Source organism: Cibotium barometz, chromosome 15 (genome assembly GCF_041138505.1).
Source record: "Cibotium barometz isolate CiBa-2024 chromosome 15, ASM4113850v1, whole genome shotgun sequence".
Taxonomy (NCBI): Eukaryota; Viridiplantae; Streptophyta; class Polypodiopsida; order Cyatheales; family Cibotiaceae; genus Cibotium; species Cibotium barometz.
The window spans coordinates 27,393,440-27,465,528 of NC_141060.1; the positions used below are offsets into that span (position 1 = coordinate 27,393,440).

The 72,089-nt window shown below is 40.4% G+C and overlaps 1 protein-coding gene across 1 annotated transcript; it reads right to left on the reverse strand.

The window, feature by feature from the left end:
• Window positions 1–3,706: 3,706 nt before the first annotated feature.
• On the reverse strand, window positions 3,707–33,503 carry LOC147631121 (serine/threonine protein phosphatase 2A 57 kDa regulatory subunit B' beta isoform-like). Its single transcript, XM_086809455.1, has 2 exons — window positions 31,527–33,503; window positions 3,707–4,506 (listed from the first exon to the last, which is right to left on the reverse strand). Exons 1-2 carry the CDS (start codon window positions 32,769–32,771, stop codon window positions 4,177–4,179), a joined length of 1,575 nt encoding a protein of 524 aa, XP_086665581.1. The 5' UTR covers window positions 32,772–33,503; the 3' UTR covers window positions 3,707–4,176.
• Window positions 33,504–72,089: the final 38,586 nt, after the last annotated feature.

Below are 72,089 nucleotides of genomic sequence, written 5' to 3' on the forward strand. Positions count from 1 at the left end.
CGATCGGGGTTCAAGTCCCAGCAAACGAAACCTTGAAACCGGCATCTCGTAGAAACCAAAGTGCGGTAGACTAGCAATCACCCAAACACAGTTGTAATCCAGCAAATAAGACAGAAAAAAAGGGAGCTAGAGTGCTCCTACACAAAAAGACCAGCGACACCTATTGGCCCCAAAGCTTGGCGCCCCTTTCAGTATTTCTTTATTCACATTCAATGGAAGAGTTTAACTGCATACATCATGGCCATTCATGGCTTATACGTATGCACGTCCAAACTGCCAGTCCTCTGGACCTCTTAGCATAGAGGTTTCACAAAGCCCTGTGCCCCAAAACACCACTGTCATTCACCTCTAATCAACCAAGATAATACATCCACGAGGCCCTAATTATGCATCCAATTGCCCCATGCACAGAGCCAAAAACACAGCCATACATTAGCCCGTAGACTCTTCCAAATCAATCCAAAATCTTGCCCTGTTTCCATCCTCCGAACTGCCAAAACCTTCCTCTCACAAAGGGCCAGATGAGCACCTCCGAAACAGTCCCGAACTAGTGGAAAGAGGGACTCGGTTGTGCACCTTCTGCAGTCCCACCTGCTCGCAAAGAGAGAGAGAGAGAGAGAGAGAGAGAGAGAGAGAGAGAGAGACCTGCAGACCTTGCGTCACCTTCCCCCAAAGAGAGAAGAAAAAGAAAACAAAAACATGTTGTCCTGCAGTCCTAGCCGCTGGCCTACTCACAAAGGGAGAGTTGTCGCCTACAGACTACCTTAGGAAGGAATGCTCGTGGCTTAGGTGTGCTTTTTTTGAGGAAGGTATGCTCGTACGCTTATGAGCGAACGGTCGTGGCTTTAGAAAGGAACGGCCATGGCTAAGATTTGATTTTTTTGAAAAAAAAAATAACGAGAAGGTAGATCCGTACGCTTATGAGAGAATGGCCATGGCTTTAAGAAAGAATGTGTTAAATTTGCAGCAATGTGATGAGCTATGGTGGATCAAATGCAAGAATCAACATAATTAGCAAGTGATTAGATGATTAAAATGAGATTAGTGAGCAATTAATCTAATAGCTTAATGTAGGCATGGATACTCAAAAACCAGCAATTTCTCATTAGGCCAATGCCTCAATTTATAGGTTGTACATCCACAAGATGCCAAGCATCTAATCCACTGATTTCTCCTTGATTTGTGCCACCTCCTCTACATCTGGGAAGGCACATTTTCCTAGAATCTTTCCACAGTCCTATATTCACTCATTCTACCCTTGATTCTCTCATCAGTAGATTCCTCTAACCTTTTCACTGCTGCTACCCTTGATTCTCTCATCAATAGATTCCTCTCACCTTTTCACTGCTACTACCCTTGATTCTCTCATCAATAGATTCCTCTCACCTTTTCACTGCTACCCACTTAATTACAGACTCCCTTTTATAGTCTCTTGCTAAGGGCTTGTTCCTGCACACCCATTCACTTGCATATTTCAACATCTCTCCTCAAGTGAATAACTCTAGCACACTTGAACCCTATACCAAGTTTCCCTCTTACTTGGTAGCCCGCGACCAGTGCCTCAAGTCCCTAACTCATAGTCCTTGACACTCCCTCTCTCTATGTGTCCAAGGCTACTACAAGTGCCCATGACCTTGACTAAAGTGCTCACACATACATCTACCACATGGCCTACATCATCGGTGGCTCAGAGGTGGACCCGCCGGTTCTCCACAGCCCAGTCCACGTGTAGTCCAACCGTCGCCAAAAAGAGAGAGAATCGTTTTGGTCCTATGTGTCCTCAGCGTGAAGCCCAACCAGTCGACAACTTTACCAAGCACCAAATCTCATGCGTGTAGCTGCAATCCACAACCGCCCATCCTTTCAAAGAGAAAAGCACATGTGTGTGTGCTGCAGTCGACTCTTAGCAAGAGAGAGACAAAGCCTATGTGATGTTCAACCCCACGCTTCCTTGCAAGAGAGAGAAGGCATGAGAAAGACCTGCACCAGCTCTATCCGCCTCTTGCAGCCCTGTGTGTGCCTACGCACGAAAAGACCCTACAGCCTACACCAGCTCTCTCTCCACGACCAACCTCTTCCACGTGCAAAATGCAACCCGATTCCTCAAAAAAAAAAAGAGTTCTCCAAATTTAACGTGGGCTTCTCCTAAAAAGGGCCACGATCCTCAAAAGGAGATATTCCTTTGGTTAAAAGGTTTTTAAAACCTTTCCCCTCCACACGTGGGGTTTTATTAGTTTTTAAAACCTGTCCCCTTGTCCCAAGTATGAACATTAAAAATATGTCTTGCTCACCGACCACCATGCTCACTTATGATGCACAAATTCACAAGGTTGTGACAGTGGCCAATGGATCAAGTATGGTTGTTTGATCAAGGTAGTGTGATTGTGTCCTCAAAGTGTGCAAACATGACAATTTTGTTCCTTCATAGCAAATATGGTTTTTCCTTAAAACCCAATACTCCCTTAGCTCGTCTCACCCCCCTCCCCCCATGCATAGAGCTCAAGCCCTATTAGAACCCACATATGCTTATAGGGTAATACTCGTATAAATATAAAGCACCACCATGTACCAAGGGATGACTTGAACCTCAAGGACCTAACACCACAACTAGTGCAAACATGACAATTTTGATCCTTAATACCAAATATGGTACTTCCTTTTCTAGCTCGAAAGTTGGACACCAAAACCCAAAACTCCCTTGACACAGGCCAAACCCCCCATGCCCCCCCCCCCCCTCCCATACTTGTAACCCTCTTGTGCAAATTGTATATATTATTTTTTAAAAGAGCCAATATAATGTTTAGTACCATAACTCTCTTATTGAGTTTGGGCATTATGACCTTACAATTACTTTAACATGAATCAACACTTCGGTACATTTAACTTCCCAATACACGAGACAAAGCTTACAACTATGACCTTCAACTTTCAGTAGAAATAAGTAAAAACTAACTGAATTGCCATGATTAGCCTAGAACATACTATACCCCCCTCCCCCCACCCCCAAAAAAAAAAAGGGGGCACCCTAGGTATACCCTTTTTTACCTTCTTTTTTGAGGGTGTAGGTACTGAAATAATATGCCACTAGGGTATATTTAAACCAAAACCTCCACCTTGGGAGGCATAGGTGCTACCGCTGAGCTACTTGACAAAGTGGTTTTGAGTGTGGTCTACTCAAAGCCACCTTGGGAAATGGCTCCTTAATAGTTTCATATCGACACTCATTGGCACCTTTAAAATGTCAGTGCACTGTTACTTCATCTAAATTTTAAATTCAGACTCACCAAAATCTGAATGGAGGTTTTTGCCTAGGGCATCTCAATAGTGTTGTGTTCCATGAATCAACAATAATGGATGACAAAAAACACAACATATGAGATGCGCGGCCCCTTGTTCATGCAACCACTTTATGCCTGGTGACATGCTGTTCAGTGTCCTTGATTGATCATTTTGGGATCATAAAATACATCTGCAAGGTCACATAGATGTCTTCTTGACATTCAACTGTGTCATATGACTCAGTCCTCACGTGTGCTCATGCATAGCTCACAATATTTTTCTTCAATGCGACCTTGAGGTCATGTTTATCACATACAAAGAGACTACTCATCCACCATACTTCAACCAAGTTCATTGAGCTTCTGTATACTCTGACAGAACACACACAAAACCAGGAAGGCAATCCATGGCAACCATCACAGTGGTAGAAAAGCTGTGCAATACTTTCCAGGTCAATGGCAGCTTAGCCACTGTTACCTACACAACAAGAGCTACATCTCCACACAAGAACCAAAAAAAACATATGCAATGATTTAAACAGAAAAAGGACTTGGGGGTTTCAGAAAACCCACCAACACTAGAAAAACAACTTCTACCACCACCACAGTGGTGGTCTTTGAAAACAATGGTCAACCAAAGCAGCTAGACTCCCGCCTCAAGTTTTCCTTCTTACTTACATAACTTGTAAGCCAGACCACCAACCCGACACCGCAATAAGAGAGGGCCTGTTTCAATCACACAGCTATACACGACTTTGATGCCAAGATGCCAAACCGGCAGATATTTCTTGGGGAAGGGAGCCACTCTAGATGTCTCCCATGTAAAAAAACGCACTGCTGCTGCAGAGCTCAATCCTTCCTTCCTGCAGCACTGCTCAAAGGCCATCCTCTCCACCACTTAGTGCTGAACCATAACTGGCTGGCTTGGCATGCTTTTAGAGGCGACTACTTCTAGACGTTGCCACGTAAGTTCGCGCCTTTCTTGAGCCACCTTTGCGTTCTCTTCCTCTTCTTCAAACCTGCGCTTGCACTCCTGAAAAAGCTCCTGATCCATCTCTAGAAACATTTTTCTCGCATTCAAAGTCAAACTGTGGACAGCCTGATTCCAGTGACCTCTGGTGTTCTTCTCCAATGCTGAGTAAATCACAGGTAAGATTACTGATCGATTCTGTGTAGCAAGACTTACAATGTGATCATTGTTCCATAAGAATAGAGCCCGCTCTGCAACCTGTAAAATAGTAAAGTATTATTACAAGAGATCCGGGTTGATTCAACATCAGCATTAAAACCTTTACCATCATTAATATTTTTTTGACACTTCAAAACCACCCAGTCTGATTAGAGGTGACAGCCTTGATGCATCAAAACCACCATTATAATACCTTTCGATACTCCTGGTGCAGTAAGAGGTGGCCACCAGGTGCAATGGAGATGTGCTGCTGTCCAAGGTGATAAAATCACTTCACTCTAGTTTGTATTGATAGGCTAGTGGGCTTATACAAGTGAGTGGTTGCACATAACCAGGTCAGAAGAAGTCAATATGTGTGGGCCATGGATTAAGCCAGCCCCTGAACCCACCAGGGGGTACTGTGAATGGTATGGGATACATCCTATTGTACTTGTGGGCAAGGTCAGCATTGTGCTCGGGTGATTATTGATGACAACTCTACACTGCTTGAGAATGGTTCCAAGCTGTCAGGCCTACTTTTACATGCATCAAACCTCACATCAATGTGCCAAGACAATCCTGATGGCACATATACAGCATAGACTAGCGAAATTAGGGTTTAACATGCCATTGTGAGCCCTCACACAAGGGATGCAGTCAAAGAGTGACGTAAGATGAGTTGGGGCTTGCACAGGGTAGATGTAGGTGCACACCTATGAAGCAATGCCCAGAGACACACACCTATAAAGAGGAACAAGCCAAGAACCAGAGATGCCCACTAGTCTCTTGTGGAAGTGCCTGATGCCAACAAGGGAGGGGTGATGTAGAAAATCAGCAAGCCATGGCAAAAGCGGCCAGCAACAAAAGACCGCACATGGGCAGGAAACCCTAACGCACATGCACAAAATTGGATGCATATGCAAAAAACACAAATCCTGAGTGGACTAGGAATGCAAAAACACAAACCCTAATTTGTTGGATGCCCTTCTTGCAAACCCTAACTTGATCCTACTTAGTAAACACACAATAGAGAAGAGGCAAGAGAGACCCTAAACTATTGTATATTGCCAAAACATGAATATATGCAATTAGTTTCTAGATCTACACTAAAAACAGAACTGTATATTGTGTAAACTAGCTACAATGCATACAAAAGATTACAGCCCAGCTCTTCCCAACTAATCTTGATGATCCCGACACCTTGGCTGCATGCCCATAGTTGTCAGGTACGATACCATACGATACGATACCGTACGGGAAATACGGTATGATTTTCTTATCATACGATAAAATACGGTGTTTTAAAAAATTACTTATAAGCTTAGGTAATTCCAATTTCGAGATATGGAGTATTTTAAAAAGGAGGGAGGCATCATAGTACAAAGGAAGCTCAAATAGCCATAGACAAGCAAAAACAAGACCATTAAATGGAAAAAAAATTCGGAAAAAAAAAAATTTCCCAAAAACATCCATACGAGTCTTTACGATATCGTACCGTACGGTATTCCATACGATATGCCGTCGTACGGAGTCAACTATGTGCAGCAGCATGCCCTTGGTATTTAAATGATTACAAATGACCCCTGACCTGCCTTTAGGAATCTGATATTAGGACGAATGCAGGTCGTTGATTGGCCAGAACTTTTCAAACCCAAAAATATCATCAAAAAGGTCATTGAAGATGTTTGTATTGTGCCCAACTTGTCTCCCATCCATCGGTGCACATCCTAAACACCTCCGCGCACCTATTGGGCAATCAAAACTGCCCCAATCAGTCCACTCGCCCTCAGATCTTCCCCCTCCAGGTGGCTGCAGCAGAGAATCATGTCCATGAGCATTCCACTGGGACATGCGTGTGACACCCAAGCTGGAGGTTGAAGCCTTCAAACAAAACTTTGTTCACAATGCCAACTATGAGCAGGTTGGGATACTATGGACAGGTGCCTGTATGTTAAAGATAGGGCTGTAAAAAGGACGATAAAGATTGGGGTTTTTATTTCCCAAAAAAGATCCAGCAAGCAAAACTGGTGCACCAAGGAGACTCTTACTCGGACAAATATGACCTTTGTCCAAGAGCTCAATTAACCCCAGATAGCTCGAATAGTCTCCGCAAGGGAACTCTCCTCCAATAGTCTCATTGCAACACCTCATTGCAACACGCTTATCAGCAAGTGTGCTCATGGCAGTGAAATCGCAAATAAGCTCCCAACGCTTCTGTTAACCCCAAATGGATCGAATCCTCTCTGCGGGGAGGGGGGGATTGTCAGCATGCACAACGGAAATGAAGACAACTGCTGTAGAGAGCATTACACAGATGCAAGAAAGAGAGAAGCTAGTGTAACTCTGCTATATACAGCAATGAAATCCCAGAATATGCAATGAACAGTGTGGGGGGGCAAGGGGCCATTTTATATGGCCCCAGGCTGCTGGTTGGCCAGCACAAAACAGGCCGACAGCAGCCCACGACCTGCTCCAGCCCAGTCGGCCAGCAAATGAAGGTAGTCGACAGCCCTCCCACACCCAGAAAGAAATGGGAAAAATACATGGAAGTGAGGAAAAATGGGGACACACCAAAACTGGGCGGTCACACCCACAACAGAGGCCCTGACATAGTGTACAAATAGGAGATGACTGCTAACACCCCCTCTCAGCTCCTGGATGTGGAACCAACCCCAATGAGCTAGAGTGCGCTGGAGCATAGCCTGAGGTAGAGACTTCGTGAAGAGGTCCGCCGCATTGTCCTCCGTCGAACAATAAAGAAGCAAGATGTCACCAGCCAAGATCTTCTCACGAACAAAGTGATATTGTATCTCTATGTGCTTGGTCCAGGCATGGAAGACCGGGTTCCGAGCAATAGCAATACAACCTTGGTTATCGCACTGGATGACCGTGGGCTCCTTCTGTGGAAACCCAATCTCGCCAAGCAACCTCCGCAGCCCCGCAACCTCGCAAGCAGCACCACAAGCAGCCCGGTACTCTGCCTCTGTTGATGACAAGGCAATAGTCGGCTGCCTCTTGCTGCTCCATGAAACCGCTCCTAAGCCAAGGAAAAAACTGTAGCCTAATGTGGATCTCCTCCCCAATCTGAGTCACTCCAACCTTGGAGTCGAACTCTTGGCATGGCATCATCAAGCATCCATAAACATTAAGCAAGACATTTAAGCATTAATCCAAGTATTATTCAAGCATTTTTCAGCATATGCAAACATGTGTTTAGGGCTGTTTTAGCACCAACATCAGTACATTAGCCATCTTCAGCACATAAAGGTATTTAGAGCATTTATGGCATGTAGTCGGGGCTGTTATGATCAGCCGACAACACCTCTACAGCAGCCGATAGCATCCATGAGCATTTATTGCAGGTCGTGGAGTCCAGATACCTGGCCGACAACAGCTTATCTGCCCGACCAGCAGCACTTACCCATATATAAACCATCGTATCATTTCAGCATGGGTATCTCAGCTTCTCTTCAGCATTTCCTTCCCAGGAGACAAGGGAAATCAGTGGGACAGCAGTTTACTCAGCATATAGTCATCTAGCCAGCATATTCAGCAGTATTCAGTCATCCTCCTCCTACATCGAGGGAAGCCCGCAGCCAATTGGTGGACCTCAGCATTGGAGCAAGGATAAGTCATCATCAGCATTCAGCCTATCCCTCTCATCCCGAGAAGGATCTTCATCTAGGACAGCATCATAGATCTGTTTAGATCTCATTGTAACCCATTCATCTAATATAGCTGCATTGCATTTCATTGACACTATGTCTATCTCTTAAACATCATTAAGTGCTTAGTGAAGTTTAGTTCGCCTAAGGTTGTGATTACTATGATCAATCCCTCACATGTCACATTGGTATCAAAGCATTACAAGGTCACATGTCATTTTCATTCCATCATTCATTCAGTCAGTCATCATGTTAATCGCTTCCGCACAGTTAAACCCAGTTCTCAAAATCTTGCTGGCCATCCTTAGGGATTTCAATTTCCCCTTAGGCATGCAATAGTAACCCATCCATCTGCATTCTTGCACAACATATAGGGTTGCACATGGCTTGCATAGCAGTCAATCTTGCGTCTGCAGGGCTTACATGTTTTGCCCATGAGTTCTATGGGGAAGAATGACATCCATCATCAAAAGAGTAAATGAAGTTTTGGGCTTCAACTGGCAATAGCAGGGGGTTCTCTTCCACATAAGAAGACGGAAGTTTACTCCAACATCACCTCAGGAGGTTCAGAGACTCAGGAACGAGACGGAGATGGTGTGTGAAGGGATTCTACAGACACGTCAAGGTTGGCTCAGTTATTTCCAAGCAGTTTTAGCAGCATTTTCCATTCAGTTCCCCCAGTAGACAAGTCTGTGCTCAAAGGATTCAGCTCCTACAATCAACCTCAATCCCGGCAGAAGAAGTCAGAAGGGGGCAGTGGTTTCAGTGGAGAAGGATCAGCAAAGGAGTCGAAAGGTTGCCAGGTTTACCACCTAGCAACAGTTTAGCAGAGGGGAATGTCACGTGCACACCCATCAGGTGTACAAGTGGCATGGCATCATCAAGCATCCATAAACATTAAGCAAGACATTTAAGCATTAATCCAAGTATTATTCAAGCATTTTTCAGCATATGCAAACATGTGTTTGGGGCTGTTCTAGGACCAACATCAGTACATTAGCCATCTTCAGCACATAAAGGTATTTAGAGTATTTATGGCATGTAGTCGGGGCTGTTATGATCAGCCGACAGCACCTCTACAGCAGCCGACAGCATCCATGAGCATTTATTGCAGGTCGTGGAGTCAAGATACCTAGCCGACAGCAGTTTATCTGCCCGACCAGCAGCACTTACCCATATATAAGCCATCGCATCATTTCAGCATGGGTACCTCAGCTTCTCTTCAACATTTCCTTCCCACGAGACAAGGGAAGTCAATGGGACAGCAGTTTACTCAACATATAGTCATCTAACCAACATATTCAGCAGTATTCAGTCATCCTCCTCCTTCTACATCGAGGGAAGCCCGCAGCCAATTGGAGGACCTCAGCATTGGAGCAAGGAACAGTCCTCATCATCAGCATTCAGCCTATCCCTCTCATCCCAAAAAGGATCTTCATCTAGCATCATAGATCTATTTAGATCTCATTGTAACCCATTCATCTAATATAGCTGCATTGCATTGCATTGACACTATTTGTCTATCTCTTAAACATCATCAAGTGAAGTTTAGTTAGCCTAAGGTTGTGATTACTACGATCAATCCCTCACACATCACATTGGTATCAAAGCATTACAAGGTAACCAGCCTTAGATCATTTTCATTCCATCATTCATTCAATCAATCATCATGTTAATTGCTTCCGCACAGTTAAACCCAGTTCTCAAAATCTTGCAGGCCATCCTTAGGGATTTCAATTTCCCCTTAGGTATGCAATAGTAACCCATCCATCTGCATTTTTGCACAACATATAGGGTTGCACATGGCTTGCATAGCAGTCAATCTTGCGTCTACAAGGCGTACATGTTTTGCCCATGAGTTCTATGGGGAAGAATGACATCCATCATCAAAGGAGTAAATGAAGTTTTAGGCTTCAGCTAGCAACAGCAGGGGGTTCCCTTCCACATAAGAAGACGGAAGTTTGCTCCAACATCGCCTCAGGAGGTTCAGAGGTTCAAGAACAACGGAGATGGTGTGTGATACGATTCTACAGACACGTCAGGGGTGACTCAGGTATTTCCAAGCAGTTTTAGTAGCATTTTCCATTCAGTTCCCGCAGTAGACAAGTCTTTGGCTCAAAGGATTCAACTCCTACAGTCAACCTCAATCCCGACAGAAGAAGTCAGAAGGGGGTAGTGGTTTCAGTGGAGAAGGATTAGCAGGGAGTCGAAAGGTTGCCACGTTTACCACCTAGCAAAAGTTTAGCAGAGGGGAATGTCACGTGCACACCCATCAGGTGTACAAGTGGCATGGCATCATCAAGCATCCATAAACATTAAGCAAGACATTTAAGCATTAATCCAAGTATTATTCAAGCATTTTTCAGCATATGCAAATATGTGTTTGGGGCTGTTTTAGCACCAACATCAGTACATTAGCCATCTTCAGCACCTCTACAGCAGCCGACAGCATCCATGAGCATTTATTGCAGGTCGTGGAGTCCAGATACCTGGCCGACAACAGTTTATCTGCCCAAACAGCAACACTTACCCATATATAAACCATCGTATCATTTCAGCATGGGTATCTCAGCTTCTCTTCAGCATTTCCTTCCCAAGAGACAAGGGAAGTCAGTGGGACAGCAGTTTACTCAGCATATAGTCATCTAACCAGCATATTCAACAGTATTCAGTCATCCTCCTCCTCCTACATCGAGGGAAGCCCGCAGCCAATTGGTGGACCTCAGCATTGGAGCAAGGAACAGTCCTCATCATCAGCATTCAACCTATCCCTCTCATCCCGAGAAGGATCTTTATCTAGGATAGCATCATAGATCTATTTAGATCTCATTGTAACCCATTCATCTAATATAGCTGCATTGCATTTCATTGACACTATGTCTATTTTTTAAACATCATTAAGTGCTTAGTGAAGTTTAGTTAGCCTAGGGTTGTGATTACTACGATCAATCCCTCACATGTCACATTGGTATCAAAGCATTACAAGGTAACCAGCCTTAGATCATTTTCATTCCATCATTCATTCAGTCAGTCAGTCATCATGTTAATCACTTCCGCATAGTTAAACCCAGTTCTCAAAATCTTGCAGGCCATCCTTAGGGATTTCAATTTCCCCTTAGGCATGCAGTAGTAACCCATCCATATGCATTCTTGCACAACATATAGGGTTGCACATGGCTTGCATAGCAGTCAATCTTGCGTATGCAGGGCTTACACGTTTTGCCCATGAGTTCTATGGGGAAGAATGACATCCATCATCAAAGAAGTAAATGAAGTTTTGGGCTTCAACTGGCAACAGCAGGGGGTTCTCTTCCACATAAGAAGACGGAAGTTTGCTCTAACATCGCCTCAGGAGGTTCAGAGACTCAAGAATGACGGAGATGGTATGAAGGATTCTACAGACATGCCAAGGGTGACTCAGGTATTTCCAAGTAGTTTTAGCAGCATTTTCCATTCAATTCCCGCAGTAGACAAGTCTGTGGCTCAAAGGATTCAGCTCCTACAATCAACCTCAATCCTGGCAGAAGAAGTCAGAAGGGGGCACTGGTTTCAGTGGAGAAGGATCAGCAGAGGAGTCGAAAGGTTGCCAGGTTTACCACCTAGCAATAGTTTAGCAGAGGGGAATGTCACGTGCACACCCATCAAGTGTACAAGTGGCATGGCATCATCAAGCATCCATAAACATTAAGCAAGACATTTAAGCATTAATCCAAGTATTATTCAAGCATATGCAAACATGTGTTTGGGACTGTTTTAGCACCAACATCAGTACATTAGCCATCTTCAGCACATAAAGGTATTTAGAGCATTTATGGCATGTAGCTGGGGCTGTTATGATCAGCCGACAACACCTCTACAGCAGCCGACAGCATCCATGAGCATTTATTGCAGGTCGTGGAGTCTAGATACCTGGCCAACAGCAGGTTATCTGCCCGACCAGCAGCACTTACCCATATATAAGCCATCACATCATTTCAGCATGGGTATCTCAGCTTCTCTTCAGCATTTCCTTCCCAGGAGACAAGGGAAGTCAGTGGGACAGCAGTTTACTCAGCATATAGTCATCTAACCAGCATATTCAGCAGTATTCAGTCATCCTCCTCCTCCTACATTGAGGGAAGCCTGCAGCCAATTGGTGGACCTCAACATTGGAGCAAGGAACATTCCTCATCATCGGCATTCAGCCTATCCCTCTCATCCCGAGAAGGATCTTCATCTAGGACAACATCATAGATCTATTTAGATCTCATTGTAACCCATTCATCTAATATAGCTGCATTGCATTTCTATCTCTTAAACATCATTAAGTGAATTTTAGTTAGCCTAAGGTTGTGATTACTACAATCAATCCCTCACATGTCACAGCACAGCTTTCCCAGCAATACATCACATTCCTACAATGGTGCAACCAAGAAATTTTCATGATCAAGATACCCTTGGATGTGTATACGCAACTTTCCAATGAAAGGGTCACTTGCACTTGTTTGCCCACAAAAGTGGCCTCTACCTCAATATGGGGTCCCATGTCCCCTACATCAATGTTCAATGCTAATGCCATCTCCACAGAAATCAAGTTGTTTGTGGCACAATCATCAAACATAAAGAGTGCCAGCTGATCCTTAAGTTGTCCCCATGCTTTGCAAACCATCCTCTCTTTGTCATCCTTACATGTATTCCTTTGCACATTGGGAATGGCATGCACATTAACCTTTTGTTGCTTCTCATTGTCCTTTTACTTGCGCTTAGGACATTCACGAAACATGTGATCTTGGCTGCCACACGAGAAGCACTTACCCTCCTTGGCATATTGCTCCCTTTGCTCAAGAGTGAGGCTAAACTTGTGCTTTTTCTGAGAGGCATCCTTTGACTACTTATTTTCAGCCTTGCCACCACTCTTTACATCTTTCACAAAAGGTTTAGCATGCTGACTGCTCTTTTGCATGCTATGACCAGCCCTTTCTTTGCTCTTGAATGCATGGTCCCCTTTGCCAGAATGCTGCAATTTGTGCTCCAACTGCTCGGTGGCAAAAGTGGCTACAATGTAGTCCTATGAAGCGGCATTATGATGCGTATCAAGTCCGGATTTGTAGACCGGTTGGAGCCCGGACTTGAACTTCCTTTTCTTCTCAGGTTCACCCACAAAGAAAAATGGAGAGACCACCAAATAGATCTTCCAAAATCTGTTTACATATGCCTACACGGACTCATTGTCCTTTTGCTCTATCTTGTCCCATTTGCTCATGATCTTCTCTACGACATTGGGAGGTAAAAACTGTGCATAAAACCTTTCTTTGAAGTTCTCCCATGTTTGCTCAAGGCTACTACAAGCTTTTCTGTAACCCACCAATGGACCACCGAGCCCTTTAGAAACCTGCTTACATGGCGAATCTTGGATTTCTCATATGCCTGCACGGACTCATTGTCCTTTTGCTCTATCTTGTCCCATTTGCTCATGATCTTCTCTACCGCATCAGAAGGCAAAAACTGTGCATAAAACCTTTCTTTGAAGTTCTCCCATGTCTGTACAGGGCTACTAGAAAGCTTTCCGGTAATCCACCAATGGGCAAGTGACCCTCATCTTCCAGTTCCTCTTCCCCTTGTCCAATGGGACAGCAGTAGATACATGCATATGTCCATGGCAAGAAACGTGCGGCATGGAGGCATTTACCCTATGCAACAGTGGTCTCCCAATACTTGCATTCACATAAGGATCCCTGCGTGAAACTTGTTCACCATGGACATACTCGATGGCATGAGTAACGGGTGACACTGGATCTTCCTTGGCTGTTCCCAACATTATACATAGCTTTCAGCCCATGATGGGGCTCTTCTCTGACCAATTCCATAGGCAGCTTTCAGCCCATGACGGGGCTCTTCTCTGACCAATTCCATAGGCAAAGTGTTGCGGCTTACATACCTATCACTTTCCCCATGAGTAGCATGCATCACATGAACATTTTCAGCATGTCTGCCATGTACATCTCTTTCGAGAATCTCATGCAGGGTGGAAGCTTGCTTTGAAGTCACCGAAGCCTCATCCCTGTGTAACCCTGCGAGATACATCATTTCCCATCTCCACATGTGGGGGCTCTTTAACACAAAGTCCACCTCCAAGTCCTTTCACCACATCCCCACTGCGTATGAGATAATTGAGAGCTATCTCACGAGGGCTCACACCCAATTCCTTAGCTATAGAATCCATCGTGTGTGCCACCATAGACTCGGCATTTGTAGCCTCCATAAGCTTGTGAACTTGCGGGTTCTCGTACTCGTACAACATTTTAAGCTCTTCTTCATTGGCATACAGCTGCCTCTTCATGTCCTCCATCTCAACTTTCAATACATCTCAGTCATCTTTATGCGTCTTCTCTTTGCCTCGAGAAGGCTATTCCACATGTGTTTGCTTCTCTACATAACCTGTATACATATATATATACCTAGATGAATCCAGGAACATGCCCAAATTCACCTTTTAGGAACGTGCATGTTATTGTCAGAATATGCAGCGGAGATGATGACAAAATCTGAGCACACAACAGCAAGTGCACTGCAGAAAAAAATACAGCAATGGAGAAGGAGAGAGAGAGGCATGTAACTCTGCTCTATATACACAAGAAAATCCCGAATCTATGATACAATGAGTGGGGGGCCATGGGGTTATTTTATATGGCCCCAAATGTACAGTTGGCCTGCTGTAGACACAGCCAACAGGACAAAATGTCCACGACCAGCATATATCACCAGTCGGCCAGCTTCTTAGGGTCAGCCCTCACACGTGTGGAGTCGGCCAGCAGCAGAGAGAAGCCGGGACAACCAGTGACCAGTTGGCCGGCATCTCGTATAGCCGACAGGTCCAATACTGCCTCCCACACCTAGAAAAATATGAAAAAAAAAATAGGAAAAAATATGGAGAGTGTGGAAAAATGAGAAAACACCTAATCCGGGGGGGCACACCCACAAACAGAGGCCCTAGTGTAAATGTACAGACATGAGATGACTGCTAACAACCCCTCTCACCTCCTGGATGTGGAACCAACCCCAGGGAGCTAGAGTGCCGCTGGAGCAAAGCCTGAGATAGAGACTTCATGAAGAGGTCCATCGCACTGTCCTCCGTCGAACAGAACTCTAGCAAGATGTCATCAACAACGATCTTTTCACGAACAAAGTGCCTCTAGATGACCGTGGATTCCACCAGTGGAAACCCAATCCTGCCCAGTAACCTCTGCAACCTCACCACCTCACAAGCAACACCATAAGCAGCCCGGTACTCTACCTCTGTCGACAAGGCAAGAGATAGCTGCCTCTTACGGCTCCATAAAACTGCTCCTGAGCCAAGGAAAAAACTGTAGCCTGATGTCAAGGTCCTCATGTCTAGCTCTCCTCCCCAATCTGAGTCACTCCATCTGTGGCGTCTGACTCCATCCATCAATCCCCCTCCTGTGTAAAAGAGGCCAAGATCCTTCGCATGCTGCAGAAACCACAAGATACGCAATCCTGCCTCCCAAAGAGTCCTTTGCACACATGAGCTCAACAGCCTCATCAGGAAGCTCCTGTCCAATCTGGTATGCATCAACCAAATCAATGAGCCATTATGCTTCCAAGTCCGGGAGGCATCATACTGCTCACAAGGATCAACACTATTACGGTGGGATACCAAGTCCTGGAAACCTGCTGAATACCACTCAAGGCCTTCGGAAACCTGTAACCAACCCCCTTTGAATCCGGAACCACAAAACCTGGAGAATGTTCAACATCCACCTCCTTCTGCAAGTAATCAACTGTCACCTGCCTGGCTTTCCAAGAGGTCCTCGTGGAAAGAACTTCCTCATCTACAGAAGTTTCTACTACGAGACATCAAAGCATAAGTTACCTGTAAAGTTTCCTCTCGCTGACGAACACAAGAACTACCAACATCTGTACTAGAAAGTTTCTACCAACTGCTGCTATCCTCCATCTGGTCCCGGAAAGCCTGCACATGCAGCATATCCACACTTAAGTGGCCATTACCAGACTGCCACTCATCACAAAACTAAGGACCTGGGAGAGAGAGTGCTAAAAGTTTGTAAACTCCATTCTCCACTCTGCCTTCCTAAACTACCTGGCATGTTGCCTTGTCTCGGAGAGCAACGAAATGCTCATCAAACTCCACCCGTACGCCAAGTGAAGGAACATACAACACCTGGGAGGAATGCTTCCCTCCTCTGCCATCGAGAACTATCTCCAACGTGCCCTCACTGTGAACTGGGATAGTGGATGTATCCCTAGTAAGAATGTGACCAAAATACCTGCAGAGATCCTGTAAAGCCGGACGGGAAGGAGTCATGTGCCTGGAAGCACCACTGTCTAGAATCCACTCCCGAGTATCCGTAGCGGAGAGTCCTCCAACCTCCTCCCTGCCTGAAGAAAATGAAACATCGGTGTCCATCACCTCCAAGTGCACAAAAGCTGGAGTCTTCATGGTTGCTGCTGAGGATGCGGCACCCTTCTCGATGCTCCGCTTGGGACACTGCCTCCAATAGTGGCCTTTCTCGCCACAATCATTACAGGTCCTCTCTGCCTTCAATTTCTCGCGGTCTGCGTCGGACATCTTCTCAAAAGACTTCTCCGGTGAAGCCTTCCCTTTGCCCTTGTTATTACGGCCTTTTGACCGTTGGCTAGTTAAGGCCTCCAAACCTCCGCCCTGTGGAGGGTTCGAGAATCTTTCCTCCTGGTCCAAGACCATGGACACAAGATCCTCCCGTGTGATGGTGCTGAGCCTGCCACTAGTAATCAAAGAAGAGTAGAATGCTGAGTATTGAGAGAGTAAATGTGACAGCAACGTGATGGCCATATCCTCCAACGATATCTCTTTCCCAGCCTGAAGAACTTCCTGGTGAAGAGCTTGCAGCTTGTTAATGTGCTCCCGCATCGTCGATGACTTTACAGGATTCATAACCCACATCTGTACTTCCAAGGAAATCCTCTTCATGGGCGATACCCTGTTATAAAGAGAAGCCAAATGCTCCCATATACCTCTGGCCAGCGTCATATGCTTGATATGATTGATTACCTGCGGTGTGCAGTTAAGGAAGATGAAGGAACGGACCCTGGCATTGACACGATCCCACAACTGTGCCTGTGCCTCACGTTCCTTCCGTGTCGAGAGTAACTCCCTTTCCTCTACCTCCGGTCGTTGAACCCCAACAACAATGAAATCAGCAAGGTCATAAGACTCCAGAACAGATTCCATCATTACCTTCCAGATGCCGTAGTTATTCCTGTCCAACTGACGATCCACTAGGAACATGGGGAGTGTCGGGATCTTCACATGCTTCTCAGCCATCTCAAGTAAATCTACCATTGCGAGGATGTAATTGAAAAGAGTGGGTGGGTGGGAAAAAAGAACTTCTTAAACCTACAAGTGGCTGTCCAGCAAATCAACCTGCCTTCCTCTTGCTTCTCCTCTTCCCGAACAATCCAAAACAATCCATCAATCAACAAAACAACAGTCCCCTTCTTGCTCACACAATTCCCAAGATTTATCAAGAGCCTAGAGCTCTGATATCATGTCAGAATATTCAGCGGAGATGATGACAAAATCTGAGAACACAAGAGCAAGTGCACTACAAAAAAAAATACAGCAATGGAGAAGGAGAGAGAGAGAGAGAGAGAGAGGCGTGTAACTCTGCTCTCTATACACAAGAAAATCCCGAATCTATGATACAATGAGTGGGGGACCATGGGGCCATTTTATATGTCCCCATATGTGCAGTCGGCCTGCTGTAGAGACAGCCGACATGACAAAATGTCCACGACCAACATATATCACCAGTCGGCCAGCTTCTCAGGGTCGGCCCTCACACATGTGGAGTAGGCCAGTAGCAAAGAGAAGCCGGGACAGCCAGTGACCAGTCGGCCAGCATCTGGTACAACCGACAGGTCCAATACTGCCCCCCACACCTAGAAAAATATTTTAAAAAAAGGAAAAAATATGGAGAGTGGGAAAAAATGAGAAAACACCTAATCCAAGCCCTGGTGTAAATGTACAGACAGGAGATGACTACTAACAGTTATATACTCATGGTAGTCAACCCATGAGACTATATAACTATCAACTCCATTATGCATAATATGGACTAGATACTATGACATCCCCACTAACATCATCAGTGCCCAATAGTGGGTGTAGAACTCTGTATCAAGATATGCTTATTGCCCAAAGCTTCAGAAGCATGAGTGTCACTTGCTTGGCCAGTTAAACTAGGCCCTTGTCCACTGTGTTGCTATCCATAGTGAATGACGGCTGTTCACACGATGCCCGATGCCCAAACGACCGTTTCCCCACTGAGAAGAGGGAAACAACCGTACTTTGATACCACTAAAACTACACCGACCAGGTGTGAACGACCTTGAGCACCGTCTCGTGAACAATACCCTCGTCAAAACTAAAATGAACTAGCCACAATACACATAATCACCGAAGGATACATCATTGCTAGGGACAATTTGCAAAAGAGAAGCATTACACAGTACACCACCACTGGGGCCACAAACGGGCTGACCCCCCCCCCCCTCAATACTGAAGTATATTATTCGAGTATTTTATTTGTGTGCAAAGTTCCAAAGGCTTGCTTGCCAAATAATTCATGCAATGCATAATATGAAGGCATATTTACCTAAACAAGTATTTGCCGGTGAAGATTGTCGAAGCCAGACTCATCAAATGAGTCAATGCAACCAGCCCCAACTCCTCCTACACTTGGAGTTGTGTGAACATGAAACTGTTGTTTCGAGACCATGCACGAACACGCACTCTCGTACTGGAGCCTGGCTCGCACAACTCGCAGAGGAACGGGCTTGGTCCTCCCAAGTGTAGCACAAACAGGTGCTCACACTCTACAAGTACACGAACAGGTACTTGTAGAAGATCCGGTACACAAGTTGGTACTCAATGTAGAAGAAGGTACGCGAACAGGTACTCACCATTGAGGCTGGTATACCCGACTTACAGAATCAACCAGCAGGTTTACATGATCTGGCCGGTACAGAAAGTACTGCAAGTATGACCAGTACAACAGGTGCCTTCAGCAAGTACAATCTCAGTAGGTACAACCAAGGTTTCAACAGATACAACAGTGAGTACAGTTCTGATATAGGCAAGTACAGCTGGTACAGTTAGGGTTTCAGCAGGTACAACACTGAATACAGTTCTGATTTCAGCTAGTACAGCTGGTAGAATTAGGTTTCAGCAGGTACGGTGGCTGGTACATGCTGTACAGCAGGTACAGTAGGTGCTGCAGGTGCAGCAGGTACTGGAGGTACATCAGGTGTTGTAGGTACATAAGGTACAGAATGTACAGCAGGTGCTACAAGTACAGCATGTACTGCAGGGAGCAGTCGACCAGCAGAAAAAGAGAAGTGAGGAAGGGAGAGATGGGCGCCAGCTTCTAGGATAAGGAACTGTGGAAAAGGTGGAGAAGAATGGGGGAGAGGAGGTGGAGGGTCCAAGCCCCTTGTGCCATGTGGCACAGCCCACCATAACTAATGGTGGGCATACCTCCATTAAGTGTCCACACAATTATGAGGCCATGTGTGGGTGCCCAAAGGCAATCTTTCACGACGATGATAACGCACAAAACTGAAGAAGATGTGCAAAAAATAGAGAGAGAGAGAGAGAGAGAGAGAGAGAGAGAGAGAGAATACAAATATTTTGAAATGAAGAAGCAGGTGCGGCCTTCATTCTGTGACCTGCTTTCCTGTTGCGACCTGCGTTCTGTGCGACCTGCTGGCATGTGCGATTGCTGTGTGATTGCTGCGCGACTGCATCTGTAATCTCCAGCATCACTCGCCTTTCGATTCTCTTCTCTGTTCATACCCTACTATGTGTGTGTGTGTGTGTGTGTGTGAGAGAGTCTCTGCTTCGCTATTGGCGGGATACCTAGACGTGGAAGTGTCATCGACATCCTTGGGGAGAAGGTGACAGATCTGCAAACTTCATCAAGTACAAGCTACTCAAATTGAGACAAATCAAGGGTTTGCAGCTGCTGAATTAGGGTTTGCAGGTGCTGAATTAGGGTTTTCAGGTGCTGAATTAACATGGATTTGGATGACCCGGCTGCTGCTGTTGGTGGCATGGCTGCCAATAGCCTTAACATGGATCTTATTGAGGAGATGATCGAGAAGGATGTGGGTTATGCTTCAGATGCCTCGGAGCAACAAAAACGTCAAAGGCTTGATGTTGATGCAAGCTACACTCCGGTGAATGTTGGAGAGAATGCAGAGGAAAGTTCTCAGGTACCTTCTCCGGAGTTTGCACGTTTGCTACAGATCATTGGTGAGCTTCTGCAAGAATATGTGAAGGCAAATAGCGTGCAAATGGCTGCAGTAGATAATGGTGGTGTGGCTGATGTATGCATGGAGACTCCTTTGTTGCTACAACAGCTAGCAGATTTTCATGATCGTGCTGCTATCTTCTTCTTTACTGGGCGTATTCCGTTGTTGCCTCGTCTTAGAGCATGGTTGGGCCGCTTGGTGTCGCCTGAGGCACTTGAGGAGATTTATGATGGTCCGAGAGGCTTTTATGAAATACTTTTTCGCACTTCGGAAGCCCGTTTGGAGCAGGTGCCACTCTTTTTGGATGGGCAGTTGGTTCATGTGGTTCCGTGGAAGCCTATGGCAGAGTACCAAGATATGTTGCGCCAGGCTTGCCCAGTTTGGGTTGAAGTGAAACAATTCCCACCAATGTTTTGGCGTGTTTTACCAGGTTTCATGCGAGGTATCGGTGATGTCTTGGTGGTGCCTCGAATGACATCTAGAAACCGAAATCGTCTATGCATGTTGTGGGATACTGGGAGACCTAGGCCGACACATTTGCCTGTCAATATGGCTGGGCTGCAACCTTTAATGTATCAATCGAGGTGGGATACATTTGCTGGCCACTGTTTCAAATGTGGTGAGATGGGCCACTTTGTCTCCGAATGTCCTAAGCAAGAACAAGTTGTTGCTACCAAGGATATCGTTGATGGGCAGTTACCCGTGGAAGATGAGCATGATGCTCCTTTACATGATGCCCAGCACATGGATGTACATGTGGATGTTCAGAATGAGATTGAGCAGCCATGGGTGGAAGTACGTGGTAAAAAGACACGATTTGTTGCTCCGCGGGGGATTTCTCAGATGCTCTTTGGCGGGGGCCTTTGCGTACTCATCAAGGGCCCTTACATACATATGCTCGTCGCCCTTTGGGTTCAGGTGCCCAGCAACAGACCAGGATTGAGAGGCCGGGAGGCCAACTTTCTCACGGTACAGGGGCTCTTGGGGTGGATAGAGTAGAACGCTATCCTATTAGAAGTCGCCTAACAAAAGAAGCACAACAACAATTGCCTCTTGTGTTTGGTTCGAAGGGTGAGGTCATCTTGCCATGGGATGGTCATTACCCTTCGGCACGTGCTCGGGAACTCCAAGGGCAATCTGAGATCACAAATACCATGTCTAAAAATGCAATGCTTCAAAAGGTTCGTGATTTGGCAGATTATCCTCGGCCTAGTACACGGCCTTCTTGATTCCTTTTCTAGGAAGGCTTATGAAAATTGTACAATGGAATGTAAAGGGTATTTCTTAGCGTCAAAAGCAGTTCAGGCTTTGGCGTACAACTTTTTGTCATGGTTGGGATGTTTTGTGTGCAGTTGAACATAAGCAGCATAAGTTGGCTGGCAAAGCCTATGTATATGGTTTCATGTTTTCTACAGCGGACATCTTGCTTCGCAGTCAGGTGTTATGTTTGCTGTTCGTTCGCAGTTTCACCCTTCTCTTGTGATTCAAGATGTTCATGGAAGATTTCTAGCGATACAGATTATTTGGGATGATACGCCTTTATGGTTGTTAGGGGTGTATGCTCCAAATAATGCTCGTGCACGCCGTTTGCTGTGGAATGACTTGTGTGCTCTTTCAATCTCTCATCCTGGCTTTGTGATGGGAGACTTTAATATGTGTGTCTCCAGGGAGCAAGCCACGTCGCCTCATTCTGTAATGGATGGCCCGGAGAGAATAGCGTGGGAAGCTTTTGCAGCAAGGTCGCTAAAACAAGACATGTGGTCTTGGTTGCATCCAGATGAAAGGGGTTACACTTATGCCTCACAACAGTTTCGGGGCACTTATGCTAGATTGGATAGGATGTATATTTTACATCAAGATCTCTTTTTGCCAAAGGTTCTTACTATGATAGTTGATTAGCAACAGGTGGCCGCTTGTGTTTGAAATGGTCTATCATCCTGTGGATGCATATAAAGGCTTGTTGGGACGCTTGCCTTTACGCTTAAATCACACTTTTTTGGAGCATGAAGTTTTTGATGTTTATATGCGTCACTTGATACGACATTTCTCCACAAGAGTGTCCATGGCTGATTATCATGCTTGGCTAGTGTTCCTTACCAACACTCGAAAATTAGCGCGGCATTATGGTCTTGCTAATACCTCTATACAGAAACAGCATGTGGCTCGTCTTGAGTCGCTTTTAAAGGGCTTGCAGGCGTTCATGTTTACCGACTCTATGGATGCTGAAGTTGTGGATGCCATAGAATGGCTGAAAAAGGAGCTATCTAGGGTGCAAGAAGCACAATATATTCGCTTTAAACTACTTGCACGTCTTGATGCTTTGCGGGATGCTAACTGTCAATCTCATCGCTTCTATGATAAGTTGCATCAAAAACATATGCGTGAGAATATTGTTAGGCTGATGAATGCCCAAGGCAACCTTGTTACTCAACCTTCTAAGGTTATTCAGCATTGCATCAGGTTTTATGAAGATTTGCTTGCCCCTCAAGAGGATGTCTCGCCGGCTGTCCTGGCTGCAAGGGAGTCATTGTTTGCTGAAGTACGATATCAAGTTGACCCTGATGTGGCGGTTCAGCTTGATGCTCCTGTTACTCAAGGGGAAGTGGAAGCTGTTCTCTCCAAACTTCCCATGGGAAAGAGCCCTGGTTGGGATGGTTTGACAGATGAGTTTTTCCGAAAATATGCTGATCAGCTTGCAGAGCCTTTGACACTTATTTGTCAAAGGGTTTGGGATAAGGGATATATGCTGCCGATTGGAAGTTGGGCATACTTCGTTTGTTGCCCAAAGTCCCTTCGCCTACTTCTTTGGCTCAATGGCGCCCGATCTCGCTTATGGGTATTATGTATAAAATCTTTACAAAGATTTTTGCCAATCGCTTGCAAAAGGTGCTTCCTACGCTTATTCATTGCCCAAAGTCCCTTCGCCTACTTTTTTGGCTCAATGGCGCCCGATCTCGCTTATGGGTATTATGTATAAAATCTTTACAAAGATTTTTGCCAATCGCTTGCAGAAGGTGCTTCCTACTCTTATTCATCCATATCAATATGGATTTGTGCATGGCAGGAATATTTTGCATAATATTCTTAATGTTCAAATTGGAGTGGATTATGCCAAGGCAAAGAAGCAAGAGATTGTGATGGTGCAGCTGGATCTTGAAAAAGCTTTTGATCATGTCAGCTGGTCTTTCCTTTCTCGGTTAATGACAGCCATGGGCTTTGGTTCCAAAATGGCTAATTTGGTGCATTTACTTGGCTCTGGCTCTATCACGCGGATTATGCTCAATGGGGACTTTCGGATAGTATTTCTCTCACCCGTTCTCTCCGGCAGGACTGTCCTCTTAGCCCTCTTTTCTTTGCCATTGCCACTCATCCTATGTTATCTCGCCTAGATGCTATGGCATCGCATGGTGGAGTGGTTGGTTTGCATCTCCCTCATGGCAAGCAATTGGTTGCTCAAGCCCTTGCGGATGACACTTTTATGTTTCTCAGGGCCGAAAAAGCCAATATAGATCGAGCAATGGAAGCTTGGAATAATTTTGCATTGGCTTCTGGGCTGAAAATAAATTCAACAAAATCAGCTCTCATTGTATCCACGGAATTTGATCTTGAGACATTAGGGTGGCAAGGCCGTGTGGTGCATACAGGAGACATTGTTCGTCATCTTGGGTATCCGGTGGGTGTGGATGTGGACCCCCAAGCGCTTCTTGCTTGGATTTCTGCTCGGATCTCGGATAAATTTGTGTATTGGAAAGCTCAAGGGTGGCCTATACACGTGAGGGTTAAGGTCATAGTGACAGGGGGACGGCGGGACGCCCACGTGGGACGTGGGAACGCCGTCCCGACTAACGGCAGTTGCGTAACGGCGGCGGGACGGCCTGGGGGACGGGACGGCCAGGACGTGACCAGGGGACGGGCATCCTTGCCCGGGGGGACAGGGGGACATTGTCAGCCGGGGACGGGGGGACGTCTACAACGGCTACAAATTCGAGCCGTTTTTTTTTCGGGTAACGGCTACTAGCCGTTGGCGGCTCGCCGTTTGAGAGTTTGAGAGAGAGAGAGAGAGAGAGAGAGAGAGAGAGAGAGAGAGAGAGAGAGAGAGAGTTGCCATATGCTATATAATGGGCTTCCTACTACTCCTCTTCTACTCAAGCCTTCCAACTTCCAAGACTTGAGTACCTCTCCACCATCTCCCTCTCCTACTCAAGCTTTCCTCTCCACTATCTCCCTCTCCTACTCCACCACCTTCCTCTCCACCCTCTCCTACTCCACCACCTTCCTCTCCACCCTCTCCTACTAGACTACTTCAATCTTCCCTCTACCTCTTCTCCTACTCTACCCTCTAAGCTCTCTCCACCCTCTTCTACTAGACTACTTCAATCTTCCCTCTACCTCTTCTCCTACTCTACCCTCTAAGCTCTCTCCACCCTCTTCTACTAGACTACTACTAAGTTACTAACTATTCATGGCATTCTCTTCTCGTGCGGGCGGTAGGAGTAGAACGGATGGGTGGTCATGGTGGGATGAGGTCAACTTCGAGCCTCCTACTCATGCGGGGGGTGCACGTCCATGGACATGCAAGCTTTGCCCATATAAGCGTGTGTGGGGCCAATAGGGTGAGGGCCCATTTGTTGCATGAGCCCGGTCATGAGGTGAAATTTTGTGAGCGGGTCACACCGGAGATAAGAAAGGAGCTTCTTGCAAAGCTTGCTGCCCATCAAGCTTTGAGTGCAAGCCAAAGGGTGCATGGAGTGTATCCCAACACTTATGTCACTCCAACCCAAACATCAGGTTCTACATCGGGTGGTGGTGCATCTTCATCTACCCCTCTAGCACCTCCTCCTCGTGGCACTACTCGAGGCTTCACACAAGCCGCCTTCTCAATGCCGCAACCTAGTCCACCCTCTCTCTCTCGTTGGCAAAGTACTCTTGAGGGGAGTTGGGATCCCAAAAAGAAGGAGGAGGTTGATGCCGCGGTGGCCCGCTTCTTTTTTCATGACCACATTGCTTTTCGTGTGGCACGGTACGTATTTCACTCACATGATTTCATCATCATGTCTCACGGGTCACCATTTTGCCATTCTAATTACTTACCCTCTTTTTTTTTGAAATGATAAATAGGTCCGACTACTTCAAAACGATGGTGAAGAAGATTGGCGAGTACGGTCCTCACTACACACCTCCATCCTCCGAAACCTTGCGGACCACTATGCTTGACAAGGAGAAACGTTTTGTTGAGCAAGCGACGGCAAACACAAAGAGACAATGGGCTCGCAATGGAGTCTCTTTGATTGCAGACGGATGGAGTGACACGCAGAAAAGGTCTATCCATGGCCTTGTGGCATACTCACAAGGGGGGGATGTACTTTGTCTCCTCACATGATGCTTCAGGGACGGGAAAGAGTGCGGATGTACTTGCTGCTGAGTGGAGTAGTGCTGTCGAGATTATCGGCCCCGAATGTGTGATCGGTTTCGTCACGGATGGTGAGGCGACAAATAGGGCAGCAGGAGCTATTCTTGAGAGTATGTATCCTCAAATCACCGTCTCTTTTTGCATGGCACATTGTCTCAATAATCTTTTGAAAGATATTGGGAAACTGTCAAGGATTGAATCGGTGATTGATGATGCATGTGCAATTGTGACCTCATCAACAATCACACATACCTTCGATCCGAGTTTGGGAAGAGGTCCACAAAGGTCCTTCTCAAGTACTCGGACACTCGCTTTGCATACAACTTTCTTATGTTGCATCGCTTGAAGGATTATCAAGGTGCCGTGCGGCAACTATTCATCAGTGATGAGTTTTGCTCCTCATCTTTTGCACGTACACAGGTAGGGATTTCATGCAAGAAAAAGGTCGGCGATGCTGATTTTTGGGAGGACCTCAAGCGCACTGACGCCATGGTGCATCCCATTGTAGGATTGTTGATGCTATGCAGCCATGCATCGGCAAAGTATATGAAGCCATGGACCAGATGATAGAGAGTCTTGAGAAGCTTGAGCCAGACGTAGATAGATATGAGGAGATCCACTCGCTTTGTGTGGCGAGATGGAGCTCATATTCCTCTCCTTAACATACAGCTGCTTTTATGGTGAACCTAGAATTTCAGGGAAAAGGACAGGAGGGTGATAAAGAGGTGAGCAACGGTTGGAGACTCATCTTGGATCGCCTCACGCCGGATGCAGAAATCGGGCACAAAATTAGAGACCAGCTCTCTAATTACAGGGCATTTCAAGGCTCATATGGATGTGCAGATGCGCAGCAGGACAGATTCAAGGTTGGTGCAGCATTATGGTGGGAGGACTTCGGATCAGATGGACCAGAGCTACAACAGTTGGCGATCCGGATCTTGAGCCAATTCGTTAGCTCTTCTTGCCTAGAGCAATTATGGTCCTCCTACAGTCACATTTCATCAAAGAAAAGAAATCGGCTTGGGGTGGAAAGAGCTAATGATCTTGTCTTCATTAGCGCAAACTTGCGCATGCTTGGCAAGAGTGCAAGATGCAATGCCGATACTTTTACACAGTGGGAGATGGAACAAGAGGAGGCAGCTACAACTATTGCACAAGAGGGTGGGACAGATGGTTCTCATCATGAGCCTTCATCGGATGACACAACCCCCATCCACACTTCACGCACTCATGATCATGAGGCTAGCACCTCTCTTATTGGGAGCGCAGAGTATGAGAGCGAGTGACTTATATTTTGTATCGCCTAGGCCCCAACATCTTTTGAGTATATCTATTTAATGTTATCAACTTTAAAGTCTTTCTTTTCCGACTTTGCAAGTCTTGACTCTTGACTCTTGCACCTCGTAGCGTAATTTAATTTTAAATGTAATGTGTATCATGATTCATAACTTTTGGAGTTAGAAAGCTTGTTGTTATTGATTGATTAATCTTGATTCTTTACTCCTCTAAAATTAACAATTTTGAGTGCCGTCCCCACCCCCCGTTCCCGTTCCATACCTTTAGCCGTCCCCGTCCCCGTTCCCGTCCCCCGTCCCCGTCCCCTGGTAACTATGGTTAAGGTAGCTCAAGTTATTATGCTTAGCATGATTTCCTATTTTTTGCCTTTGCTACCTTGGACGCACAAATCTCTTCTCCGTTTGGTTGCTCCCATTCGGTTTATGCTGTGGAATAGGCAAGGAAATATTATGGGTCAAACATGGATAGCTTGGAATCACATTACGACGCCCAAAAGAATGGGTGGGGCTGCTTTACTGGATGTCCGCTTGCATATGGTGGCGCGTAAGTGGGCGCTTTTTCAGGATATGTGTTTGCAGGAGCAGCCTTGGGTATTCATGGCTCATGACTTGATTGAGTTGGAGGGATTGTCACATGGACGGACACATGTGCAGGCTTCATGGTGGGACATTGTGAATGCGGCTCATCCTGTCCGTATTCGCTCATCTCACATTTTATCGCATATTCTCCTTTCTTGGTATGAAGTTCTACTATTGGCTTGGTGGGATCCTGGTCATGAAAGACTACTTTTGAACTCTTTGTAGTTCGAAACATTTGTGGAGTCGCGTGTCATTGTTTGGCCAGACAGGGATGCTTCACGCATACGACACCGCATTGTCAGGTTAGGCTTAGTTAGAATCCGAGATGCTGTGATACTTGGTCGTGACAGGCCATATTCGTTTCGTCGTATTCGGCAACACTTTAGGGTTCCTCGGACATTTCAGCCACTATGGGTTGACATCATGCATGCAGTTGAGCCTTTTACTCCATTGCCTCGGCCATCTGCAGATCAACCTTGGCTTGATTGGGCACTATGTAAATCTGGTGACTTGATATCACTTTCAGCTAACCAGGTCTATCATAAGCTCGTATCAGAGAAAGATTGGGTTTCAGCCAAGGCCAATAAGGTGTGGGGATTGCACAAGTCTAAATCATGGTGGTAGAAAACTCTTATGCGTGGTTGGCAGTCTAAACTCCCTTACCAAGGTAAGGTTTTCATTTGGAGAATGTTGGTGGGAGGGTTACCTACACGGGATCAGCTCAGCCGTCGTAAAATTACATTGGCCTCTTGCTTCTTCTGCACGACATGCACTGAAACAGTTATGCGTCTGTTCATGAGTTGTCCAATGGCCCGTCAGATTTGGTCTTTTGTCTCTCGCGTTTGGGAGGCAGTAGAGAGGTCTACTGTTTCGGCGCATCAATGGATATTTGGGATTTGTTCTCAAGTCATTACTTCGGACAGTCACCTTGTGATATTCCATTTTCTTACATGGACAGGACTTTGGAATATTTGGACTACACGGAATGGGTTCATCTTTGATTCCTTGTCTGGAATACATGGGCACATTCTACGTATCCGCGGTTTGTTGCTTTGGCAATTTTCTTCTCTTCTCTCAGCTCAGCTACTGGATGTAGATGTTATTTCGTTATGGTCTACGGCGGCTCAACTGGCTCATCTTTGATGCTTTTATCTGGGATGCTTATTTGGCTAGGAGGCTTTCTTATTAGTGTTCAGGTTTGCATGGTCATGATCCTTTAGAGGATCTTTTGTGGGGGTTTTTTTGGGGCCATAGGTTCTGTGTGAGCCATGTGGCTGATGTACATTTTTTACATATAATATAAAACACCATTTCACGAAAAAAAGAGAGAGAGAGAGAGAGGGAGAAGAGGACACACTATTGGGTCCCAAATACCCTCTGTAGGGCCCCTCGTACATCTGGTCCTTTCGTCCTTTTCCCTCACAAGTACAAGTACAAGGGTTGGTACAACCAATACAAGGGCTGGTACAATAGGTACAAGGGCTTGTACAATAGGTACAATGGATGGTACAAGTACAGTGGCTGAAAATCATAAGAAAATGATTAAATACCCTTGCCTTCAGTATTTCTTCCCAATGGAAGCCTCCAAAACAGTCCCCAATAGTCGGAATACTTCATGGGCAGCCTTCAAGAGAGAGAGAAAGAGAGCAGCCATCATTAGAGTAGCCTATAATGGTGGTAGAGGCTTGTGTGCAGCAAAAGAGCCTCCTCCAAATGAAGAGAAAGGGCTCCAATTTATAGATTTGGACCTCCCATGAGCTAAAATGGCGAGAGAAGGCTATAATAACAAGTGGAGAGCCACACAATAGCCGAAGTGACAAGTGTAAGGCTACTTGTCTCACTTTGATCTGGTTCTCCCATAATCTTTACCTTAAAAAATATCCCAACTAGTAGACCTTTTGCCAAATGTGCTTTGGCATGTCCCCCCATTTGCTCAATTGCAGACGTAACGACGCAAACGGAATTTCTGTCGGAGTCGGGCCAAAAATAGTACCCCTTCTAGATTTTAGGAGTGTGATTCCAAGAGACAAGAAAAGGCTACAATGAATGTCCTCATGTACAAAATGAAACCCCAAGAGTGGATCTCCTGATCTCAGCCCAACACTGCTGTTAGATGCCAGTACTTAGCCCAAAGATGGCTGCTGCATCAGTTCCAGCTCTCCTTGCCTTGAGTAAAGGCTCCCATGCCATAGAACTCTTGGTAATGCATGAGACCGACTCCTAGCTTCTCCAACCAGCCTGCAACTGAGCGTTTTCTGCTGAGAAGCTCCAAAACACATAAGAGGTGGGATGTCCTGAACAATAATTCCATTAACCCTATTTATAGGAGGGGTCTGGAACTGATCTGCCTGTATGGCTGGTTGGCCAGCTCTACACGACCTGACTAATCCCATTTTTTCCATGAAGGGGTTCACGCGTGGCTGCCCACTATAGCAAGGTGGCCGACCCACACTAGGGTGCCCAGAACCTGCTGTCCAGACCGCCCAAATCGCAGCCAATCCAATATATGCTTGACTGAAAAAGGCAGCCACAGGTTTGTTCACTAGACATGGCCACGCCACCAAGCATTTGCGTTACTAAATTCCAAGCAATTGCCAAGCTTGAAACCAATAATAATGTTTTCAATTCAAAATAAAAACAATACATCGGGGCACTGTTAAGTTTGTAAGTATTCCACTGTTATCTGTGTTCTCTTTCGTATGTGTGACAATCGTCCTAGAAAAACGATCATAGCTACCCTTCGTTCCCATGATCAATACATGAATCAAAACCACTTGTTGACACAATGCTTATCAACAGAGTTTTGGCTCCACTCCCACAGTTGATCCAAATTTGATGGGCGGTTCACCTGATAAGCAGACAGCTGTCAACCAGGCTCCGGCGTGCTTTAGTTGTGAGGTCCCTCTTATGAGGAGAACCAGCTTTTAATACTAGGACATGGTGATCCACAATAGATAGAGATTGAAGATCCAGAAAATGGCTGAAAGGTGGAACAGCCATAGCTATGTTGTTGAGACACTGGCATGAAAAATAAAGGCCAAACTTAATAGCACCAGACAAGGTGGATAACAAGGCTGAGTAGAGCGCCGTACAGACGGCATTATAGACATCATATGAGCTGTCTATAGGTGCAGATGTGCAACCCTTGGACCTACCAGCCTATCAACATAAGGACCTACTGTCCTACACACACACCGTCTCCATGAATATTATATAAGAGGGCCCTCCCCCCAAATTCTTAATTGTCCTCCACTCCAACATCATTGTGCACTTCAACCCAGTGTCGCCTGTAGTTCTGCTCCACTAGACCTCCATATTTACATCACATCCAAGGGCACACCACAATGGAAGAATGCAGCCATCTGTTGTCCTTCAGATTTCATCAGTATTCCTGGTGCCATTTGAGCACCAGGATTTCACTTATAATGCCACTTGGGAATGTAATCATGCATTTACAAAAAACATCTTACACAATTGTAGTCTTCAAAAAGGAGAGAATCTTCCACTGCTGCAAAAAAACCCCTCAAAAGTAGTTCCCTCAACAACCAAAAACCTTCTTACATTGAGGTGCTCACCCCTGCAGCATGACACCGTTTCACAAGAGACAAATTTGACATGTACGGAACTAGCAACATATCTAGCAACTGATGTAAGCCAAACAAACAAACAATCCTTTCAACATTTACCTGCTGATCCATCCCCAAAACATGCTACCAACATGCAAGAATGCTTGTTAATTATGGACGACCATAAATGCACACGAAATCTGAATCAAAAAGAAGAATAGAGAAAGTGTCTTCCACCAACAGAGAAGCTCACCTGGAAATGTGGGCTATTCAGGCACCGCCCAATCTGCCGGAATAAAGGAACCATGCATCGTTGGAATTCTGCTGGCTGAGTTGCCTCCAAAACTTCTTCCAGTTCTCCTAAGAAAAGAACCTCCTTGTGACTGTTTGTGACTGGCCAATATTTCAACAATCCCCTGATCACAGTGTCTGCCAACTTCAAGTCTTTCTCCACAAACTGTGTTATACAGTAAGAAAGCTGCCGGTGATAGATAGAAACACACTTTGGTTTGTGAAGAGGAATCAAAGCACGGACAAGAAAGAGCTTATGTTCCTCCTTAAGTGGCAAAGCAAAGCCATTGATGATACTGCCCAGTATTTCCAGCAGCTCTGCAATGCCATTGTGCCTTTCCGTCTCAAAGATAAAACGATAAAATATGTTATTGATTGCTTTTCTAATAAATGGGCGGTGGACCATGAATTTCCCATAAATTCTATGTAGAATGGATTTCAGATACTCTCTCTCTCTAGAGTCCTCTGAATCAAAGAGGTCCAGAAGTCTGAGCACAAAAGAATGATCAACATACCGCTTTGCAATCTTGGCATCTGTTTCTGATGACATTACAAAGCGGAGGAAAAATTCATATACTACCTGCAAGTGAGACCATGCGGGCTCCATGGTGGGTTCTTCTTCCTCAGGATCGAAGTTCTCCACCCCTGTGTTTTCATGCATAGATGGTGGCAGACTGCGGAAAACATTCGCAGATACCATTTTGGAGGCTTCATCCATAGCAAGTTCTGATAATTTGCCATTGCCAGAGCTAATAAAGTCCACAAGCTCGAGCAATGTCTGCCTCTTGATGTCCTTCTCCTTCACGTTTTTGGTAGCGTCGGTGAAGTCAAAGACAACAGAGCATAGGTTGAGCTTCCTGATGAAGAGATTCTGCTTCTCTGAGGTTGCCACATCTCGAAAGAGGGGGAGAGGCTCATAGGCATAGCTCAGGGCACCGTCCCCTACAGGAAAAGGGACAGTTCGGATGCCATTCGCAATGCGGGGTGTGGCAATGGAGCTCAGATTGGGTGGCTCTATGCCGTTTTTGCCCACAGATCCTGCTGCAGGCTGCCCCACGACCCGCCCGGCAGAGGCTGATTGTGCTGGAACACCTTTACTGTTGTTCAGAGGACCTGCAGATGGGGCAGACAGCGCACTTGCTGCATCATTGCCATCAGATTTGGCTGCCTTGTTGCGAGGAAGCCTACCCAGTATTTGCTTGATCATCTCTACCTCTGGTAGTGCAAGCCTTTACTTTCGGTTTTTTTTGCTTATCTGCTCCTGCCTGTTCTCTTGCCCTTGGCTTTACCTTTTACCTCTGCCCTGGCCTTAGATTTCGCCTACCTCATCCTTGAGGTTCTCGTACTGGCATCGATCTAATCTGCGAATCGAAACTCCGACCCCTTTAAAAGATTAGGATTCCCGTGAGCTGAAATGGCTAAAAGATTAGGGTTTCACCCAGCTAAGATCCGTTCAGCCCACAGGATGAAATTTAGGGTTTCTACAGGCAAAAGGGAAAACTCAGATGCAAGGGGGAAGAAAGGTAAAATGAGCAGACGGACACAAGCTAATCACATGTGACAGAAATAGAAGAAGAAGATCAGGAATCATAGGTGAGAAGGAACAGCAGGAAACGCCATAGCTGAGGTATTGAGAGGTGCCCCCTGCAGCACAGGCAGAAAAATCTACCAATGGCATCAAAAACAGAATGCAGGAAGACACACCTGCAGACCTTTTGTCAAGAAGATCAAGAGATCTGCATTGACTGATTCGCCATATAAACTATGGATGGGCATGCCATATGGCATCTGGTATTCACATTTAAAAACATTTTTCATTTCTAGGCACCAAATTTTCTTATTCAAACATTTGAATGATGGGAACTGACCATCATCAAACTTTGTTCTCCAAACTCTATGCATTCCTAAGTCACTACCTAGAAGAAGAGGGTTGTCCCACATGAGGGGGCTTCAAACACATCACATGCCATGAGAACCATCAGTCCTCGAATGGACCAAGGGCGCTAGGCCGAACAACATTGCCACTTGCAAACACGCACCATTCAACATTAAGTTTGCCCAATTTTAAGATATGTACCGTGATGAAGAACCCACTCTAGTGGAGGGTTCATACAAGTGAGCTATTGATTGCAGGGATGAGGGACCTAAAATAGAGTGGAATTAGAACCAAAGTAAAAATCAAGCTCTATTTAGGTGTCCTTGCTAGCAAGGTTGCCGTCTTCTTCATGATTTACAATGACCACTCTTCAATACATCCTTAAACAATGTACTTCATTAGTCATCCAAATGGTTTAAATCAAGCTCTATTTAGTTGTCCTTGCTAGCAAGGTTGCCGTCTCCTTCATGATTTACAATGACCACTCTTCAATACATCCTTAAACAATGTACTTCATTAGTCATCCAAATGGTTTCACAATGTACTTCATTAGTCATCCAAATGGTTTAAAACGCACACCATATTACTATACCACTTCACCCATCAATTGGTTTCTTAAGTACTATGGATTTGAGATAGGCTATGATAAATGTACAAACATGTAGAAAAGATACATGTTTGTACAATATACTTCATTAGTTATCCAAATGGTTTGAAATGCACTCCATATTACTATACTACTTCACCCATCAATTGGTTTCTTAGTTATCCAAATGGTTTGAAATGCACTCCATATTACTATACTACTTCACCCATCGATTGGTTTCTTAAGTACTACGGATTTGAGATAGGCTAGTATAAATGTACAAACATGTAGAAAAGATATATGGCATGAGAGCACAAATGCCATAGACTTACTGGCAACTTTATACCACTATCTGCATTTCCTCGTATAGGTATGACCATGTTTGCATGAGCCTTGGTTAACCACCATGGTTAAAAAACTTGAATAAGATATCTGTATAAAAAAGGGCATGAATAACTTAACTTGCGTGCTTGTGACCTTAACATAACTAAGACAAGATCCACCATACAAAACTCCTTATAGCACACTACCTTGTAATATTTGTTATGTCTAAAGCTGGAGACAAGACAACCCATAAGCTGCAATACATTTCAATGCACAACACATACATGAGACAAAGAACGTTTGTTTCTTTGTTTATTAATTTACAAGATTTATGTTCATTGTTGGTTCTCCCATGATTTTCACACATTGTTCGCATGCCACGAGAACCATCAGTCTCAGCAAGAATGCACAAAGGGTGCTTGGCTGAACAACATTCCCCCTTGTCAACCCCTAGTCCAAAGATTGTCTAATTACAAGCTAGGTATTGTGATTAAGAACCCACTCCAGTGGAGGGTTCATACAAGTGAGCTACTAATTTGCAGGGCCAGCTCAACATTCCAAAGCGCCTAACCTAAAATAGAGTGGAATTAGAACCAAAGCTTTGGTTATAGATCAGTATGTGTTCAGTTGTCTCTACTATCATGGTTGTCTCCTTTATTATTTACAATGGCCGCTCTTCAATACATCCTTGAACCAAAGCTTTGGTTATAGATCAGTATGTGTTCAGTTGTCTCTACTATCGTGGTTGTCTCCTTTATTATTTACAATGGCCGCTTCTTCCATACATCCTTGAACAATCTACTTTATTACCCCACATTACTATATTGATTCACCCATCAGTTGGTTTCTATGGGTTTGAGATAGGGTACTAGAAATGTACAAACATGTAGGAAAAAGATATTCTACTAAAGTTATTGCATGAGATCACAAATGCCATAGAGTTGGTGGTAACTTTTAACACTACTATCTATGTTTTCCCATATAGGTATGACCACATTTACATGAGCTTTGATAGCCCACCACACTAAAAAAACTCAAATAAGCTATCTAAGGTAAAGGGGCTAATAAAGAGTGGGTCCCATAAATAGCCCACCATGAAGAGACAACTCGTCACATTGCACTTTTTCCAAAAAAACAAAAAAACGAGAAAAAATATGTGGTGCATTTTGATTGGATGAACTTTTTGATGCTTTCTAGCCGTACTGCCCTTATTATGGACCCTCTTGCATAGCCAAATCCATATATCAAAACCTTTTTTTTCCCTTGAAATCTCAACAAATATGAATATGCTCCCTTCATTGAAATCCAATATAAACTTGACCTAAATTAAAGGTGTTAGTGGTTAAACACAAGGTGGGAGACCTACCATCTTCCATCAATTAGAAGACATGTTCTGATGATTGGCCTCCTTCTTGGGAAACCCCTTCATTTGGTTTTTCTTTAATCATTATGTTTGCTCCAGTCTTCTTTTTATTCTAGCAATCTTTCTCCGTGTGGCCTTGTTTGCCACAAAAGTTACACTTTATTTTGCCTCTTAGTGCTTTGGTGAAGAATGCTTTCTCCTGATAATGTGATGAAGGTCCACCCACTTTGACTTTGAGTCTTTTTCCCTCTTCAATCAAGGTTGCTTCAATGCTAGTGAAGGTTAGGTCGGGTGGTTTTTTCAAGATAGCCACCAATGGGCTAAATGCTTCCAAGGTCAAGCTCTTGAGAAGGATTGCTATGGCATCCTCCTCGTCCAATAGAGATCCAATACATGTAAGTTGTTGCATAGCACTTTGTTTAAGTGAGCTTGAAGTGATTCACTTTCTTCCATCCAAAAAAAATGAAATTTCAAACTAACTTTATAGTTCTTTTTTGTTTGGCCCCCAACAACTTTTCTCATTCATCGCATGCTCCAAATGAATTTTATTCCAATACAATATGATGGATGAAACTATCTCCTAATGCAACGATGGCTAGGGCTCTCTCATCTCTTCCAAGGCAAAACCTTTTCTCTTCTCTTTTCGATCCGAGACACTTCTCCCTTCCACTCACAATCACCCAAAAGTCCATCCCTCATGAGTATAAACTTAAGCTTTACTTGCCATGTATGGAAACCATCACCATGGAATTGATCGATTTGTCATTCCCTTTGGTGAGGATGGGAAGGTCTTAGCAATGGAGCAACCCAATGCCAATGTCTAGTCCCTTACAAAGATAGAGAGATACATTTTGTATGCTTACCCCTTCCCAACTTTAAAAACTATAAAACAAAGAATACCATGTTTTGGGAGAGCAAATTAGAGTACCAAACCTAGGGGGAAAACAAATTTGATGATGCACAAGGCTTTAGCAACACCCCAATGGTAGAATTGAAACCTTAATGGCTCAAAAAATTAATTGTGATTGGCACTAATCAACCTGTTAACATAGGTAATTTTATGCTAATAGACCATAAAATGATTTGAAGATTAAAGCTATTTGTGCTCAATAAATCAGCATATACATTCTTCACATCATATATGATGAACCTATCGGTCAAAACCTAGTGAGTGGGAATGGACTGATGTGACTAACCCCATCATATATGATGAACCGTCAAAACCTAGTGAGTGGGAATGGACTGATGTGACTAACCCCATGAGGAGCATACCTTTCTTCAGCTACATTGTGACTAATGCTAGGTTGATCACGATAAGAAAAATTAGCTTTTAACCCCTTGCTATTGGAAATCGCTACCTCGTGTTGGGATGATTTGGAGACTTCAAATTGATCATTTCACACCCCCATGCCTTGTAGCCTCTTGAGTTGATGTTATTACTCCAAGTGATGTCTTCTTGTAATAGATGAGACAAAACACCTTGATTATTGATGATTTTGGAGCTTGGGAAAAAAATAAGTTTAATTGCTAACGATTTTGCTAAGTAGGGTTGTCATAGGATGCATATATGATCAAGGGATGATGGATGGCTCCGATACCAAGTTGAATTTTATGCCTAGAGAGGATTAGGGTGTATGGAAATGGATTAGCATCCCCTTATAGCCAAGACCCATCTTTCTTAACTAGATTAGCCTCTCAGAAGTCAAGATCATGTGTGGTCGATTTGAAACTCAAACTTCTAGTTTAGAAATATGGAAAAGTCTTAAGGTGGCCTAGGACCGTATGAAGCACAAACTAGAAGTTTGAAACTCAAACTTCTAGTTTAGAAATATGGAAAAGTCTTAAGGTGGCCTAGGACCGTATGAAGCACAAACTAAAGTGGTGTGGAAGAGGAGGTACACTTTGTGGAATTAAAGAGGATCTAATGTAGCTCTTAGCCTATATTCAAGAACATAAATGTGGTGCCAAATGGGCTTTGGAGTCTAGAAGGCAATGTGGATATGGGACTTGGTGCCAAATGGGCTTAGAGTCTAGACAAAAAAGGCATGTGGATATGGGAACCAAGGGAATTGGATACCATGGAAAGCTAGATTCTCCCTTCAGAAGGTCAGCAAAGAAATCCTTCTTTCAAAGCATAGACCATCTAAAACAGTAATATGAGACCCAAGATCAAAATTTCAAATGGCTACTAGTCCATAAAACCCTTTGGGTGAAGGTCCAAAGAGAAAACTTGAACTCTGTACTATGTGGGTTTTGTACATTACAAAATGAACTAGCCATCCATGTTTTTTTGAAGAAGTGCAATGTGGTCAATTTTTTTTCCAATGGTTGCAAAGATGTATTTGGTATGAAAAAGAAAAGGACAGACTTTATTTTATGGTTCTTCAATGCTTGAAAAGATGTATTTGGGATGAAAAATAATTGGACACACTTTATTTTATGCAAGGGTTGTAAACCAGAGGTAAAAGGAACATGGGTGCTAGTTATCACTTTTGCTTACTAGGAGCTACAAACATCATTTAAAAAGGAGGATGCTAAAGTCTTAATTAATGAAATTGGTTTTAATTTAAGGAAGATTGCTCTACCTAATGTAGATTGGGGACTTTTAGTTTTTCTTGGGAAGGTATGGTTGTTGCTGATCAACCTCTGTAACCTAGTTAATTTTTTATAGAATTACCAACAAATGCTGCATTATCTTGAAACATTTGGAAAGTTCTACATAGCAACATGTATGACACAGTCATTTGGGTTACAAAGTTTACAGTAATCATGGCCCTAAAATTAAAAGAAGAAACTTGGCATACACCTTTAAGACTTTTACCTCTTAGGCTTATGCTGTATATAGACCTTCTTAGAAGAAATTACCGAGTGGGAAGCCAAAGAAGTCAAAGTTGAAAGCAACATAGAGATTTTAAGATAAGTCTCACCCAATATGTTTCAAATGATATCAAATCTAATGGATCAAGGTACCAAATTGACAACATCGACTTCCTTTTGGCGAATGAATTTGTGGATGATCCGAAGGCAAGAGCGAGTGACTTTCTGGACAAGTTAAAATTGTATTTTCATGCTTGGATTGTGTACTACCATCCACTTTGTAATCTATGTTTTTTTTGCTACTAATTTGTGTTTGACCATAAGTTTGATGTACTCATATACTTTGACAATAGTTTAATACGCCATATTGACAAAAAAAATCTTTGGGAAGGTAAGTACTAATGATTTCCCAATGGTTTGGGGTGCTCCAAAGCCTTCTACACAACACAATAATTTTTTAAGAGCTCTCAACATACGAGCAATATCTTCCATAGTCCAGAAAATGGAAGCTTTCTTCTTGTCCAACTTGTAGTTTGCAACACGAGGAAGTCTTTTGCATCTTCTTACACAAGTATCTACTCTAAAATCTCCATGGTTTGCCAAAATAGATTCAATCAATAATTCATTAAAAGGGTGCATCAAAAGATTACTTTGCCAAGCACTATTTAAACAACTTAATACATAAGGCACATATTTAATAAGGGATCAACAACTATTTAAAAAATAAAATCAATAATTTATTAAGAAAGAACACATTACTAACCTTTAAAATATACTAAGAGTATAATAAAATAATATTAAAAATGTTTTCCTAAATTTTTACAAACTAATATAAAAATTTTAAGCTATTTTTTAAATCACTACCAACATGTAAGTATATCTCTCTTAGTAATAAAATGAAACCTAAATTACGAAAAGACTCCCTCCCTCCCCCCCCCCCTCTCTCTCTCTCTCTCTCTCTCTCTCTCTCTCTCTCTCTCTCTCTCTCTCTCTCTCTCTCTCTCTCTCTCTCTGTGCAAACCTGCAATATACATGTAACGTTGGGAAAGGAAAAAGCAATACTACAGCATCAACTTTTCTAATAAACTAAAACAAATGTATACATTACTAGTTTCTTCATGTTGAAATTCGTTTTAATGCTACAATTTTGCAATAAACTTGGACCAATATATATGATTAATTAGCGAGCTTAAAGCTAAAACTAAAAACCCTAAACAACTTACCAATCAATGTTTAGTCGTGACACAAAAAACAAAGAGCTGCATGATATACTTCCAACATAACCAAGTAGAATGTAGCTACTGTAAGATATCTCAACACATGTGCTATGAATCTTAACATGATTATATTATTAATTGTGTTTGATTAAATACAATGTTAAATAGAATGATTAACAATCCCTAAATGTTGTAACCATCAAACATGCAATTAAACACCACCAAAAACATGTAAAGAATGTACATACATGCAACAAATAATAATAATAATCTTCATGCATGCAAAATAAAGAACACACATGTAAAATTTATCAGCAAACATTAAACACACACACTTAAAGCATGATGTGTGTGTATAATTACCCAAAAAAACTATATTCCACCATAAAATCAAAGTAATTATTGCAAATTTTGTAGTGCTATCACTAATCTAAACTCTCTTTTTTTTGGGGGGGGGGGGGTTTTTGTGCCATTGGGCTCTTAAAGCCATGCCAAACTTTCCCCAAAGCTATGCTAAACTTTCCTCAAAGCACATTCTTGGTGATTAAACTAGATTCATGTAGTGAATTTGAGGTGCCGTTTCTGATGCATGCATCGTGTATCCCCATTGATAATTGGCCTTTGTAAAGTCACACGCAATAGATGCCTCTCTTATAGAGGTGCCAAAGCCCTTACTAACTCACAACTCAATTCGGGACCATCACTAAGGCTTGAATTTTCTTTAAATTTTCAAGCTCGCCTTTCATTAGCAGCCACTCGATCACTTCATGAGAAGTCATCCATGAAAAGTCACCTGATCACTCCATGAGAATAAAAATTATGTTAAGATGTTGATGCTTGTTTAGGATCCCAAGATTCGCTTGCATATTAGGCAAACAATAGATTTTTCATTTATCTTAGCCTTTTTACTATTTTAAAAAACAGCCTTGGGAATCTTCTTTGATAATGCCAATTACTAGTTGTCTCCGAAAGGACAAAATAACTCACATCAGAGATTAGGACACTATTAATTAGGATAAACTTTCTTACTAAGCTTAGTACATAGTTTTACTATGTGTTGAATTTGGACTTCACCTTGGGTAAACACCTTGGATAAAACCCAATCCCATGTTTGTCCCATGCTAGGTAGGTACAAGTGTCAGGCAAGGCTGTTGTTTTTTACATCCATTCACATCTTGAGTTGTTTATCCCGTTGGAGAGGGATGTTTTTAAGGTACTTTTGGTTAACATGATTTCTTCACCGCCGTCGACAATGTCCACATTAACATATGAAGAGCATCTTCATTATAGTGTAATCCCACCATTTATATGTTGTAATAAGATGCTCTCAAGCCATGTCAATTAAGGTCACAGCATGACGGACTCGGCTTGAAAGGCCAAACACTTGTAAAATATTTATAATTGGTCATGGGTGCCTGATGTCCCTTGCTCTTAGGTGCCATGCTAGTAAGAAACGGCTTTCAAAGTATAAAAGCTAATTTCTCATGTTCGTAAAGGGAAATATCTCCATTCATGCAACATAGCTAGTGTTCCTCTCTATTCTCTTTGTAACTTAATCATGAGTGAGAGGATGCTCCTATGTGAGAAATAATGTGAATTAAGCACACATAATTAGAATATAGCCTTACAGGCCCTCTTGTATCCACACAAGCTATGCCGGGATGTTATACACCTATTCTGATTTCATCAAGGGATGAAAGCAGGATTTCTTCACAAAAGCAAAGAAATGGCTTTCAAAGTATAAAAGTCAATTTCACATGTTCATAAAGGGAAAAATTATCCGTTCATGTAATATAGCTAGTGTTACTCTCTATTCTCTTTGCAACTTTCTCATGAGCGAGAGGATTCTACTATACAAGAAATAATGAACTAAGCAAGGATACTTAGAATATGACCTTGAGGGCCCTTGTGTATCGACACAAGCAATGCCAAGATGTTGTGCATCTATTATGATTTCAATGGGGGATGAAAGCATAATTTCTAAACTCAAAATCCATTTTTAAGCCTTTTGGTAGTGATATCCTTTTCTAGTAACCTCCGCCTTGTAATCTCTTGCTTACAAACATTCATGTAAAGACTATGCTTGGAATATGTATTACTCAATAGAAGTCTGAGCCTATGGTCTCTAGATTTAGGTAAAACCCTGTATTCACATTTGCATGTGTGACGAACCTCACACAACTCTTGACACCTAATTAAACTTTGTATGCATCATTTGCACATCTTGCTCCCAATGCTTTAAATTTGGCCCAATCTCAATTCACATGACAATGGAACGACACAAATCTAATCCATTGACACATACTACCTATATTTGCCTAGCATAACCCCAAATCAACAAATTAGCTGAGAGCTCATGGCTTGCACATCCTAGCATCAATGATGCCCAAAACAACCCCATGTTGCAACTCTACACATAATGTTATACATGCCTAGAATCCATCCTGCAAAAGGAAGTACATTTAGGCCTTCATTGCTACCATGTTGCTACATGTGCAAGGTCTAGCTCCCACATAGGGTACCCTAGGTGCTAATTGCTTGATGAAACCTTAAGTAGTTGCTGTAAACAGTGAGTCATAAAAATGTGCACGAGTCCTGAGTGCACATTTGCAAAAGGTCATCCACATTTGCTTAAGGTTTTGAGAAGCGGCTATTTTTTGAAATGTGTACGCACAAAGTACAATCAACTCTCTAATCTTCTATCTCACTAACATCGGACTAGTAATCCATAAGATCCATAATCTCTCCAACATCCTGGTCACCAATGGGAGGTTGGGGCTCTCGTGATGTGACAAGAAATCGAGGATCAGATTGTAGTCTTTTCATCCCAGACTCTCGGAATTCATCAGGAAACTCTTTTAGGGCAATCACTCTTTGCTCAATGAACTTGACTTGCAGTGGGTCACACTCCACTACAACCACATTTCTGCCTCTTTTAAGTGCACTCACAATTGTAATACCCATACCCGTACCTGCAAAGAGGGCCATTATCCACTCTACCTTGAATTGAAAGAGGGTTAGTTAAATCCATCATCAAAAGCTAAGGCTTTTGATATGGATTAATGACACCATGTAACTCGCCACTATTGTGCTTAAACTTCTTACATACGCCATATCTTTCAAAAACATTTGTGTGGCTTATTTTTGTGACAAAGTTATAGCTTCCTTCTTTGAGTGAAAACCGATTATGGAAAACTCATGAGCCCATGAAAGTCAATCAAGTTTGTAACCATGAATGTTTGGTTTGGTCTTGCACAAGAAAACAAAACTTAGATCAAAATAAAAGAAAACTAAAACTTTGAGTAATGAACAAAACTTACAATTGAGTTGAACTTACCCACAAACAACGAGGTGTTACACCATATTCATATCAAAGAAGGCTTTTTGTGCTGCAATAATTTGATCATGAGCATTTAAAAATACTAGTGCCCAAGACTCACAAGTTATAACTCTACCAAAAGTCTCAATTACTTTTTTTGTACACAAAAACTCCATACTTAACATTATCGTTGATGGAGGTAGGAGCTCTAAAACTATAAGGAGCATGTGCGATGGCCAAAGTGTAAGGTTGTGCTATAACAAAATGATCCATTTCTTTGATCCTTTCCTCATGCATGCACCACTTCATCAAAACTTCATCAACAATATCAAGAACAAATGTAAACACATTGGAAATATTCTCTACTTGTTGTGCCTCCTCTTTTTCTCTTGTTGACAACAACAAGAGAGCGTGCTACAGATCAAAAGCCTAGCACCCATGACAACTTCTTTTAGCTTGCTTTTTGGGATGTTGAAGTCTTGGATTTACAAGAACGGATTTTCAAGCTCTAAGAGGAGGGAAAATTGAAAGGCCAAAAGTTGATTAAACCTTCTCAAAGTTCCAAAGGTAAAGTAGGTACAAGTGAGGATGTACTAAAATCCATCCCTGAAGAAATAAAGATAACTCCTTGGAGATCAATGCAAGGAATATGAGAAAAATCCTTTATCCTTGGGGTTCTCGTGCGTGTGAAGGCTAGAAGTATTTCCCTTGAAGAGATGATTACAGAGTTTGAGATAGACTTTTTTTAAATGTTTTACTTTTTAAATGTATTTCAAGTTTTTAACTTTTTTTATTTACTTATTGCACTTTTTTCCAGGAAAAAAACATACTTGCACATGCAACGAATTATGATTGAAAAGTTGAATTGTGCAAATTGGGATAAAGTAAGAAGTTTACATCCAGAAACAAGTAATCCATCACAGTTGAAGAGATTTTAACCTTTGTTCTCAAAAGCGGTGTGTAAATACAAACCCGTCTACTTTGTCTTTCGGCACTTTGGATTTTACAATCTCTTTTGTGAGCTCAAAATTTTGTCAAACTGGATTCCAGAATCCAAAATGTCTTCTTGTGTTTTTGGTCTTCACTTGTTATTCTAGTTTTAGGTTTAAAATTCTTTACCTTGTTTTCTGGGATTCAAGAATCCAAATTTAGTAGTCAACATGGCTTTATTTTTTGTTTAGTGAAGCCTTTCCTTCTTGTTCAGAAATAATCTCTTTATGTTTGTTACTAGAATCGAGACCCATGTGTTAGCTTGAAGAGCAAGGGCACCTTTCTTCTTGGTCTCCAAACCACATTTGTCACAAAGAGCAAGCCAAAAATTCTCATATGCCTTGTTCCTTGCCTTAATGTGTTCGACCCACTCATTGTGAAAGAACCTAATCTTTTGCAAAAAGGTCATTTCTAGTCTAAAATCTCAGTCCAAATTGTGGTCAAGGGCAAGAACCTTGGCTTCTTCATTCGGCAATCCAACATACACCCAACAAAGAGCAGTTTTGAATGTTTCAATGTGTTCATACTCATGCTAAGCTCTTTCTTGGCAATCAATAGTGAGTGCCACCAAGAACCTAGTATTTATAAGACTCAACTCTTGATTTTTTCCATGCTTGAGTTTTGTCTTGTGTTGTAATGAACATGGTTTTCTTTTTCACTTGTTTCCAAGCTGATTAAACCTTCAAATATTTATTTCAATTCCCATTCTATGAGCTTTATAAGATTCATAGAGAACAACAAAGCATAGAGCGTCAAAAATTAACAATAGGAAAAAAATGCTTAGAATAAAAGGAGAAGTACTTGGACTTGGTCATTGATAGAATGGATCAAAAGAAAACCATGTTGCCTCACATCATATGTTTACCCAAAAATTTGAAGGAAGAAAATTTTATCCAACTACATGTGATTGGAGCATTAGTCTTTAATGGCATCATGTCCTCTAAAGTCTTCATAAATTTTCCCAACATTCACAATGATCCAAACTTGATAGTTACAATTATTTAAAAGATCATTGGAGAGTGGCCTGATGATCTACCATATGTTCTCTACTTATATAACATTAGTAGAGAGAACAAAAATCAAGTGTTGCCTGCATACTTGAACATGTTATTGCATAAGAAGATCTTCAAGAAGATTAATCTTGGGTCCTTGTTGGTGGGACACACACATGATCAAATTGACCAAATGTTGAGTAGTTTCTCTGTCAAATTGGCAAATAACAATACTTTTGATCTTCCTTAAATTTGTTATGTGTTACAGGATGCATACATCCCCAAGCCAACTATAGAAATTATAGAGGAAACATATGATTTTAGATCTTTTGCAGCAGGAGATGGTACAAATGCGTCTTCGTTTGTGAAACTCAATGATCATACTTTTTAGCATCAGTTTAAAATTGAGAAAAGGGAAGAAGAAACCCTCATGTAGTGTAAAAAGTGATCAAAATGATGCATGGCTCCTAGAGGAAGGTCTCAATTTTCTATTGTTTATTCCACAACATGGAATTTCCTGGGCAAAGTACACGTTGATCTCTTCCACGAATGAGATGCTAACTCTTAATTGCTTGATTGATTTTCTTCAGTGCTCGACTGAAATTATGGAGACAATATATGTTGCACATGTGTATTTTCCAAGTAGCCCACTAGAATGGTGGGAAACATTTTTTGTGAAGTAAGAGAAACTCATTAAAGATCTAGAAAATGACACCTTTTAACTAGTTGTTCCATTTGTATGGTGCGAAAGTGGACTTCTTGCAAAAACCAATATAGTTGCAACTAGTGGTTCCAATGATTTGGCTATTACAGAGGAGTTGTTAGCAATGGTTCATGGGGTGAAACAAGGGAAATGTATGTAGGACCTAAAAAGACCACAAAAGGTCGACACTAAGAAAAGAAATGTGGGAAGGAAATGTAAACAAGCTGAGTGAAGGAACAATGATTGTCGTGCTTGCCACCTACGATGAGAACAATCATCCATTCTAGTTGGTAAAAGTTACAAATTTTTTTCAAGAGTGCGGTGTTTTAAGTGTTGTGGAAGTGCACTGGTACTGAACAATAGGAGAAGACCTGCTCAAAGGAAAGTATGATTTAGAGATGTTGAAAGAAAGCAAAAGGGGAAATAAAAGTGGTATTCCTCGACGTGTGGACACATTCAATCTGTAGGCTATAGAAATCCTTATGTATGGATTTAATTTGAAAAAATCTGGTCACTTGCATAAAAAAACCATTGAGATTTTAAAGCAAAAGGTAAAAGATCTCTTCTAGTTCTAAGGAAGAGAATATGATTTGCTTGTGTACTAAAGATTTTCTTGTATTTTTATTGACATGGAATAGAAAGTTGTTTTTCTTGCATAAAGCTGGGTTTTTTCTCATTTTTTTTCCCAAAAAAGCCATTTTAAGGTTTTTTGAGAAAACACACGAGTGCACATTTGTGCGATTTATTGAACATTTTCATGACTTGATGTTTTATAGCACCTCTTGCATGTAAAGCAAGATCTGGCTAGCGCACACAAGATTAATATGATAGCCGATGTGTTCATTGATCTCTCCAGAACCTAGCCTTAGAGACCTAAATCTTTGTGGAGGATTAAGCGGGTCACCTACAAATGAGATGGGGTGTCATGCACCAATGTGAGTGCCATTGCTTGCCATAGACACCCCCACTGATCCTTGACAGGTTGGAGTGTCTCTCAATATTTGAGCTAGATCCTTCACAAAGATCTTATGGGGTAGACATTTAGAAAATTGATCGGTGTTTAATTAGTAATGGCCTATTTGTTTTCACCTTTTTCAAGGAGCTGAATAAATTTGAAGTCTATGAAGGCGAATACTTTCTTGTAATAAGGAAAAATAGTATTTATTTTTTCATATTTGTCGGTTTGAGAAATTTTATGTTTAGTGTTGTCTTAAGTTCTTCAATTAATAAGACTTTAGAGTTGTCTTGATTTCTTCAACTAATAAGGGTTTGTCTATTTGATTTTCAGCAAAGATTTCCAATACCTTTTGCTTCTTTTACTCTAGCATTGCTTTCACTTTATAGGAAAAGGTTAGAGTGGAAGATCCTCATTCCCCCTCCCATGATATACTAGTGAAGAGAAGAAATCTCTTCACTCCTATGTTTCTTTTCATCACTTGAATATACCTTCCATTCTAGATCCCCATTGATCCTCTACCAATTGGAGAGCTAGATTTTTGCATCACCTCTTCAATGTCCCATTTTCTCTCTCATCCACATTTGGATTTGACATAATGTATTTTTTCATCTTCCTCCTAATTTGAGCAATCATCTTACCCATTATGTATTTTCTCATCTTCCTCCTAATTTGAGTAATCATCTCACCCATAATAGGAAAAGTCCTTTGTTTTGTCCACCTTCTCCCTCCTTATTTATCCTTGAAGTTGGGAGATTATGGGTTGCCTCCACATTTTAGCAAATTCTTTCTTAATAAAAAATAAATTGAGTTTAAAGTCAAATTTTTTAAAGCCACCTCCTTGTACTTCATTTTCTTTTGGAACAATTGGTTTGTGATTTTTAACACAAAAGTCTTTGTAACAATGATCTTTCATTGAAGGTTTAAGATGATCTTCCATATTATAAATACATATGTTCACCTTGTCCAGTCTGGCCAAGATGGACTTGATTCTATCATTGGTTCGAGTATGGTGTTGTCATGCTCTAGTACTTCAATAACATCTTGGTGCAAAATCTGAGCAAAATCTACTAACTCCCCATACTAATCTTTCTCTTCCCTTGATTCGGTACTCTACCTCCCTTCTAATTGGAGGTTTCCAAGTAAATCTTGAGATTTAATTAGAGTTTCCATCTGTCCAAAACCAAGGGATATGATGACACAATCTTGAAATTACTTCTGGTGCAAAATCTGAGCAAAATCTACTCACTCCCCATACTAATCTTTCTCTTCCCTTGATTCGGTACTCTACCTCCCTTCTAATTGGAGGTTTCCAAGTAAATCTTGAGATTTAATTAGAGTTTCCATCTGTCCAAAACCAAGGGATATGATGACACAATCTTGAAATTACTTCTATATTTCTTCTCAATGTGGGTCCAAATCCACCTCCCTTTTTCATCTAGGAAGACTTCTATTCTCTTCCATTCATTTGGCACTACTATTATGTTTACTTAAAATATCTAACTAACTAAGGTGGATTAGAGTAAATGTTGAACTTAATAATTGAAATATTAGGATAATTAAATATTGAAGGCTAACAATGCACATCAAGTCAATAAACTCATTGCATTAACCAAACTCTCATTGAAATGCTCATAATCCAAGCACATCCTATAGCTTAAATGAGAAGCCTCTAGATCCTCACAAGGTTCATGCATCACATGTGCCCACCAAAAAGGTGGTACACATAGTGAAAAGGTGGTACACACAAAGCATGTGAGCTCCGCCTAAATCATGTAACTAGCACACAACATGATTAGAGCCCATGTGGTCATCAAACAACATTTATAAGTACCAACAATAAATGCACTCACACTTTTTGACTTCTACTAAATTCTCTACAATATAATAATAACCTCAAGACCAAATAGCCATACAATTGTTCACATTTGAGAGAACTCGACTAAATTAATACATGTGGATAATAACATGCCTTCCCTCAAGCAAATACAACAATGTAAACCCTTAAATTTCAACATGATTGTCCCACCTTTAGTGTCTATTCCTCTAACTCCTATCCATTGATGGCAAATACTAGTGATCGTTTCATTATTTTATAGTCAGTGTCCAGCCACCTAAAGCTAATCACTTTAAAGGTCCTAAGTTGATCCTTTCACAAACTGAAAATTCCATGCAAGGAGCTTCATAATTTTTATTAAAACATTGCATTTTCCATGCAAGGAGCTTCATGGTTTTTTATTTTACAAAAAATATAATTTCTTTACTTTTAATTATTGTACTATGTCTCTCAAAGACTAATTTCTTATATGTAACACATATAAGAACAAACTCTTGCTCTCCTTGTCAACAATGAGGTCCTCATCTCCTATGTGAGAAGCCTCTAACCAACTGTTTCATGACTCCCAAAATAATCGCAAGAGGATGGAAAGTTATGAAAAGGGCCCTATCTTGAATTACTTATTGAATTTTGGGGTGTTCTATCTCTAATTCATGAATTTGGTTAGAAGTCAAATCTATCATGATGTATGCTCTACAACATGAGCCTATCTAAAATCAAGTCAGGGGTTGTCTTCCACTTTCAAAACTTTCCCAAGGCCTTGAAAGAGCTCCCTTTTTACCACAATAGCAAGATTAATACAAGAATTGTGGATCTTGAACCAACATGAAATGTTTCCATGTTGAGCTTCTAAGACATCAAAGTTATATCTCTAAAGTAACATTACCATGTGTCCCCTTTCAAAATTTTGATTCCTTGGAAGTGAGAACTAGTTGTATTGAAATGCTCTACAAAAGTGATAAGATAGAATTTTCACCCCATGTACCTAGCATCTTTAATTTCATCACCCTACATCTCACACTATTGATGCATCAATTTTGACTAATAAATTATAAAACTCTTAGTTTATAATCAATCTTTTGCATAAGACCATCCTATCTTCAAAATATTCATTTTATTTCTACCAAAATCAGGGTTCTTACCATTTCCTTTGTCCCTTCCTCTTACATTAAACATGTGTGGTTTTGCAAGTCATAAAACCATGGCATTCTCCTTTTCTAGAGGCTTTGATAATGACTTCTTGTTATGATGTTATTTTAGTTGTGTGTATTTTATCTTAAGGTTCTTCCCTTTTCTTAATCCATTAGGGACACAATATTTTGATTAGAGTTTAGACCTTGTTTCCTTATCTTTACAATAGACTTGTAAAGGGATATTCCTTTCCCGTTTGAACATATGTTCTTTTTTTGCATATTTTTGAGACTTTGGACCATACATGTATTCATACCTACCTTCTTGAGAGATATAAGTTAAAATAATCTTTCCACCACACCAATGTATGATGCTTATAATACCTCTTACTTAATCTCACAAGGGAAATATTTTTCAATGTTAAAAATATGTATAGTCAACTTTCCATTTGTTCTCAAATGTTGCATTTCAAAGTCACCTTTTAGTCCACTTAAACTTTATCCATTGTGAGTGAACATAGAAGGTATAAATTATTAATATTTTTAAATAAAGAAATGTTTTTAGGACTAAAGCAATTGTTTTTATCATTATTCCTTGTGTTCAATGCATTATTCTAGTAGATATTGGTTGATTGGAGGTTAGATTCATATTTCTTTTAGATATCCTATTACCTAATTAAATTTTTGAGTGATTGTTCTTATTGGTGTCTACTTTGGTTGTATATCTGTGCTATGTAATAATTTACTACTGAATTTTGATTTGTTGTCTTTTTTTTAAATACAATTTTTTTATCCAAACAATAAGTGTTTCTCCATGCCTAGTATGCACTTAAAATATGCCTTATATTAGGTACTCACTTACATCTATGTTTGTTGCACACAGCTCTACTATTATATTTTAGTTTAGATTTATAATTTTTGGATAGGCTTTTTAAGTCTCAAAGAAAAATGAAAGTGGGTAGGAAGTTTGAAGGAACTGAGTCATGAACTTTAAGAATTATTGTTGGTGTGTTCAATTGATTTATGATTATTGTGTTTGTTATTATCTTCATATATGTAGAGTAAGTATAAGTTTGTGAAAGGGTTTGTAACTTCACATGAATAGATTCTCTTTATAAAATTCAAAACATAAATTCTTTGATTTCCCTTTGTGCATCCTAGTTGATGTGTTGATACAATTGGTGTCTTTTTGCCTCATTGAATCTTTTTGTCTCATTGAATCTGCCAAGCTAAAAGTGTTGTGATTCAATTTATAAGTATATTTCAAAATCATGTTTTATACTACTGAATACTCATGTATTTGTCATTGGCTCTCCATATGTTATGACATTAGCACCTAAATCTCTGCATGTTATGACATGATCACCTATTGGTAATCTTGCAAAATGGATTGTCATCTTTTATTCAGAAAGCACAATATGCATTTCCTCGCTAGAGATATTTCATTAATTACTATAAGTTTAATTTGGTGATAATTTTGCTAAGTTTTTCCTTGATAAACTAGTTAGTTATTTACTATTGGTTGGTATGTGCATGGTTCATTGTAATGTGCTACCATTAATAGTAATGCTACTTTTTTATGTGTGTCTATTTATGAGTAGTGCCTTAGGTGCATTTGTATCATAGCTTTCTTTGAGGGGGTGTTAATCAAATCATCATAATCATTGCACAAGAAGCATTTGTATCATAGCTTTCATAATCCTTGCATACAAGAAGCATTTGTATCATAGCTTTCATAATCCTTGCATACAAGAAGCAATTAGAAGGCATGTTTTACTAGTTCTTGCTCCTCCTCTAAGAATCATGCTAAAAATTTGATGAGGACTTTGTCTCTTCTTTTTTAGTATATATCATTAAAATGTAGTCTTTTTTTGTAATTATATTTTCTTAAATAATTTATCTTGTGGAATTAGCTATTGATTTTGTGTTATATTAATGCCTTCATTTGTTTATTTTAGGTGATATATAATAAATATCTTCTCATACATCATATTATTCTCTTTTTCTCATTTTTTGTGTTAGGGGTAATGTATTGTTACAATATTTATTATTATATAAAGTCTAGATATTTAATAATCTTATTATTTGCCTTAAAGAAAAAATAAATTTTTAAAGCATTCTATATTTGCTTTAAAGTCATGCTTCCAAGAGGGGTGAATTTCAATAAAACACAAGTTCTTTTCTCTATAATAATTTTATAGATCCTCTTTTTGTATTTTATTGTCCATACTTACTGTAGTTTGGTTTGTTCTTTATGATTCAACTTTTAAATATTGTATAAAAATATACATACTTTATGAGGCTTAAATGATAGAGATTTGAATATCTCTTTGTATATTTATCTTTATTTGATTTGCATGTTTCATTTGGTAAAATTTTTACCAGTTTCCAAGATATAAAAGAAATGCTTGACTTATTAAAGATGTATTTACAAAAGTCAAAATCTCTAAGTAATGATAGCAATAAAGCCAAAAAAGATGCAAAGTGAGCACTCATTTGTTGTACGTATAATAAGAAATCGTTTAGTTTGCATAACCTTTCATAAGTGCTAGTCTTTTCATTCACACATTCTTGCATTTTTGTGTTTCAAAATATTGGTTGGTGTATTATTTATTTGCTGTGTGTTTTTTTGGTAGTTTTCTTTATGTCTTGTTATTTTGCTACTATAAATTGTCGTATAGGGTTATTTTTAATTCTATTAGAAAGTTTAGATATTCCAATTGGCATTTTTTATTTGGATAAAATTTTCTTATACCATGTGTCACTATGTTTGTGTGTGTAAAATATCTTCAATATTTGAGGGCATTAGTGAATTACAAGTTATAAAGATTAAAGAATACTACTATATTTATAAATACAATATGCAGTTGCAATATTGTTGAGCACATTTATGAATAAAAAATTTAAGCACATCTATTTTCACTAAGGTTAAAATTCAGATTACCATAGATTGTGTGAGAAGAGTCCACATTATTTTCCACACATGACAGCTTTATAATGAAAATTAGGCCTATTTATCCACACATGGCAACATTATAATGGAACTTACACACCATTGCAAAAATGTTTCTATAAATTGCCTGTCTAGTTATGCAAATTTTTTAAAAAATTGAATCGAATTAATCCTAGGTTTGAATTAAAAAAAACCTTACATTTGTAAACCTTTAGGTAATCTTATTCTCACATACCTCTACATAAACTTATCCAAATGCAATCTATAGTTGTTACATAGTAAATTTCACTGCTCTATAAAATATAATTAGTATATTTTGGCAAACTATTCTTTAAAAGCATGCATATATTACATTATCAGCAAATTTAAAAATGGAAATCACTTCATATAAGTAGTCTTTTTAGAACTATTACATTTCTTCTCTATGCAAGTATTTAAAGATACCCATTTTGTTCATAAGGTGAATAAATTCTCATTTGGTTTTGTAGTCACTGCCTTTTTTTTAAATAAATTCTCATTTGGTTTTGTAGTCTACTGCCTTTTTTTAAAAAGATATTAAATTATGCATCAATGTGTCAGTAGAGTTGGGGATCTTCCAATTGTTTTCAATAAAAATTAACTTTATATTCTTATATGCTTTTAGTTTGTATAGGAAAAATGCTTGAATTACATTCTTCGATGCTTTTAGATTGTATGGTTGACAAATCTTGAACCTATTCATTATGTAATTGTACTTTAGCTTATGTGTGGAGTGATGTTTCAAGGAAGTCATTCAAAGCTATGTGATTATATTGTCCTTTTGTCAATTATTAAATTTGATTAGAAGTTACAAATTATAGGAAGAGGCCTAACATATATGTGTGATTTTATGGTCCCTTTTTCAATGTTAAACATTAAATTTGATTGGAAGTCATCAATTCTAGGAAGAATTGATTTCATCTTGGTTGTCTAGGCTAGGATATTTGGACCATGAATACCATACTACTTATCATTACCTAATTCTCTTGTTTGTGCAAAGCTTGTTTTGGGGGTAGCTGATCTTTCTTCTATAGTGATCTAATATTGTATGTTTGCTAAATGCAATTTTCCTTCAAGCTATGTAATATAAATGACTATATAAATATGAGAAAAATATTGGCATAAAAGAAAAGAATTAATGAAGCATTCTCTTTCCTCTTGATAAACGGGTGGGTACCATTGCGCGATAAAATCCCAACATATAATGTTGAAAAGTGTTTAGTTTTTTTTCCATTATTATATAATAAAGTGTATGTACAAATATGGGATACAATCCTTTTTAGCCATTTATATAAATGGATACAACCCTTTGTAGCCATTTATATGATAGTGATGTGTGGACGTAGGCTAATAATGGGCTAGGGCACTTTTTCTCTCTTTAGGAGGTTTTTTCCCCCAGCAGGTGTGAATACAGACTTTTATGAGTTATGTAAGTGACCTTATCATGTCACTTGAATTATAATTCACTTGTTCTCATAAATCTACTTTGAGTGATGTGCTTCTCTGTATCTCTACTTGCTGTTGGATCTATGTGTGTGTTGCTACCTTTGTCTCTACTCCAATAACTAGTATTAGAGCAAGTTATCTTGGCCCTCACCCCCTTGTTATCTTCTCCTCAAGTTGCTCTTTTGGTTATCTTAGATTGATCTATCCTCTTAAGTGGAGAAGGTATACTCAATAGTATGATGTACCCTATATTAACTAAAATTTTTCATGTTTCGGAGTGTATCATGACTCGTTTGCATATTGTAAGGTTTCTACAGACATCCCGAGAGGGAGTGTTGGTTCAAACTATCTCTGTTCAATTTTAGGTTTCCTACACTCCAATAGCATTTTGTGCATAGATAGGATTGTTATCTCATCATTAGCATCACATCTTTGACCTCATTATCAACAATAGCTTCAAACAGCAACATTTCTACACTCTACAATACTCTACCATTTTTCACACACTTTATAGGTTTCCTTCATCATGAGTGATTTACTAGTAGCCATTTTAGTTGTGTTCAATAGTAGTGGGCATTGCAATACCTATAGGTAGTTATGATTTTTGTGTTTTGTGTTAGAGATTCATTATTTGTAGGCTAAAATGACAAGCAATGATGTATTTGGGATGCTTTTCATTGAGGATAAACGACAGGACCAATTACTCATTATGGTCCTATATGATCCATCATGTGTTGGTTGCCCAAAGGGCTTTAAAATGTTATTATTGGCATTCAGCCACGCCCTTATCCTGCAAGCATAGGATAGTATAAGTACTTTGGATGGTGATGCTAGTTTAGATATAATTGTGGCATCTACCTCCACACCTCTTTCAACAGAACAAGATAATGGTAGGGACGCACATGCACATGCATTTGTGGCACTTAAAAGGAGCATTATTCCTTATATTTGCTCATATAAAACTACCAAGCAAGCTTAGTATGTGCTTACTATGCTTTACAAGTGCATAACGAGGCATGAGGGGCCTACTTGCATAAGTAATTAGCATCCATCTTGGACCCATACGGTGGAGAGAGGGCAATAGAAGTAGAGAGCTACCTCCTCCTGACATAGAAAGAGGGAGACACGACCGACCAACACTACAAGAAGATAATCAACATGATTAGCATAAGATTAATTTGGAGATTAAGGGGATAAAGAAAGAGTCATGGGAAAGCATATTTGATTATTCCATTTGATCCTCTTTATAGGAGAGTTAGCCTTTACAAGGTGCGTGCATATGCTGCCCACCACACATGTCACATGTCACATCAAGATGCCAAGTGTCCCTATGAGGTGTCACCTATATATATCATTAATTACATAATCCTTCTAAGGGGCTATTCTCATCAAGATGCTAAGTGTTCCTATAAGGTGTCACCTACATACATCATTAATTACATAAACCTTCTAAGGGGCTATTCCCATGTATAAGAGAACCCACACAGTAGCGGTTGTTTACACACACTAGAACCGATTTATTTAAATAACTTAAATATACACATTATAGTGCTAGTTTACACAACCACCTAGTATTGTGTTATTCTCACATTAGTTACCATTAATATTAATCAATCCCCCCATGGTAATAATGTGGCTAAAAGGCCCAATCTTCCTCAACTAGGTTTGCTTTTTCCTTTGACTATTGCTTCTTGGTCATCGGAGGTAGTAGATGCACTGTTTGCAGAATCTTCATTAACTTTAAGCTTGGCAAGTATCTTTCGACACTCTGTGTCTTGCCTTTGTCTTTAGAGAGGAAGGCTTGATTTTCTCTATTTGTGTCTCCTCTAGTTTTGTTCTTCCAAGACTACTCCTTTGAAGATATAATCCAACCAGCTCCTCAAAGGAAATGGGATTATCTCCTCCTCTCCTAGAGAGATACAAAGATGTGTGAAAACTTTGACATGAATCAGGTAAGGAATGAGGAATTGTGAAGACCAACTTCTTCATCAATTACCTCATTTATGTTTAGTAAAGGTGTTCTTTAGGGTTCGTAATCTAGTAAGGTGATCCGCTATGGAATCCCCTTCATTCATGGTCAAGTTGTCCAAGGTACATGACTCATGCTTCGTTATGGGACCGGAACATGGTTTCAAGTACCAACCACATAGCAGCCCTTGCAAAGCCCTTGCAAAGCTACAAGCTTGGATGTGAGGAATGATGGATTGCTTGACTAAGAGAGTGATCATGGATATTGCTTGAGCATCATGGGTGTCCCAAAAACCCCAAAATATTAACATACAAATCTTGATCAAAATTTTTGATTTATGAAGAAAGCCCCAAATCATTTTTATCAATGTTGACTCGCTGGCTAATGTGGCTCTTCCCTAAACTACTGATGTGACTCTTCCTCCTCTTGATGGTGCTATGATGATAGAGCTGCTCAATGTGGCACTATATAGGTAACATATGGCTGAGTTGAGGTAATACAGTAGTGCAAGAGTTGAACAAAGACCTAATATCATCACCGGCTGAGAGGAGGTGGTCGAGGGTGGCACACCACAAGGCGGAGCAGATAGTTGTGCTAGATGGACAAAGTGCCAACATCATGGGTGGAGGTAGAGCTTGTGCCAATAGAGCTACCCACAAGTGGGATAGAGGTGGTTCTCTTCGTAGTGTTGTTGTCGATCTTTTGGCCTGCCACCCTTAGCCACTCTCGTCTTGATGATCTTTTGCCACCCTTAGCAGCAAAAGCCTTGCTTGCTCGTTGCACGGTTGGTTGTGAAGTCAGAGGTGGCAAGAATGCATGCAAAAGTACCAGGTGGTGCACAAAATATATACCAAGTAGCTCCAAGGCAATGGCTTATAAGCTTTGATACCAAACGCACAAGATTGATTGGGGGATTAAGGGGATAAAAAATAGTTGTGGGCAAGCATATTTGATTATTACATCAGGTAACCTTTACAAGGTGTGTACATATGTTGCCACCACATATGCCACATGTCATATCAAGGTACACACCTTTACAAGGTGCATACATATGTTGCCACTGCATATGCCACATGTCATATCAAGGTGCCAAGTGTCCCTATGAGGTGTCACCTACATACATCATTGATTACATAATCCTTCTAAGGGGTTCCCATGTACAAGAGAATCCACACACTAGCAACTGTTTACACACACTAGAGCCACTATATTTAAATAGCTTAAATATACACATTACAATGCTAGTTTACACAACCACTTAGCACTATATTTATTCCCACATTAATTACCATTAATATCTAATAGTCTGAGCATATGAATGAAGGAGATTTGATGGATGAGTTCCTCATAAGGATTACATGTATTGATAAGGCCTCTCCAAATAGTTCATTAGTGTCTACTATTCTCACAAATTTAATAGGTTCATACAAGGGTTTTGCATCCATACTTCATCTCACGGTGGTAAGGAGATAAGCTTGGTGCCCTTACATTTTTGATGAGTTGGATGTAGTGCTGAAAAGAAGGAGTTAGTGAACTATGTAGGGCATTCATTGTGCACTACAATTATGAACCTTCTCTCCATGATATATGCATGTCAATGATAGATCAACATGTCTGGTATATAGATAGTGGTGCTAGCAAGCACATTATTTCTCTACATACTTCTCTCCATAATCTATTTTCCTCCCTTGGGCTTGCTCGGGAGGAGATATAGTCACGTGTGCAAAGAACTCCTTATATCCAATGAAAGTAAGGTTGTTTTCATAGCTGGCAAATGGTGGGATAGTCACCAAAAGTCTTGTTTATCCATGTATTAAATAGAACTTGATGTCAGTCTTTGCTATTACTAGGGATGGCCTAGTGGTCATATTTGTTTATAAAGACAAGTGTACAGTTCATGGACTGAGGTGATGGAGACATCACTGTGGTATTGGTACTTTAAGCCATGGGCTTTATAGGTTGGATATGTATGAGAGATCGGTACATAATGCTTGTTTAGTTATTGTCACACGTGCTATGAGTGACATGGACCTATGGCATACCCGCTTTGGTCACTTGAATTTTGGCATTTTGCTAAACCTTAAAAGGAAAGAGATGGTGTTAGAGTTGCCAAAGTAAAATGTATACTCACAGGACATCTTTGATATGCCCCTACCTGCCAATACAAGGCAAAAGCTTGTTGCAAAAGTGTTATGCTCAAAAGAAGGGCATAGATTTTTTATAAGGAGACATTTTCACCCACATCTTGTATAACTATAATTAGGTTTATTAATTGCATTAGTAATACATCATGGTTAGAATGTACATCAGTTGGATATCAAGACTGTCTTCTTGAATGGTGATTTGCATAAGGAGGTTTATGTATCTCAACCTCATGGTTTTGTTCAAAAGGGACATGGGTCTAAAGTATGCATGTTAAAAAAAGCTTAATATGGCCTTAAGTAGGCTCCTAGAGTATGGTATGAGAAGATAAACACATACTTGGTTATACAAATGGTTTTTGCAATAGTCTAAGTAAGAGTACCCTCTATGTAAAGAGGAGTAAATATTTGAGTAATTGTTTTATACATTGATGACATGACACTCACAAGCACTAATGACGATAAGTTTTTAGCCTTCAAGCTTGAGTTACATTTGTCATTTGAGATGGGAGATTTGGGCTCATTGTATTATTGTTTGGGCATATAATTTATGCAGCGTGATGATGGTATTATACATACATAGATTGCTCACACAATTTGAAGACTGCTCATCATATTATTGTTTGGGCATATAATTTATGCGGCGTGATGATGGTATTATACATACATAGATTGCTCACACAGTTTGATCTTAAAGGCTAAAGCCTGTTTAGTGCAAAAATAGAGACAAGTGCTAAGCTCAGTCTCTAGGCTGTTGGGTGCCTCATTTATCTATGCAATATGAGGCCAGACATTGACAATGGGATTTCCCAGCTATTGAGCAGGTTTATGCATAGTCCTAGAAGTAAGCATTGGCAAGATTCTAAGCAAGCATTCTGATACTTAGAGGGCACTTACTCCCTTGAGCTATTCTATGCTAAGGGGGGTAATATTCAGCTACATGCTTTTAGTGACTCTGATTGGGCACTCAATCCATTGGGCTATTATATGCTAAGGGGGGTGATATTCACTTGCATGCTTTCAATTACTCCGATTGGGCTAGATGTTATGACATGTGAGTGTCCAGTAGTGGCTTTTGCTTTCATCTTAGTGATTTGTGTACATCATGGCTCAGCAAGTAGTTATGACCACTTTGAGCTATGAAGATGAGTACATGGCAACTTTTACAGTGACTATGGAGCTCCTTTTGAATGTGTATGGTTTAGAACACTTTTGACATATCTTGGTGTTGAGAGTCCCCCACCTCCATCTTCATTGATAACTAGATCGCACAAAGCACATCAAGGTACATTATCATTATGTGAGAGGGAGAGGCCCATTATAAGAGAAAATAGCCTGGCTTATGTCTCTACACATGACAATGTGGTAATATGTTCAGAAAGGGTCTCTCACGAGAGAAGTCTGAAGCTTTTTGGACTTATTGTTGCCATTTGAGGATTGATCAACCATATGATCCTTGTACATGTTCAAATCATCACTATAGGGGGGTTTTGTTCCCCCAAGCGTTTGTACACATTCTTATGACTGTGTGTAAGTGACCTTATCATGTCACTTCACTTGTACTTTACTTATTCTCATCAATCTACTTTGAGTGTCGTGCTTCTCTCCATATCTACTTGCTTGCTATCTTTGTGTGTGGTGTTGCTACTTTTGTCTCCACTTCACTTATTCTCATTAATCTACTTTGAGTGTTATGCTTCTCTCCATCTCTACTTGCTTGCTACATCTTTGTGTGTATTGTTACTTTTATCTCCATTAAAACACCCTCAAATGATAAACAAAAGAAAGAAAAAAGATGGGCTACAATGCTTGAATGTGGGAAATACCAAAGGTAATGGTAAGTATCTCTAAAAACTTGCCACATCAGATATAGGTACCTGATCAACCTACAATGGTCAATAGCCACATGCCCACTCCAAGGCTATTGTGTGTGAGCAACCAAAGGAAGAGGGTGCTATGCATGAAATTGGTGCCAAATATTTGTGAGGAATGTAGGAGAGAGATTGACTATTCTATGTTAAGGGGGGCGATATTCAGGTGCATGCTTTCAATAACTGTGATTGGGAACTGAATACCTTGGGCTTTTATATGCTAAGGGGGGTGATATTCAGCTACATACTTTCAGTGACTCTAATTGGGCTAGATGTTATGACATGAGAGTGTCCACTTCTGGATTTTGCTTTTATCTTAGTGATTCATGTATATCATGGCTCAGTAATAACAACTAGCAAGACATTGGCCACTTTGAGCTATGAAGCTAAGTACAAGGTAAATTTTATAGTGAATGTGGAGTATGTATGGCTCTTAGATCACTTTTGGTAGATCTTGGGGTTGGATAGCTATCCCTTCTTTAAATTTTAGGTCAAATGAGATCCCTTATTTAGGATCTTTTTTAAAAACAAAGAATGTAGTTAATAGAGTTTTTCATGATTCTCTTCCTCTAGGAATCAACTCTAATTCCAAATAATTATTATTATCAAAGTTCAATCCATGAAAGAAGATACAAAATTATCATGTGAAAATCCATCCATAGATGACGTGAAAATTCCTTGAAGATAACTACTTCATAGGACATAAAAATGTCTTAAGGCACTTTTATGTGAAAATACGTTTATCAGCATATTTTACATGAATAGATTCTCTTTATACAATTCTTAATTCTTTGTATTCCCTATGTGTATCCTACTTGATATGCTGATGTAATTAGTTTCTTTTTGTCTCATTGATTTGGTTAGCTTAAACCATCATGGTTTAGTTTGTAAGTGTAAAGGAATTCAAATTTCAAGATCATGTTCTATATTATTATTGAATGCCAAAGAATCTTTATTGGCCCTACTTATGGTATTAATATCTACACTTTTATTGGTAATTATGTAAATTTTATTGTAATATTTTGTTTGCAAAATGCAATATATGTGTTTCCCCACTAGAGATATTATTTTTTTACTATAAGTTTAATTTGGTGATAATTTTACAATAGTATGTAAAATAGGAGTGTGATTTTTTATTATTTTTTGCGAGCATGCGAGCTTTTTTCCAACACTCAAGACCATCATACCAAGTTTATAGAATCAAGATAAACATCATAATAAAAATATATTTACCTATCACTCAATATATTTATACATAACCTACATTATTTGAGGGGGTACACTATATTTGCCTATCCAATATAACTTACAGTATTTAAGGGGATACAACATATAACGAAACATATAACAAGCATACAATGAGGATAAAGATCCAATCTACATGTCCAATATTTTTCATTTCAATGCCTCATCTACTAATTCCTTTCTTATGAGCCTTTTATCAAAAGCTTTTTTTAGCATTGGGGGAATTTGGAACGTACATGCATCCATATACCAAGGGGTTTAAATACATACATTAGTTTAAAAAAAGAGAGCTATAGAATTTAGTACTTTTGACATTTTAAAAAAAAGCTTAGAAGGCCCAAAAATGGTAGAATCGTCTATAAATATGCCTATGTTATGATCATCTTTCTTCGACATGTTGATGTTCAAGAAAGGGGGGTGTTGCTAACCCTTGACCATCAACGTTGGCCTAAAAATGGTAGTATAGAATATAAACATGCCTATGTTTCGACTGATAAAAGATTGATAAAGAGAGAGACTAAAAATGGTAGTATAGAATATAAACATGCCTATGTTTCGACTGATAAAAGACTGATAAAGAGAGAGAACACACACACAAGAGAGCAAACCCTAATCTATTATATTGCAACCCTAACCAAAGAGGGAAGCCATATCCACTCTCACACAATGCATAATAGAAGAGAACTACACACTACACACTAAATGTGTTGTGTTCACACACCAAATAACCCTATCTAATGTCCACACACTGTGGCCAGCTAGATGCGGCCATTTATTATCACACACATGCTGCTATCTACCATGCCAGCACATATCGTGCCTAGCTCTAGCTGTCATCGAGCTTGTAATCTCAACAGCCCCTCTCAAGCTCATGATGTACAACCATAGATGAAGAAGACGAGCTTGGGCTATCAACACTCCCCCTCAAGCTCATCATATCCATCTCTTGTACTCCAAGCCTGTCTCGGAAGTACTCAAACTTGTCCTTACCAAGTGACTTAGTGAATATGTTAGCCACTTGCTCATCTGTCTTCACATAAGACAAATCAATCCGTCCATTCACCATTTATTATCACACACATGCTGCTATCTACCATGCTAACACATATCGTGCCTAGCTCTAGCTGTCATCGAGCTTGTAATCTCAACAGCCCCTCTCAAGCTCATGATGTACAACCATAGATGAAGAAGACAAGCTTGGGCTATCAACACTCTCCCTCAAGCTCATCATATTCATCTCTTGTACTCCAAGCCTATTTCGGAAGTACTCAAACTTGTCCTTACCAAGTGACTTAGTGAATATGTTAGCCACTTGCTCATCTGTCTTCACATAAGACAAATCAATCCGTCCATTCACCATGTTATGATGAAATGATAATGGACCTCTATGTGTTTGGCCCTCGCATGATAGACAGGGTTACTAGCCAGCTGTATACTGCTCATGTTGTTACAGTGTATGACAACTCCATCATCACAATGCTGACCCAAATCACCAAGTAGCTTTTTCAGCCACATCACCTCACATACGGCCATAGCTGCACCTCTATACTCTGCCTTTGTACTAGACAAGGCAACTGTGGGTTGCTTCTTTGCTACTCCAACTCACTGTAGCACTCCCAATGCTACTAAACACATACCCACTAGTAGATCTCTTGTCATATGAACTTCCTGCCCAATTTGCATCCATGAAACCATACATATTCAACTCTTTCCTTGCCATCATAAAATAGACCATAATGGGCAGTGGTCTTCACATATCTCATAATCCTCCTGACAGCATCCAAATGAGGCTTCCTGGGACTCTGCATAAATTGACTCACTAGTCCCACAACATAACATAAAGGCCTCGTAATAGTTAAGTAGATAAGACTACCAACCATTTTCCTATACATGGTGACATCTTCCACTTCATCACCCAAATCAGCCATAAGCTTCATATTCTGCTCCAAAGGTGTCATCATAGGCTTACAACCTGTCATTCCATACTTTGCTAACATGTCTAAGGCATACTGCCTTTGCACCAGCCATATACCATGAGATGTCCTGATCACCTCAAAAGAATCTGAGTTCACCCAAATCCTTCATATCAAATTGTGTGCTTAAAGATGTCTTCACATCCTCAATGTCTTTCCCATGATCACCTATCACAATCAAGTCATCCACATAAATGACTATCACAACCAATGCATTCTATGTCTTCTTCACATAAAGTGAAGAATCTGAGTTTCCCACATGAAAACTAATGCTCATAAGATACTTGCTTATTTTTTCACTCCAAGCTCTTGGTGCCTGCTTTAAACCATACAATGCTTTCTTCAATCTGCATACACGTGTGGGATACTTAGGGATACTTAGGGTGTACATACCCCTATGGCTGTTCCATAAATACTTCCTCTTGTAGCTCACCATTGAGGAAGGCATTCTTCACATCCATTTGAAAAAGATTCTATCCACAAGAAGCAGCCATAGATATCACAGACCTAACTGTAGCCATCTTAGCCACTGGGCTAAGATGTCTCATCATAAACCAAACCATGTGTCTGTGCATATCCTTTTGCAACCAACCTTGCTTTATGCCTCTCTATTGAACCATCTGATTTACACTTCACTTTGTAAACCCATTCACCACTAATCACATTCTTGCCATTTGGCAAATCTACCAAATCCCACGTGTCATTATGCACCAACGCATCCATCTCCTTATCCATGGCTCTATCCCATGTCTCCTTGCCAATAGCCTCTTCAAAACATGAAGTCTCTACATGCTTTACCATTGATGTGATATATGCATAATGTATAGCATAATCCCTATATGTCAACCTCTATACTGGGTATCTCACTCTCTATGATCTCCTCACTGGTGGTTGTGGCTCACTACGAGCTTCATGTGCTCTAGCATGTGGTGGCACATACCTGTCATTTCTAACACCTGGAGTTCTTATTTTTGGAATCCCCAATTCTTCATCAAGGCTTTTTGAGCTTGATGAATCATAACCTAGAGTACCAATGCCAATACATTCCACTTTCTTCTTTCCTTTGTCCACACTACTCTCAGTGCTCACATCATGTCTCAATCTTCCCGATGACCACCATGGACTCACATTATCATTGGATGACTTAAGTGGTCCACTCATACTCATAGATTCCTGCATAGGAAGATTCAAATCCTCATTTGCATCTATGTCATCAACTATGACATGCTCACTTTCTTTGTACCAAGTTCCCATCTCATCAAAGATCACATCTTTGCTAATGACAACCTATTTTGTCACTGGATTATAGCATTTGTATGCTTTTCTCTCTTGCGCATACCCAATGAAAACACATTTTTCAGCCTTTGGATCCAATTTCCTTCTTCTCTCATCTGCTACATCATGAGCATATGCAACACATCCAAAGACCATCAAGTGACCAATATACGGCCTAAATCTTATCATCATAATAGGTGTACTCTCATGCATGTATAGCTGCGGTAGGAGTCCTATTCAACAAGTACACTGCAGTAGCACATGTTTCTGTCCAAAAATAATTTGGCATAGACTTCTCATTAAGCATAGCTCTTGCAATCTCACCAATGATCCTATTTTTTCTCTCATCAGCAACACCATTCTGTTGAGGTGTGTACCTGCATGCAATTTGTCTTCTTATCCCATGCTCTCTCAAGAAGGCATCAAATGCATGTGATGTGTACTCACCACCACCATCTGTCCTCAAATACTTGATCCACTGACCATATTGTTTTTCCACCAATGCTTTGAAGTCAATGAACTTCCCAAGTGCTTCACTCTTCTCTTTCAAGTGTTTGTAACACATATCAAGAAGTAATGCAACACTTTGAAGGCTCTCTCTATCTAATTTCGATGTGCTGTAAGCTGGGCAGGTGTTGCATTCATTTGGGGAACCCTTAGCTCTACCTCATCGCCTGTCACTAAGTTCCATAGGCCTTTGCCTTTGAGAAAATTTATCATACAATACTTCCAAATGTGGAAGTTGTGCCTGTCAAGTTTCTCACCAACCAACAATTTTATTAGGACTGTCACTTATTTTGTTTACCACGATGTTCACTGAGGATTTTCAATAATCATCTCAGACATGCACATACACATAAACCTTGGCAGCAATGCTGTCCACACAGCCCAAAATTTTTATCTAGCAATAACTTCTTGAACTCAAAAACATTGTTTACAAATGTTGAAAACAACTTGGCGCCGCTCACAAATTCTGAGAAATGCATCCAAAATAGTCCTCCACTTTGCATAAACCTTTAATTTGCTCATATTATGCATACAAGATCATCCACATAGCATTTGAGCTCAACAATGTACAAACAGTCCACTTTGCCTTGTTGTGATGGGTTTTTCTGGGCCTTTCAATCTTCCAAAACACTGGGAAATGATTAAATCAAGTGAGGATGATATACATTAACATCCATACATCCTCCAGTAGCATATAAACATCATCATCCAAGCTCACAAAGTGCCAAGTACATGCCAAAAATAGCTCTTTGTTTTGGTCGGGAACCTGTAAACTGTTAATTATCGACACTAATCCACTTCCAATTCACTCGATATCCATCCGAATCTTAGGCCTAGGGATTCATTGGCTTTGTATCAATGCGCTCTAACTCTGTATGCAAGGATTAGTCCAATTTTGAAAGAGGAGATAGTAATTGCTAATTTAGTGAAGCTCTGTTCACTAATGTTAGTTAACAGCTCTACTAAACCTATTTAATCTAGCTTGTTTTGCATCATTGCACCCAAATTAGTGCTCGTGGGTTCTATCAAAAGATACATACATATGTAGGGTCCAATTTGCTAAGCTCATTATGCATGATGTGCATCCATTTGGGCTTGCTTCAATTTTTCTCCTCTACAGTGGATTTTTGTGCTGATTTATGGCCCTTTTGTTGATTGTTTAATTACTCCACAATGGCATGGTTGAGTGTGGCAAGCATGTGGGATAAGATATGGGACCTTGTGCTATACCCTAATCACACCAATATGCATAGGTTGACCCTCCAATGGCATGGTTGAGTGTGGCAAGCATGTGGGATAAGATATGGGACCTTGTGCTATACCCTAATCACACCAATATGCATAGGTTGACCCTCCAATGGCTCCAATTTCTTGCATACATTCTATGTTCTTGTGTAGCTCAAAAACTAGAATTTGACCTCTTTGATATCACATAGATTTGCTCCAAAATCAAGCAAGGGATTGCATATACATTGCTATTCCATTCATCAATGCTAGATAGATGTACCCTTCAACTAATACATGAGTTGCCTCTTCCAATCAAGCTCCCAAGCTTTCCATTAAAGCTTGCAAAAAACCAAAATTTTCACTTGCTTTGGGCAACTCAAATCCTGCTTTGCTTGTGTCAAATCACCTGCAATCCGCTCAAGGGTGTTTAGCTTTGCTTACCCGTGGTCCTTAGCTTTCATATTTGTTGAGTAGGGGTGTGCTCCTAGCTTCTCTTTGCTCCAAGCTCCAAGCTCCAATGGATAACTCTAAAACAAAAAAAATTCCCTTTTCTTTACTAACTCACAAAACCCTAATAGAGAGCACCAGGCTCTTATACCATGATAAAAGACTGATAAAGAGAGAGCACACACACAAGAGAGCAAAACCTAATCCATTAGTGTAACCCTAACCAAAGAGAGAAGCCATATCCACTCTCACACAATGCATAATAGAAGAGAACTACACACCACACACTAAATGTGTTGTGTTCACACACCAAATAACCCTATCTAATGTCACACTGTGGCCAACTGGATGCGGCCATTTAGTGTCACACACATGCTGCTATCTAGCATGCCATCACATATCGTGCCTAGCTCTAGCTATCATCGAGCTTGTAATCTTAACACCGACCATATTACTTCGGTTGATGTTCAAGAAAGGGGGGTGCTGCCAGCCCTTAGACCATCAGCATGAATTGGCAACACCCCCCTTTCTTGAACATCAGCCGGAGAAAGATGGCTGTAACACAGCTGATTCTACCATTTTTGGACCTTTTAAGCTCATTTATAATGTCAAAAGTGCCAAATTCTACACCCAAAAAGTTTTAAATCTAATGATAGAATTTTGGGGCTCCTTAAGCCCTCCTTTTTAAAAGTGTGCTTCTTCTTTCTTTTGAATGTTTATAGACATGGAGATAATACATTGAGATATTATAATGGATCGTTGTTGGTGAGGGTCATGGAGATATCATTCTAAGTTCATTTTGGCTTTGAAAGTAAAGAAGCATAAAATGTTGTCCATGTTAGAGCTTCTTTATACATTAGTATCGTAGAGTAGGCTACCCCATATTAGTAGTGTAGATTAGGCTACCCCATATATCTCCATGTGTAATTCATGTGCTTCGTAATGCTTTATTCAAGGAATTTATTGTAAATCTTGGATGTAAAAAATTAGGCAAAAATGTAAAAAAGATCGCAAATCCAAGATCGTAAAAAAATTTCCCCCAATGATCTAGAGTTCAAAAAAGGTTGCAAATTTTTTAAAAGTTCGCTTAAAAGTTCGCTTGCAGCGGCGGCGGGAAGCTCGCAAAAATATTCTCTCTACAATAGTATTGCTAAAATTTGGCTTGATAAACTAGTTAGTTCTTTACTATTGATTGGTATGTGTATGGTTGATTGTATAATGGTAATGCCACTTTTTTTTTGTATGAGTAGTGTGCCTTAGGTGTATTTATAGGTGCATTTATACCATATCTTTCTTTGAGGAAGTGTTGATCAAATCGTTATAATCCTTGCAAAAAGGAGATTTTGTGCTATAGCTTTCTTTGAAGGAGTGTTGATAAAATCATCATAATACTTATAAAAGAAGCATTAGTAGGCATGTTTTACCAGTTCCTACTCCTCTAAGAAACATGCTCAAACTTATCATGATGAGTCCTGAAAATGTAGTCTTTTTTGTAATTCTATTTTGAATAAGCTTAAAGAATTTTAAATAAGCTCAATAATTTCACTTAAAAAATTTAGTCTTTTTTTGTAATTCTATTTTGAATTTCACTTAAGGCATTAGTTCTTGGATTTGTGTTATTAATGACATAATTCGTTTATTTCTAGGTGATATATAAGGAATATCTTTTCATATAGCATATTATTCTTTGTGTTAGGGGTTAATGGGTTGTTGCAATACTTATTGTATAGAGTCTAAATAATTAATAAAGAATAAATAAAGAATGGTTTTTTATTATCATTTTTGTAGTTTGTTTAAATTCATGTCCTGGAAGAGGTATGCACGTCAATATAAAAGGCACATAAAGTAAATATAATAATTTTCTAGATTTTTTCCTTTATATTATCGTATATACCTAGTTATAGTTTATTTTTTCCTTTATGATTTGACTTTTAACTATTGTATAAAAAGATACATACTCAATAGGGATTTGAATCTATATTTGATTTGCATGTTACGCCTGGTAAATTTAAAGTTTTTCCAAGATATATTCTTTTCAAAGAAAGATGTCATATTCAATAGACATTTGAATCTATATTTGATTTGCATGTTATGCCTGGTAATTTTAAAGTTTTTCCAAGATATATTCTTTTCAAAGAAAGATGTCATACACAAAATTAAGAAAATTTTCAAGACAATGCAATGGTAGATATAAAACAAATAAAGATTCAAATTGAGCAATCATTTATTGTACGCATAATAAATAATTGCTTAGTTCATGTAACCTTTCATAAGTGCTACTCTTTTCATTCACACATTCTTGAATTTTGTGTAACCTTTCATAAGTGCTAGTCTTTTCATTCACACATTCTTGCATTTTGTGTTTATCGTACGCATAATAAATAATTGTTTAGTTTGTGTACCTTTCATAAGTGCTAGTTATTTCATTCACACATTCTTGCATTTTGTGTAACCTTTCATAAGTGCTAGTCTTTTCATTCACAAATTCTTAATTTTGTGTTTCAAAATGTTGGTTCTATATTTGTTAAATAAGAAGTACAATAATATGCTCTTCTAGTTTTTTTGTTATGTATTTATTTGCATGCCCCAAGTAACTCGTATTAGGCTTGAAGTTATTTATAAACAATATTTAGTAAATCCTTCTAAATAATGCCCTTGAAGTTATTTATTAATGGTCTTTAGTAAATCCTTTTAGAAACAATGTTGGTTGCTAAATTAAACATTTGATAGCTAAGCTATAGTCTTTGTTGGAGACATGTATATAATTTGGCCAGTCCATCACTAAATGAAATATTTGGTATTAAAGAATATTATTTCATATTTTCAAGAATACTATTATATTAATTGATAAAATTTATGGTTGTAATATTGTTTGAGCACATATGGATGGACTTTTATCAAATAAAAAATCAAGAAAAAAAAGTAAACATATTTTCACTTAGGTTTGAATTTAAGGCAGCCAAACAAATAGGGCCTAGTCGGAATAATATTATTAGTTTTTCATGACTGGCCATATTTAGCACTTGAGTTTTCAAAACTGAGCAAGTCTTGGTGGTTATATATTTCTCTACATATAGATTGCTTTGGTCTAAACAATGCAATGAAGGGGACCTAGGGGTTACAATCATTAGCATCATGGAGTACACACATGGGGCTACACTCATTAGCATGGAGTACACACGTCCCACTCATCATAGGGAGTAGCACTTAAACATGGAAGGACTGCCATGAATTAGCCATGGGAGCTTGCTCTAGGCAAGAAGATAACCAAATGGTAATATGTCAAAAAGGTGTCAAAAGGTGTAATAGCCACCCATATGCCCTACACAACATATGTGCAAATGCCCCTAATCCCCATGTGCCTATGCCCATCCCCCACATGTATGTGCTCACTAAGATCCCTTCATTACAAACCATCCCCTCCTATAATAAAATCCTCCTCAAAATCGAAGGGTGGTCGTGCACACATATACAAAGGCTATATATTAAACCCAAAAATCATGACAAAAGTCAGTGTAATGGAAGACCCAAATACCATAACATGAGTAGTATGACCTCTAGGGTCAAAGGGGAAGGCTGAGGGACTCTCATCATCGATGATGAAGCTAAGAAATCTCCCACCGAGATCAAAGGGAAAATGTGAGAGACCACTAGTGTTAATGATGAAGCTAAGCAATCTCCCACCCAGATCAAAGGGAAAGTGTGAAAGACCGTTGTCGATATGATGTAGATAACTGAATATCTCCTTGGGTCCAATGGAAAGTGAAAAAAGTCAATGTCGATGACAAAGCAAGGTATGAGTCCTCTTGGGTCAAATGGATAAATGTAGTACATCATGGACCCTCAAATCCAATGTGACAATAACTCCTGGGTCAAAAGGAAAGCTCAAGTTTGAGGGATAGCTCATAAGCCCATCCTTGTTTCCATAACATGGAACTAACATCCAGGGTATCCACCAAATGGAAGAAAAACTCCTAACTGGAATGTTGAATGGTCCATGTGGATTAAGACCAAGATATGTCCCTTGAATGGTATGCCATATAGTCATCTACCACACATCCCAAGTGGCACATAATGCACTCGAAGATGAATGTCCCAGCTCTCCAAAGAAACTAGGGTCGTGAAAACAATTATGGAAGCCAAAGAAACACATCTTAAAGTCGGCATCATGCACGAACTCATATGAATCAGTGCCGTCATCCCACTATAGCATAGCTTCAATGATCTGGGGCATGATCCACTGCATCAATGCGTATATAGGCACAATCCAAAATATGCAACATACCCTCACATGTGAAACCCTCCGCATATGTGTGGTCCTCCAAATCAAAAGCATAATCAATAGGATAACCATAAGCATCATGAATACTATTAGTGTCTCCACACATGGTCTCCACACATGAGAAGAAAGTGGCATCATCCATCAAATCACTGATCATGTCATCTTCACAATCTCTAAAGCCATGATCATGATCATGATCATGGTATGATCATGGTCTGTGTCCATCAATGGAATCCATGTATAACCTATATCCCAAGACAAGTCAACCTATGTAATCACTGGATCTAGGAAAATGCCAAAATCAAATACAAAGCTCTCTATATCCATATGCACAAGAACCTAAGAAAAATCATCACTACTCTCATGCACTATCCTAACTGCTCAAATACATGAACTCTATCCACACAAACACTACTAGGATTACTATGAATACTAGGAGTAATGGTCATATCAATGATATCTCTATGAACAAGAACCCTAAAAGAATAGCTTGATGCATCTAACACTAGGAACTCGGGTCTATGCTCATAAGTGTCTCTATCACTCATGTGCAGAGTATCACTAACCTCAAGTGTACTAATGGATGCAACACTAATCAAATGCACACTATCCTCTAGAATGTCACCATAATCAACTAGAGTGTCCACATGATCCATAGGAAAGATGATAGACATAGAAGTATCGATGCTCAGTACATATGCCACCATCTCTACCCTCGAGATTATGCTCATCATGCCCCTGAGATCATGCCCACATGATTTAACTCACACACATCACTATTTTAAAGTCCAAAGAGATTTATTAAATGTTTAAGAAAATAAATGCTCACTTCAACAAATTTTGCACAAAACCCCAACACTATCCTATGATAACATTGTCGGAAACCCAACACAAAACCCTAACACCACCCCCTATGATAACATTGTTTGAAACCCATCACAAAACCCTAACACTACCCCCTGATAAGATTGTGCAATGAATGCAAGGTTCCCTCTATATTAAAAAATCTCTTCAAGGACATGTTATGTGAATTCCCTTGGATCTGAGGTAGTCCCAGACATC

Bases quoted from the DNA above. Each gene is read 5' to 3' on its own strand.
- LOC147631121 (XM_086809455.1), bottom strand. From the start codon at position 32,771: ATGATCAAGCAAATACTGGGTAGGCTTCCTCGCAACAAGGCAGCCAAA. The intron at 4,507-31,526 runs GTGAGCTTCTCT...ACTATTTTACAG, and splicing joins TGAATAGCCCACATTTCCAG to GTTGCAGAGCGGGCTCTATT.